This window comes from Lycorma delicatula, chromosome 1 (assembly GCF_047948215.1).
Source record: "Lycorma delicatula isolate Av1 chromosome 1, ASM4794821v1, whole genome shotgun sequence".
Classification (NCBI taxonomy): domain Eukaryota; kingdom Metazoa; phylum Arthropoda; class Insecta; order Hemiptera; family Fulgoridae; genus Lycorma; species Lycorma delicatula.
In genome coordinates this window covers 111,264,891-111,336,979 of record NC_134455.1, presented here as the reverse complement: position 1 = coordinate 111,336,979, position 72,089 = coordinate 111,264,891, and the positions used below count along the sequence as shown (strand labels likewise).

Below are 72,089 nucleotides of genomic sequence, written 5' to 3'. Positions count from 1 at the left end.
TCTCTATATCAACATAAGTATTTATTCAGCTACATATTACATTTAATGCCTGCTCTATTTCATGTACTCATGAAATGCTCATGAGATTCTTGCAATGGCATTTACAAATAAACTTTTCTAATGTAAAGCAATATTTGTACATATGCAGCTTTTTTTAATTGCATTATTTTGTGACTGTTCTACATAAGAATATTATTAAAAACATCCTGCTAAATAGAATGAGAATTATAATAATCAACTTTGCCTACTTAAGTGAACCAGAAGTCAAACAAACCAGAAAAGAGAAAAGTAAAGTAAGTAAAGTAAAGTAAGTAGCCAACTAGAAAACAGAATTATATGACCCAGGATGGCCTTCACATTACAGTTTAAAAAGAACCCACCTACTAATAAGACTGATACCCACAGGATGGGATGCAAATCAAGATGTTCTCAAGTCGTACATAAGACCTGTGCTAGTACACAAGAGTGAAGTCATGACCACTGCCAGCGCTAGCACACTAACAAGCTTGACCACATTTAAAATGCAGCCTTAAGGGCAATCACATACGCTGCTAAGTCCACCCCCTATTGCATGGAGGCACAGAGTCGGATTGAAGCCCTACAATCATTTTGTGAAAGGGTAGCATTGAGATTCTAGAAGCATTTTAGGTGAGTCTATAGCATTCAGTGGAGCAGCTATCAGTAAGCTACTTCTAAGTTCAGAATACAGACAGCTCCACTCACTGCATATGGAAAACTTATAAAGAAATATGATATTCCACCCATGGACACTGCACCCCTGTGCACAGTAAAGAACTTGTTCAACCACTTATCTCGAGCTCGCTATGAACTCAAGAACCATTCAACGCCAAAACATGTCTTCATACAATATGAAGCAGCTAGCCCTACATACCATCCACAAGGAATTTCCCAGAGATGTGTATATTCATGTCTACACTGATGGATCTTCAATTTTAGGCAGTGGAGAAACAGGAGCTGGGTATTACTGCTATCATTTCCAGGGACATATAGCTGTATGTGTCCCCTTCAGCAGCTATGATGGCAAAGTTGAAACAGTGCACATCAATGCGGCCAAATTGTAAAAGTTAGTTTTCCTTTGTAAACAGTGTTTTTGGTCGACTCCCACGCTTCTACACATAATTTGTTGCGCAACACATAAATGGACTGCCAGAGGACAGTTGACTCTAGAAGAAGACTGGAAAGCCTGGGAAATTGCAGGTGGAAACTGTGTGGAAAATTTCAGTGAACCCAGTTCATGTATATTGATATATGGAAATGAGGAGGCCGATAAACTGGCCAAGTTAAGAACAACTCTACCACAACTTAGTTGCCCTGCGACCTTGTGTTGATCCAGGTCCTGATCGATACGACTATCTTACTTGTCACCTTTATCGCATCCATGTGCTATTGTCTCCTGAGTGTCTGCTGTATGGTTGCGGGACAATGGATGCTAACCACCTGAGAGATTATCCAGCCCTAGACCACACCCAGCTGGATGAGAGCTCGGAGTTTACAGAAGCTTGTCTTTATTGATCAGTGTGTTGCCAAATGACTCAATAGCCAGGGGCAGGTGTTGGCTAGTAAGTAACTATATTTATTCCTTCCACTCTCAAAGACAGTTGAATGATAACTGTTATTTATTGTACAGTGCAGGTATAATTGTAAGAAAATTATATAATGTAAAACATCATCTGGTTAATTCTCCAGTAATTAGTTGGTAACAGATGCTTCTGTATAGAATAGGAACATGTTTCTTTTCTATAACTCATAGCCAATGAAATATTTTTACTCTACCCTACACATGGATTGCAGTTGACTGATTGTAGCAATAGATATTTTAATTCAAAATTGATTGTGTATACATGCACAAATAAAATGGTGCATTTAAGTTATACATCCTTTGGTAATTATTAAAAAAAGTAAAACACTTTTATCTAAGTTTCATTATCCATGGTTTTACAAACAAATGTAAGATTTAATTTTAAAAATTCTACAAATTACTATCCCATAAAATTAAAATTTTGTTACATTTTAATGTAGTAAATCTAGTAATTAAAAATGTGCATTACAGGTAATTAAAAATAATTGTTAAATGTTGTTAAAAAAATTGTTATTTGGTGTGATGAAGTTTATCATAAACACTATTATTTAAACATCAAATAAAAGAGCTGACTCTGTCTTATAAGTAACAATATTAAATTTGAAACTCAAACTAAGTAAAGCAATTGGTAAGAATAGGATAGCTGAAAAATTACTAAAAATATAGAAAGAATACATCGAGAAAATTCATGACTGCTTCAGTTCAATTGCTGAACCATGAGAAAAATGTGAAGATAGGTTATGCAAGTTTTTGAAATTTGCTAGTGATCTAAAATTTGCAAAAATGTTTTTATCGAGTTGATCAATGTAGGTATTAAAAAGGAGCAGTGCATAATGAAAATGAAGTAAATTTCATAAAGTAAAGACAATGATTTTATAATGTTTCTGCTCTTGACTCTTGACTGGATTTGTCATAGTGCAGAACAAGACTCAACATCACCAGTACAAGTCTTTGTGTACTCGTGACATGTCTTGGGCACATGATTTGATTGCAGCAATATCTTCTTTTATAACACTAGAACTTCATTAATTAATACTTAGCAGTATTATCCAAAGTACTGGCATAAAACATTATAATGCATTAACCTTACAAGTTTACTGAGTCATGCACTGCACTAACAGTAAGATAATTTTATAAATCTTTGTTTTACACACACATTGCCATCATTTAATTTAAAAAGAAAAGAAAAAATTGTAAAAACGCCTGGTAAACATTTTTGTTAAATTATGATGAATAATGGAATTTCTAAAATTATTTTTACCTTTTAATTACTACTACTATAATTACAGCTTTGCATATTTGTGTAAAATAGAGTAAGCAGTACTGTTATTGATGCCTAGAATTTTAGTGATTGGCACAAAATATGTAATGTGATTACATATTAATATTACACTGTCATGATTTAGTCACCTGAGCTGTTGTATTATATTTTTATTTATGTATGCACTGTATAATTATGTTTATTCTTTTTTTCCCAGATCACCACCTCTAATTTATTATGTTAACAAGCTGCAAATTTTATTAATGCTGTAGAGATCTTCAGGGTCTTTTGTTTCGTTATTGAGATTGGCAATTAATACTGTACAATACAGAACACAAGGGTCTTATACACGTTTTGTACTTCCAAAATGAAAATTTCCCATAAAATACATAATGTTCTCAAAATGAAAATCAAAAATTTTTTTTTAACTAGCCCAAAGATTGATATATACCAAACTCCAAAATAACATGTGTTAATGAATGCTGTGTAATCAGGTAATCCTGAAAGAGTGATCACATCTTCAATACTTCAATTTGTGGTCACAGATATGCAATACAATTATTGGACATCAGAATCATAAAAGGCACGAGGAAAAAATAAAAGTAGTTAATCATGAATTATTTTATAACTATTTCAATTTAACCTAGTATTTAAAACATTGTGATTATTAATGTTTCACAATAATTTAAATAGATTTTCTTTAAGCACTTGTAAATAAAATGTTTAGTTACTTAGCCATGGGATCTTGGAACTCTAAATGGTCTCATACTAAAAATGGATATTTTGATGCAGAAGCATTTGATAAATTTTACAATTTTTAGTATTTCACTATTAAGGAGATATTTAAGATTTACTGCAACCACTTTTAAAACTCTCTGTGAAAAATATTAAAATACCACCATTTTGATTAGAGTTATCAAAAAACAATTTTTTTTAAGTAAAACTTTTTCTCAATGCCCTTAAAAATGGTGTGAGTTACATTCCAACCATTTCCATTTAAAATTGTGTTGCCTCCCTTCAGGCTCCCTGAGTGCTTGGGGTTGGTAGTCTCATATCTGAAAAATAGATTGTTTTGAGGTAGGAGGAACATTTACTAAATTCTATTTTTCTGTATAAGTTTTGAATGTTATTTAAGGATTTCCATACTTTATGAACACTGTATAATTATATTAATGAATAATTACAATTATTCCAAATTGACGTAATCAACAGAAAGCCAGTGATATTCAAGAAGGAATTCCCTTAGGGATGGTGTGCCATTCCAGCTGCCATGCTTCCATCGCAAGGCTTGAAGTCTCTTCTGCAGACGGGAGATTGGCGACTGTTCGAAATTTTGATCCGGTGGATTGTGATCACCGTACTGGTAACATGACTTCGCGAGCTGCCAGGTGTTGCGCTGCAACTCGTGCATGGAGTCTTGCCAAAACTTGAGTTTGGCTTCCTTGATGGAATGAACGTATTCACTACGGACGCAGAACGTTAGACACGCAGGCTCTCAGCGCGCACGTCATCAACGATAATCCCTGTTAGGGGACGACGGTGGTACCTTCTACAAGCAGAATTCACTGTTTAGCGCAGCACGCTCAGGTAAGTGGACCACCGCCTTTTCCCGGGCCGCCGCCTGCGGTCAACAGACGGCCTCCCGAAAGCGAAGTCATGACGGCTTCAGGCAGTCTTTGATCAGCGGACTGGCAGTACTCAAGGGTCCGTCAACTGGCTGTGGCCGCCGTAGGACGCTATCGCAGCCATTCTTGATGGCCCGGCCGAATTGTTCAACCATCAATTCCACCTCATCGCTGTGCTCCATGCGCCATTCCAACCGCTGTAAGGCAGTCGCGCACTCGCGCTGCAGCCTTTCCCGTTCCAGGTTAATTTTAAGTTAACGTTCGTAATATAATATAATCGTAATATAATCCAGGTAAACATACGTTGAAAAGATAAGAAAGACACTCACTCTCTTGGACAGTATTATGTTTTTTCATTTCTTTTTTGAGGTACATCTGATTTTTAAATAGAACAGTTCTAATATCGCAGTACTTTTACTTTTATTTAATTGGCATACTTCAGGATACTACTACCGTGATGCGGGGATAAGAAATATTGAGTTTCTTAAATATAATTTGTATATATATATATGCATATAAAATTATATTTATTTGATCAATCTAAGTACAAAACAATAAATAAAATAGGATGACACTCGTCTTTTTCAATTACACATACAAAAAAGTTTTGCGAATTTCTCACATCATCAGATGCATTATATTTTTTCAAATTATTTACGTCAAATTACGTATTATTCTAAAATTAAAATTAAACATTATCTTTTATATATTTACAAAAAAATTAAAAATTTAAATTTAAAAAATTAAACATTAAAAGTCAAAAATAAAAAATTACATATATAGAAATATGACGTCAATTAATAAATATTAAATTAATGAAAGTTAAATTAAAAATAAAAATAAAAGTATATATATATATAATGAATAGTTTAAATAGAATAGATATACATGTGGTCTATCCTGCCAATGCTAACATTACTAAACAGAGGTGAAATAAATTTATAAATAAATGCATTAACAATGTGTGAAGAAGTGCTGCCATCTATTGCAGCTTTTATAATCGTGTCATCTTCATACTCTGAAGGTTGATCAGATTAAATCCACTTTTATATTTTTATATATAGAATCTTTCTAAAATAACTAAACCCCTAATATTTCTTTTCATATTATATTTTTTAATTAAAATTTATATTTTTTAATTATTTAAAGAGGACTTGTGAACAAGTATGGTTTTTAATGTTTTGTAGGTAGAGATATTAAATTCTTTAAAAAGTCTGAAGAGAAAATCCCACCAATGCAGAAGTCAGTTTTTCTTTGCCTATGGAGGCAAGAGGACCTGTACTTCAATTCTCAATGTTTTTCCGATATTTTCTGAAGATGGAATTGAGCACTGCAATGTTTAAATTCTTATCAGAGTAACAGGGGGACATCCCACAGGAGTTTAAAATTTTATCAATTCTTGTGACCTTTCTCTTCCTGTCCCACATAATCAATTTGAACGTCTGATGGGTACATGTTAAATTAAAACAGTCGGAATTAACTTTTTACTTATGAATTATTAATTATATTTATTACACGAAGGTGTACGAAAAAGGAAAAAAATTGAGGAATTTGTATATGGGTGTCACATAATTATTGTGTAACAATATTACACTTGAGAATAAACTTTAAACTACTAGACTTCAGTTAATCAGATCTTAAGGTTATCCCACAAGCAAACAAATTTCTCAGTCGTTATATGTTAGTACAGATACAGATAGAATAAAATCATCCACAAAAATAGATTTTAATTCCTACATCTGTAATTGAAAGCCGGCCTCTGTAGCCCAAATGAGAGCACCTCGGCTTTTCATCCGGAGGTCCCGAGTTCGAATCCCAGTCAGGCATGGCATTTTCACACAAATAATTCATCTCATCCTCTGAAGCAATACTTAATGGTAGTACCGGAGGTTAAACAAGAAAAAAAGCTGTAATCGAAAACTATTGCATGGCTAATAGGCAAGGAGAGTTTAGAAAAAATTTCACTAAACCACCTAGTTTTTTTGCGGAGAGAACTTTTTAACTTTAATGTGATATTTATTGGTTTTTAAAACAAATTATTTAATAGAATTGTTTTTCTTAAATATATTACGTAATATGTAGAGTTTAATTTTTAAATTAAATATTTAATATTCTTAATGAATTGCCAATTACCACATAATTTGACTAACTGACATCTTGTTTTGATGGTTGGATGCGCTATGGTCTAATACGTAGTAATTATTCATGCAGTCGCTCACCATCAGTTGCGTTCACAGACTTCTAACTATAGGGACGAAACGTTCCGTACTAAGTTGTGCCGTGTCGGTTCGTTGATTGTGCTGATATTATGAATAAATTCTTTGCCTCTAAATAATATTTTATTGCAATTTTTACGATTATTTATTTGTATATAGTGAATTTCACTGTCTGCAGGAATGAAATTAATTTTTATATATCTTTGTGTTATGCATTTTTTGTGTTCAGGTGAGCATTTGATAATATTAATATTTATTAATATGGTTTACATAATAATTTAATAAAACTACAGCTATGAAATTAGTTGATTTATTATATATTTACGCATGATAATTTACTTTACAGTACGAATATTTGTCTGAAATTCAACTTATAAATTTTAATTTGTGACTCTTTTCTTCGTAAACTTAAGAAATAATTTTACTATTAACATATTGTAAATATTTTATGTATTTACAATATTTTTGTTCAACTATGTAACTTATTTTAAAGTTCGGATCAAATTGAAAACAAATTAAGATGCCTTTATAGTAACTTGGCCTTTTTTATTATTAATAATTAGACAATTAGATTAGCACAAGAAATCCAAAATTTGTGTTTTTATTAAATCATAATCTTTGTTTTTACAAGCTAATCTAACCACTCCTACTCATGAGTTACGCTTAACTCATACTTAAATTATATTTTTAAGTTTAGCACTGCTTGAAAATTATTATAAAGACCATTTATTGCCCTTTATATTAAATTAAAAAGTACCTAAATTCAACATTGTGCGAACTTATTTTTATTTTTTTTTGAACATTTGAAACTTCTAAATTTCTACATTTTTTTTACTTATAAATGTTGCAGTATTTTTAAGTAATGTTTCTTTACAATAATATTTAATTAACGGATGGAAATTTTAGATGCCCGTAAACAGTAGGTGGGAACAAACACTAATTTTAAATACAGAACAGGCTTTGAATGAGACTCCATACATGTGTTTAGTAAGTTTAAAATGCATTAAATGAAAGTTAAGTTTTTAGAATTATATATTCTTATACCTTATCAATTTATTAGTATTTATCGTGTATAAAAAAAGTGCTTGGATATATATATTTAATCTATATTCAGAGTAATTAATTTGATTGTAGTAAAAATATATTATAGAATTTTTATGCGCTTTTATTAACTAAACGCTATGTATAATCATTAGATTATACATAAATGTAGAATTTATAGTTTGGTATCATCGAAAACTGTTTTACCAAAATGAACAGTAACAGAAAAAATTGATTTTATTAACTGACTTTTTTAACTGATTTGATAAACAATTTAATTACCCGTAAAATAACGTTAAGATACAATATTTAATCATTCCTGTCTTATTACAGTTACTATATTTATATTATACATTTGAAAAACTGTTAATATTATTTTCTCATTCATTGAATGAAAAGAAGGAAATGAACTGATTTTCCTTGTTCATATTCGGTCATTAATTTGATTTTATTATTTAAATCTACTTTACCTTGATTGGATATTTGAAGATGAAGTGTATCTATCCAGTAGATAGATGCAACTATTTGTGTTGTCATTTATTGTTTGCATTTACATAAAATTTTACAAACAAGATTAGAGTAGCTTAATGCTAGTAGACTGCGAAGTAGTATTTTTACGAGACATTTCTCTTACTGTCGCATGTCCTTTCTCTTGTTTTCGGATTATATTTCACATGCAGATTATACTGTGTTAAATTACTAAATACTTTGTATGTATAATTTTAAAATTCTTGAATCGATCTTACTTTCGTTTGTTTTAGTATACGACGACCCTTCATCTTCATCCTCATTAACATTATCATCTCTAACAGATTTATCCTCATTAAAATGTTTAATTACACAATATCTACCTATATCTTTTAATCTTATGCAATGTAATTTTAAATAGATAATAATCGATCGTGCTGTAGCAATAAACGCACCAAAATGAATAAAATTAAAACTTCCTTCCAATGTAAAATGGAATGATGAAGGAAATGTATCATAAAAAACATTATTATGGAATTACAAAATTTGTTTGGAATTCAAAATTCTATTGGTAAATATGTATCTTGAAAATTTATAATACTTCCAACATTTGTTGCGAAACGCATATAAATAATACTACAAAGAACGGTAGAAACACTGCTACTACTACAACTGAAAATACAGTGTATAGTGTAATTATTAAATTACTTTTTAGTAAGAATCTATTACGTATAATTACATTAATTTTTTCATTTGATAACTTAATTTTTAAGCTGTTATTAATAGTTTCATCTTTATACAAATCTTCACTAATTATTTCCATCAATGCGTTAAGAACAAGTACAATTTCTAAGTATAGAAAAGCTGCTATATTCGTACTGTGAGAATATGAGAGATCCAGATTTTACACATTTTCACTACCGCTTCTTAGAACATTATTGTTGAGGTTTTAAAAATAATTATGGTTCTCGATGAAATTTTTTTTATTATAAGTAAATATAAGACAGAAAATATTCAAGTAAATTCGTATAAGACACGTTTACCAAGTTAATTTTCGTCATATTAGTAAGGTTTGTTGTAACCTTTACCTAAAATGTAACAAAAATTAATAACTATTAATAATTAATTAATTAATTTATAGGTTTTTTTTTCAATTATTTTAATGTTTAAGTGACCAAAGCTCATTTATTATTAGAATAAGGGTGTTAAACTCTTTTGCGCTGCTTATTCTAAACTAGCCCTCCATAGACTATGAATATTATAGTCTGTAGTGAATGTAGTGTACTGAATAGTAGTACTTTTACAAGAGCTTTCTGCTTGTTGTGGGATAATATGAAACTTACCTGCAGATTATATCATGGTGAATTACTAAATACTTCATATATAATTTTAAATTTCTTGAATCGATCTTACTTTTAAAAAATGTTGTTTTAGTATATGACAACCCTTCCTTCACTTTCATCCTCATTACACTATTAGCGTTATTAGATTTCTACTTAAATTTTTAATTACGCAGTATTTATCATTTCTTTTAATGAAACGCAATGTAATTTTAGATGGATAATAACTGATTGTGCCGTTAGCATTAAAAGTATTTCACTGTACTCAATCGTTAATAAGTAGTATTGGTTCTAGCCTATGATAGGGTGGATGGGAACTTTCCCCAGCCAATTTTCATTAATAAATATCAACTAAATTGAGTAGGAAGGTGAATACTGGAATTTTATCTCTTTACTATAGATATCGCAATATTTATGAATAATTAATGTTAACAAATATTTTTTTATCCCCAAAACAAAAATTAATCAGAAAATAAAGTTTTAATTTGATTACGTAAGTTAAACTTTCAGTATTATAGATTTGGATACGCTCTTGATAACATTTAATCGGTTAAAAAAAAGATAAGAATGAGCACTAGACATTATTTGAATTCGTGTAAACGAATAAAACATTTTGTTCTTTTATGTGTTCGAAATTTTTTCTTACGTTTACTTTATATAGGCGTAATAAAAATAAGAGATCAAGATATATGCTTACCAAATATTCTTCTTTAAATATATTTCACTTATTAATTTTTCACCAGTTTTTTACAAGTATCTTTATCTTTAAGTATCAATGTACTAGTACCAAAGCACTAGTTTTTAAATATGTGTTTTTGAAGGGAAATTTAAAATGTGTCATTTCTTTACAAAAAAAAAATAAAAAAATAAAATAACAGCAGTAACCTATCACACTTAATCAGAATGTTAATTTTAAAATTGTCTGTAATGAGTGTCAAAGTTCATAATTTAACTTTCGATCGAGCTGTTTTAAATATGTACTTGGAAAATTTTAGGATGTATATTTCCTGATAAACCGTACTTTCGAATCGTTGGAACAAATCACAATGTTTGTGTTGAATTGGGCTCTCCTCACGTGTTAAAATTAATCAGTAATTATGATTCAGATAAAATGTTGGGACATTTTGTCATTCCTATGTCGTTTTTCTTTGATCTGCATTAAGCTACTAATACTATTATCTGTTTTTTATCATGTATTAATTATTTTTTATTACTGGTACATTTATTAATCCTTTCAAGAAATACGTTACGAGAAATGACGTTTAAAGAATGAACGTTGTTCTCAGTTAAACTTTTAAGTTTTTCTGCATACTAATTAATACAGAAATTCTAAAAGGTAATATTAAACTAGTGATAAAACATATAACAGATATAAATTAGGATTTTTTCTGTTATGCGCCCCGCATTATTTTTTATACATTATTTGTGTATTATTGTAGTTTTTTCTCATATTCTCTGAGTTTAGTACCTATTATCATCTGAACACAAGAATAGCATTTTTCCTCTCGGGCACTGCGAGTTTACATTAAAGCCGGATATTAACGTTTTGAATGTTATGTAATTAAGAAAATAAAATGTAATTTAATGGAATGTAATTAATATAGGTTAGTTATTAGTAATATATATTAAGTGGTGGGGAGACTCTCCCTCTCATTGTGTCAGTCGACTAGCGACAGCGGCTCCGCATAGATGTGCGTAAACGTGTGTTATACTTCATGTTAAATTTATCCTGTTTGTTAAACTTATACTTTATATTAAACTTTATACTACGTCGACTAGCGACACCGGCACCGCACAGACGTGTGTTAAACGTTATGTTATGTTAAACTGTTAAATTTATACTGTACATTAAACTTATACTTTATATTTTATACTATGTCAAGCTCAAATAAACTCTGTAATTTAAACTGTGGATCTTATTCCATACTTGCCTATTTTTACTAACACAGGACAATCTTTAGCTCATTTAGTTGTGTCACCCGTAACAACGGTTACTCAGCGTATCGTTATACGGCAACTAACGAGCCTCATTTTAACTTCACAAAGAAACATACAACAGAAGAATTTAACAAAATGCAAACTTTCACTAATCATTTTGTAATTAGGTCCTCCAAAAATCAGACTTGCCATACGGAGAGAAGTGACCTATAAATTACTTGCAAAAATTATGCTACACGCATAACTCACTCATTTAACATATTCTATATACTTAAGTAATTAAAAGTAACCTAAAAATTATTTCGAATAATCGATCATTAATTACTACGCAGGTTATTATTTTTGTGCAAAGAAAAAAGTGATATTGATAATGAAATAAATAGATTACACAATATCGTTATCTTATCTGTAAGCCGTATAGTCCAACATAGGTTAACGTGTTACAAAATTATTTATGAACGACATTATGGAATTACTATTGAATATGACGATTTAAATGATATTACATTAAATTACATATAAATTCGGAAGAAATAATGAAAAAAGATTCGAGGCGCATAATAGAAAAGTAAATAAACTGAAATTAATTTATTAATAATCACTATTTTCAAAATTATAGATATTTAGATTGGAATATACATATATTATTTGTCTGTTTGCATTTACAACCGATACTCAGGAGGACCATAAGTAATTTTCAGCACGATAATCACGGGAAAAAAGTTCCCTGACGAAACCATTCATTAAAACATACAAAGCTATGCTTTAATATTTTAAGGTCAACACCTTATATATAGAAAAAGCACTTGACAGTAGTCCAAGTAAAGTTCAATATTTGCATAGTAAGTCAATAATTTGCAAAAGTAAATCACAAATCACAAGAAGAAAAAAATAAAAACAGTGTCATCAATATCAATGTATGAAAAAATAAAACTGTAGATAAAACAAATATTTGTCGGTATAATTCATATATTACCAAAGGGACGTTCACTGCACAATGACAGGGTCATCCCGTGTTCCATTCCTAGGTTCCTTCTCCAGATCACTCGTTTGGTTACATTTCTCACGCCCAGCACATGGAAACGTTTCAGTCGTCTGATGTCATCATTATTGTCCAATAGATTTACTGCCAGATAATTTACATGTTTGTCTAATCTCTGTTTGTACCGCAAGCCAGTTTTTTGGACCCAATACTTAGCAATCCTAGATAGTCATGAATTTCTCAACCGCTAACAAACCATGGCGTACCAGTCGTGGTTCTCACCAACTTATTTTGGAATTTTTTAATTATCTCGATACTGGTGTTACTCCATAACTGGATCCCATATGTCCAGACAAGTTTAAGGATAACTCTGCAGATCAATATTTTGTTAGACAACGACAATCTTGAGATTCTACCCAGCAACCAGTTAAGTTCCCTATACTTGATATTAAGCTGTTTCTTCTTTTCTACCATTCAGGCGCTCGTTGAAAATCACCCCTTCTTATCGTAAATATCAAAAGAGTTTTAATTTTGTTCTTATTCACCATCATTTTCCATTTGTAAGCCACGCCCCGATCTTGTCTAATTCTGATTGTAGCTTAGCTGAGGCTTGATTCGTATCCTTCTTCATCAACTAGGATTACCGTGTCGTCTGCAAAATATGTAACAATGACGTAATCCGGAGAAGAAAGGTCTGATGTGAAAATCGAAAACAGAACAGGCCCCAGAATAGAGCTGAAGGACTCGCGACTTCGTATATAATACACAGTGTACTGAATTTTTTTTCTTTACAACAGCGAATTAATCTGCTTAATCTTAATAAGATACTACACGACAATGACAAATCTTTTTATCATGAACAGTGTGATCCGAAACCGACAAACCAAATCGATGTCAACACACATTCATCCAAGAGTATCATAGATTTCAGTTAAATTACTCTTGTCCAACACGGAACTCTACCATAAAATCTAAAACAGATTCTATCAAAAAAAATCAGGTCGTTAATCAGATACAATCATATTTCTGTAAACTGGCTTGAGTAGAATTTTTCGTCTTAATTAGTAGAACTCAACCTAGTTAGAATATAATTAGTACAGATTCTTAATAAATTGTTTAAATCATACCACTTTGAATATTTCATTGAAATTTATGTAAGAAATGTATAACGCATACTTTTTACAATTAAACGCATTTGCACACTCGTTTTTTTTTAAGACGAATACGTGTGAGATGAGTGAAGAAGTGAACTTAAAGTAAGAAGGCTGGATAGGAACTAGGAAATAAACTGAGACATAAATGATAGAGAAATAAGGATATACTGACTAAAGTAGATAAAAATGGCTACAAAATTTATTGTGTTAATGATATTAGTTTATCAGTACATTTTTTCTCTAAAATAAATACATATACAAACTTTAATCGATTACCCTTTTCTTGTAAAAAAGGAAATATATTATGTAAAATCTTCGCAATGTACAATAAATAATATGTAAATCATTTCATTTATTTATTTAAAATATTCTTGTTCAGAAATGTAACTTATTTTATACTTCGGATTAAACTGAAGAAAGAATAAGATGCCTTCAATACCTGCACAAATAAGAAATTACTAACATCCATCATTTATGATGCAAAAAACTTATTAAATCAGTATTTAATTAAAAATGTGTACTATTATTGTAAAAAAGAACTTATTATTGTAAAATAACTCTTGTTTCCTTCCGAAACATCTATATTAATAGAAATGCACAGCTAATTGTTCATTAGTTTAGTTAATAAAGCAAGCAATTATACAGGAATTAATAGTGTAAATATAAAAAAAACCATCCTTTCCGACAAAATTAAAAAAACAATGAGTTTATATTCTTCGGAATAATTCAAGCAAAAGTAAAGTTTAATTTACAATACCTGAATACAATACGAGTATACGATAATCGAATTAGTGTTTCGAATAATTTGTTGAGCATAATGATTTACAGTTTTGGATAATTTATAAATTAAAAAAAATCAATTGAAATTAACCGGTTTATCAGATTTAATGCCCTCTAGATTAATCTATATTTTCCCTTTTGTAAGATCTTTACATTCATAGCAACAGTATTATACGAAAGTTTACTATAGTATTTTTAGGTACAATATAACTTATCTAACGTATTTTTTCTTTTAGCATATTTGAATAAATTTTCGATGGTTCTACTTCCTTTGAAACAAGAAATCACAGAAAGTTATTCTTAAAAGCTTTATTAATAAACAAAACATATCAATGATAAATGATAGATGATAAGTGTGCATAAAAACATAATTATTAATTGCTTTTTTTTATTATTGCTAGAGAGGTCTGTACACATAAACTGAATGTTATATATAATTTTAAAATTCCTTTTTCTGTTTAATATTATTGTGTTTATGTCTACTTTTAGAATTAATCGCGTAACTTTTTAGATTTTTTTTTACGATTAACTCATCTCATTGTTTTACATATTTAAAAAATTATTTTCGATAAGATAAATCGACTTCAATTTTTTATATTTCACTCCTGACATCGGATAGAATTTAAGACGTTTTTGATTAAGAAATAATTTTTGCGGAATACACGCAATAAATGCTAAATGATAATATAATCATTAATTACACTGAAAGAAACGCGTAAAACGCTAATTATTTGGCACGTTAATCTAAATACAAGAATAATCATTAATCAAACTTATATATATATATATATATATATATATATATTACTTTTTGGTTGATGAGGGGGAAATACCAGTTACGTACGCCTCAAGGCGTACGTTGAAGGGGCAGTGTCGGACTTACGGCAGGTTCCGCTAGATGTATTAAAAAAGCGTATGTGTTCCTGCACCCTACCGATTAAACCTAACCACCTCTCCAACTCCCCCTTATCAGGGCCTGACCCGCAATACGCATTACTCAGCCCCGGGGGGTACCTTTGAGATCGAATGATCAGGAATCACCGTGGTTCATTGCCATCCTCCACCCACGCATACTTTTTCTTTTCCCTGTTTAGCCTCCAGTAATTACCATTCAAATAATACTTCAGAGGATGATATGTATGAGTGGAAATGAACAGTTTACAGTCTCAATTTGTCTCAATTTGACCATTCCTGAGATGTGTGGTTTATTGAAACCCAACCACCGAAGAACACCGGTATCCACGATCTAGTATTCACGTAAGTATAACGTAACTGCCTTTACTAGGACTTGAACGCTAGAACTCTCGACTTCCAAGTCAGCTGATTTGGGAAAACGCGTTCACCACTAGACCAACCCGGTGGGCTGACCCACGCATACTTTTTTTTTTCTCCTCCTCTGGGCCGGACCGACTGTGTGGTATTACGCCACCCAGGGGAGTGTCTGGTATACTCTAATGAGCCTCCCCGCCTACCAGCTGCAGATCCGGCATGGCAAGTCGGCTACCGGTCAGCTCTTTTGAGAGAATTCCTACTTGCCCAATTAATTGTCATCCACTCCATACCTGGAGTAGTCGTTGAGTGGAGACGGGTCTTTTTGTTATATTTTCCATAAATTTTCTTACCCCTTACAGTCCCCAGTGGATCATAGGAACCGACACACCTAGGCATGCCGACCCTCACCACTGGGGCTGTCCACCCTGCCCTACACCAGTCAATATCCAAGTCTCCTTTCATCAATCTCCTTACATGTTATCACTTTCCTTATATATTGACTAACCCTCTTCCATTGAGATTCATTTTGCAACATATAATCCGTTATTTCAGCAGGCGTTTTTCCCATAATTCCACTATCCATACGGAGTAATCTCCATTTATCACAAAAATAAAAGGTATGTTCTGCTGTATCTGTCTCCGTACAATACATACCTATTGGCTCCTGCCTTCTGCCCAGCTTAAATAGAATATCACAAAAAATTCCATGTTCCGTAAAATATTGAGATAAATAGTAATCAACTTTCACCGAATCTTCTAGTACTCCATCTTTTCAAATTAGGAATCAATTGTTTAGTACGTTTGGCTACTCCTTCTTCGTTCCACCTATCTTGCCAGCGTTGCAACAATCTGTTTTGTGCCTCTTGAGTACCTACACCTTGTGATCTTTCTGTGCGACCTAGCGCCATCAACTCAATCAGCGGAGTTTGCGATAACACGCACAACGCTTCATAGGAGACTGTCCTGTAGGCCGAACCACCCCCAGTAACAGTCTCCTATGAACACTCACTAGTCTACCAAGGTTTCTCTTTATACTAAGAGCAGGTAACCAGACCGGCACTGCATACAACAAAGAAGAGACCACAGTTGAAGCAATTAATTTCCTTCTCGAAGATCTTGGCGCTTTCTTCGATGAAACTATAGCGTTTAAGCCCTTTATCATTTTTTCTGCCTTACTACAGATATTAATTATATGCTGTGAAAACCTACAGCTTTTTTCTTTTTTTACTCCCAAATATTTAAAACTGTACACCTCTGAAATTTTAATACCATCTACCATGATCTCAGGAGAGTCTAGCTCTCTTCTTCCAGTGAACATTAAAAATTTACTCTTTTCTGCCGATAGTTTTAGTCCTCTAGATGTTAACCATTCTTTAATCATGGAGATGGCTCTATTGGCCTTCTCCTGCACATCTAATATTGTTCTGCCCTGCGCTAAGATCGCAAGGTCGTCGGCATATGCAATTACATCCACACCCTGCGGAAACTCCAAACGTAGTATGTCATCGAAGCCCAGTACCCACAACAGCGGTCCGAGCACCGACACCTGAGGCACACCGCCTTTTAATTGAAACACAATATTATCATCTTGCGTATCTACTATGCATGTCCTATCAGTTAAATATTCTCTTATTTGCCTGCGGAGATAAGGACTGACACCCTTATCCGCCAGTGCATTATTAATGCTGCTCCATCGGATAGTTCCAAAATCATTTTTTACATCTAGAGAAGTGAACAAGGGAATTTTTCTTGTCCACCATGTTCCACTCCTTACTTCATTCGCCCATTGCATAACCTTCTGGATCGCTTGCACAGTAGAGCGGCCCTTCCAAAACCCATACTGTTTTGGGCTTATTCCGGCACCTTCATTTAATTCAGCTATGATGCGACCAGCAAGCATTTTTTCCACCATCTTCTCCATAGTGTTTATCAAACTTAATGGCCGAAACTCTGCGTTGGCTACATCACTTGTATTTTTGGGCAGAAAAACTACTCTAGTTTGCTTCCAACACTGGGGGAAGGTTTTATTCACTAATCCAAAACTAGCCACATCTACCATTTCCCACGGCACTTTTCTCACTAATCCTTTTAGTATTGCCGCAGGTATATTATCAGGGCCTGGGCTCTTCTTATTATCAAGCTGTACTACAGCTAATTTTAACTCGTCCATTGTAAATCTCATATCTTCACATTCAATTATAGTGGCATTCTCTTCTTCACGACAAGGGAAAAGTTCAGTTATTTGTGTCTTCGCTTGTGTCCTAGTTAATGTAGGCAGTCGCCTGCCAAATCGCTTCATTACAATTTTATATGCGTCTCCCCAGGGATTGTTATCCAATTCGTTGCCATTGGTTACGCTTTTCACTTGTAATAGTTCTATTTAAATAAGTATTTAAATAAGTAACTATTTAAATAAGTATTTAAATAAGTAACTATTTAAATAGTTCTATTTAATATCTGTGGGCCGCCTCATCATAATCGCTACCGCCAATTCTTCGAAGTCTTTGCTTTCTCCTTCTTGCTTCCTGCAAACTTTACCGCAAGCATTTTATTTCTTCCGTCCACCAATAAACTGAGAACTTTCTAGCACCCTTGCGCCCGACTCTATCCATTTCGTGATGAATAATGTTAGTCAAAGCTTCTGGCGTACGATTTTCCAGATTTACGAACTTAGTAACAGTGTTTTCAACAATCTCACTAATCTGGTCAGATGTAATCCTCGGGAGAGGCGGCTTTTCATTGACCCTAAATTCCGGGTCATTAATATTCAAATAAGTGGCATAATGATCGCTAGCTATGTCATTAGACAGCACCCCCCAACTCCACTGTTCATTGTTCCACCTGTTATCTAGTATTGTTAAATCGAGGACAGAGGAATGCCCTCTGGCCTCGAAGGTGACCGTGGAATCATTTACGCAATGACATCCAGTAATTTCCATAAATTCTGCGAGTAATTCACCTCTTCTATTATTGTAATTACTCCCTGTCATGACTGACTTACAATTAAAATCGCCAATCAATATCATTCTTTTAGAAGTGCTAGTAACCACTCTGTGTATATTATCTATGAAAATAGTAAATTCACAGAAATCACAATTAGGTGATACAAATGCTCCAATAACAATGGCAAAATCGGTCTCCAGTACAATATAGCATTTTCCTCTATTTGCAAATCTCCATGCAATCCTACCACTTACATCCGTGAAAGCCACATCTCCCCCGGTGTCCGCCATCCATCCAGTCCTAGCTGCAACATACACATTAGGTTCCGTAACCATCAAAAAATCTATTTTTAACTCTCTGACCAGTTCACTTACCAGATCATGCAATAATTGGCTTCTGTTTACATTTACAAGAAGTGTCTTAAGCATTCAAACTTTTAGCACAAACCCATCCTCCAGTTTGGTGATCCTTTCCTCCACAATCCAGACAAATTTTGGGCTCCTTATATTCTGCGATTTTATGGCCACGTCCTCCGCAGTTAAAACAAAGCTCTAATCTATCTGGGCCCTTACAATCGTGCCTGCGATGCCCAGTTCCCCAACAGCGGTAACATCGTTCTTCATCTTCACGTATATACGCACGGCAATTTACCCATCCAATTTTTATCCTTTGTTCGACAAGTTTGCATGCCGCCCTATAAGATGTTACCACAGTTACATTCTGGGTTTTCCCATATCCACGTCTTATTGAAGAAATCTTTAGATCTTCGTTTTCACCAATTCTACTAGACACCGCCGCTAATCCTACAGTCTACTACAGTCACTAATGCCCACGAATCGTCTTTTTATTAATTTTTATTATCTTCCTGATGGTATTGTGGACAAATTTCACACTATAAAACGCAAAAATATGCAAATCCTGCCTGAAATAAAATTATTCGTTTATTATTTTCTAACCCAAACGTAAACAAATCACGAGATGGACAGATTATAGTAATCTTTCTTCGTAGTTATGACCAGGTATAAAATAATGAAAACGGTTTTATTTGATAATAAGACAGTATTCAGATGCATAATATCTTATCGCAGTAAAAAGGTTAATGTTTAAACCCGGATAAATATGATTGTTGTCTTTTAATGGCTTTTCTTTATTTCTTACCTTTCTTAACAAATTTATGAATTATATTTACAACGTATAAAAAAATAACTTTTTCACTTACATTTATGAAGTTTTCTGAGTTAATAGTATATAGTCCTAAAGGTCTTAAGTAAAATGGTGCATTTGATCTTATCATCATTATAAGTAACATCTTTTTAAACCATTGCGGTTTTTCCACCCAAGAACACTCAGCCGAACACCTTCGCAGTTCGTCGTACTGAAAAATAGCGTAGCCTTGAGTTACTGAAGGTTAAATTGTACTGCCAAAATACTTGACGCAATTCATTGCAGAAATTACATTGTATAAAACTAAGATTATAGTTAAATATGACTAAAGAAAGAAATTGTTACGTAATGTAATATCATATTAAAATTGACAGGATTTTACCTACCTTGGTATCAGATGAAAACTACATAATAAAAAATGACAATGAAATTTTAAACCGTACGGTAAAAGTCTCGCAGATATAATTTCTTCCGCTCAAAAAACAAATATTTCTTAAACATAAATAAAACTGTTTTTAACAACATGTACTGATATCAAAAAAGGTATGACCCTGCATTTCTATTATCAAAATCTGTTATTAATTTAGAATTTTGTTTAAAAAATAATACATATTAAATATATGTAATAGACAATAGATATTCAATTATAGGTAAAAAAAAATGTTTAAGCGTTCCATATAATAAGCAACAAATAAACAAATCTGTTACAAAACTCTTACCGGCTCGATTTCATTTATTAAACAACGAATAATCGTAAGAATTTTATTATTTCTGTAAATTTGATATGTATTATTCGTTGGTTAATAAATGTAATCGGGCCCGGAAGAGTTTTGCAACATTTCTTTCTATTTTTGGTTTAATTTTATGGTACGCTTAAGCATTGTTTATTATCTATCATTGAATGTCTATTGCCTATTACATATATTTAACATGTATTGTTTTTAAACAAAATTCTAAATTAATAACTGATTTTTATAATAGAAATTTAGAGTCTTAGCTTCTTTCATATCAGTATCGTTTTGTTTACGAGTATATTACAGAAATGTTTGTTTTTTGAGCGGAAGAAATGATATCTGCGAGACTCTTACCGTTCGGTTTACAATTTCATTGTATTTTTTTTTGTTGATATCACTGCGTTTTGTTAGATTATTCTTTTATTATTTTTATGAATGCACTTATTACTTGCACCTATTGCTTTTAAGTGTAACCCTCGATTTTTATCGTTAAATTCGATTTTACTAATCGAATTTATTTCTGTTTTATTTATTCCTTTTTTAATAAAACTAGTATAATCTATTGTAAACTAATACTTTTATTTATTTTTTAAAATTAGTGATGGGAATTAAAAACATTGTTTTATCTTCAGTACTTTCACTTACATAAGAACATTTACTATTAAAACAAGCTGCAGTATATTTTCTTTTAAATTTTAATATTTCACGTACATTATCAAGTTTTTGTACGCTACCTAGTACCATCAAGTATTGATATCTAGAGGCGCGATTTGTAAAGTCACAGTTATTTTAATAATGAAACTTACCTCATCAATTATTTTTTGTCCATCAGTACAATACAAATATAATACTAGGCATTCAGATAATGCTAAACATACGCATCCAATTTTTATTAAATTATTATTGCCCTGAAAAAAATTAATCTTTAATGAGATAATTCAAAAGAAATTCCAATTATTACAGATGTTAAAACTGATGTTTGTTTCAGGACAACTTTTAATGATAAAAAGTTCCCGCATAACTGTGAAGCTTACAATGATAGCAACAACTGCAATTATAGAGTGATTCGCGAAGTATGTAACAAATAAATATGTCAAAATAATGAAGGAAATTAAAAAACCTAAGTTCGGTAACGCTTCCTTAAAGAGTGTTGGCAGGCGAAAAGTTTTGCCCTGATTTCTGTACCTTCAGTAAAATTAAGCCAAACTGTTAATTTTTGGGACCAAAATTATGAGGTGAATTTAGCGGTTTTATGTGAAATCTGAATTGAAACATTAAAAAAATAAATCTCAAAACTTTGAATTTTCAAGAATTGTGGTAAAAGACAAAGGTTCGAAAAACACTGTTTTATTTTGGGGTAAAATTATTTAGTTAAATGTACAAAAAAGCAGAAAAATGTCTTAAACATATTTAAAACTTGAAGATAATTTGATTCTTAGAAAATTGTATGAATAACGAACCTAAATACAAACGAAAGAATTTCAAATTATTACCTTCATAGCATTCTGATAATCTAAATGTTTTCATAAAAATTCTAAGAAAATAGTTGAAAAATCCTTGGAAAATACATTCATTACACACATTCCACGTAACCTCAAACTAAAAAATAATTTTCTTACATTTCACAGCATTTATTTCTATTATTTCATAGTTTATTTTTTTAAATAAACGATTCTCTTCTTGGCGTTTCAAACAAACAATCTTTTTCATAAGGGTGAGTAATTTTAGTAGGGGTGTAATTTTTTTTATTAACTTAATACAAAAAAAATAGTAACTGTTATTTTAATAGTTACTTAGGTTTTAATAGTTTTTCTTTAGGTTTCTTTGTTATTGAAACATTATTTTGGTATCTTTATACTAGTACGTTAGATAAATAATCTATAATATTATATAAAGAGAAAGAGTGCTTTGGTTTGTTCGGGATAAACAAAAGACCAATCGATCAACCGCAACCAAATTTTTAACCATGTTTCTTGGTATATATGAGAAGGTTTTTATACATAATTATCTCAAAAAATCTCGGAAAAGAAAAATATATATGTAGTCGTGGATATTTGCCGGTTGAAGTATAAACTTTAATGAATTATGAACTGTGATTCACTATCGCTCTGTGAGCTGGGTTTGAACTGAATGACTCGAATCAATCGAATGAATAATATTACAAAAATAATAGAATTAAATTTACGTTAAATAAAATAATATTAAATAAATTTAAAAAACTTTTTTGTAACAGTAATGGGCTTCCCAGGAAGACGACATGTGAGGCTAGTACAACGAAGTGATCATTACCATCAACTGGTAACAAACGGGATGCCTCTGGGGCGCTGTGTTGGAAGGTGCAGCGGGATGTTCTTATAATATCTGTGCGACCGATTTTAAAAATTCAAGCGCGGTATTTGTTAGTAGGTTCGAGGCTATCTTATGCATGCATCTGGCACACTCTCGATTTTATCAGATCACGGTTATTCGGAAATGTATATATATATATATACATGTATATATAATGTCAGTCTGTTTGTTGTTTTCACATCACACGAGAACCAACTGATCTCTTCAAAAACCTTACTATTTTCAAATTTGCAGGATACATTGTGTTATCCCAGGGAAGTTTTTAAGCCATCGATCGAGGCTCTAGCTCCCTTAAAGGTTAAGATATTAAAGATATTCATTATTTATTTGTTAAGCAGGAGGCTAAACAGGAAAAAGTTACAATTATTTTATATTTTGTAATTTACTTTCTTTTTCAGGCTTCTACAAAGCCTGCATACTATAGTTATTATTTTTTAGTATTATTCTCACAATCATGAAGATAACGTACAGTGCGGTGGTCTAGGGGTGGAGTCCTCTGGGTAGATGGGAATGGTGACCGAAGCAAGCTCTGCAGAAGTCCAGGGCACCGGTACCCCTGGCAAATTGGGAATGGCGAGCTCTCTAGGCCATGGGGTAGGCCCCTTGGCTTTGGAATTTTCCTAGGCTGACCTGAACCCCAAGGATCCAGTTTCTGGCTAGACGGGCTGACTAGTATATATATAAAGTTTGGTTACTAGTTATAATGGTAGGAAAGAGTTGTTCCTCAAAACGTTTATTTGGGTTATGTTTCAAACAAAAGAAAAGTTTGTTTTAATTTATTCATGTATTTTTTTCTAACTTCATAATAAAAACAAAACTTATGATTATATATTCAATTTCTAGTTTATCAATAATGTTTACTGACTTTCAAATTACGAGTAATTAAGGACAGCTACGAGTTATAATAAATGATGTTAATGATAATTTTAAAATAATCTAAATTCTAAATATTTAAAAAAATACAATTTAGTGTTATGTAATAAAATAGATTTTAAAAACGCGCATCAAGTTTAAATATTTAGCGCTTCAAAGTATTTAATACATGAATATGAGTTTAATAAAAAAAAAATTATCATTTTAATATGAAATTTGAATCATGTATGCGTTTATTATAATTTTAAAAATACTGGTTGACTGAAAATTTGTGTGGGAAACTTTACGAATAAGAATTTCATGTATATTATTTTAAACTTAATATTACTGATAATTTTTACAGTAATTTCAACCAATTGTAAATATCAGCAATGCGCTGTGATTTTCTTGAACTTAGTTAATGAAATAAATGTTTCATACTCGCTGAACTCATAATCAGGTTACTTCCAAATTGTTATTGTGCAGTTGTCGACGTCATCAACGACAATTCAATTTTCCTTGATTAGAATTTAGTTGATCCACGTGTATAGTGAGCCACATGAAAATTGATTTGGATTATCTTAACGAAAACCATCCCTTTTTCCCTTATTTGTGGTAATTTATTACATATCTATCTAAATTGTATGGGAATAAACCTTTAAGCGATACACATATTTAAAACCTAATATTAGATAATGGCATTGTTATTTTTTCGTTCATTACCTCGATGCTTAAATATAAGTAGAGACACACCTGAAAGAACAGACACTGGTTTGCTGTTGTTATGCTCAACTGGATGGATTTATTAAATTTTTTAATGTTCCTTGAATAAAACATACAAATAATCACTATAATATTAAATGTTAAATTAAACTTAATAATGTTACTAATTAACACAGACACATACATACCGTGAAGAACTGGTATATTAAATTGTCCCAATACAGGACATCAGTGATCAAAAATACGGTGCATATTTACGGGAATGTTTTTAACACGGTAAGAACGGTTCAGTGGTCAACCATTTTTCCATTGAAGATTTTTATATTTTAGAGACTGTTTAACAGTTAATGTTAATTTACTTTTTCCAATACACTTATAATACGAATAATAAATATTAGTCCACTTCATGTACACGTAAATTATTCAGCTATTTTTAACCGAATATATAATATATGATAATCCATCTCGAATTACTTTATTGTCTATTGAAAGGAAATAAGGATTTAAAACCTGTTAATCGAGACTAAAATTAAAATCTATTAGATAGAACATTGAAAATGAAGGTTGAGGAGATGAGGTCAAATTATCAATTCAGAATAGAAACAAATACGTAGTGTTATAACCAAGGAAGACCTAATGGTAAGAAATATTCAGATATTACGTGAAAGTAACTTATTTTTTTTTTTAGATAGTCTTTACGATTTATTTTTACAATAGGTTTATTATTACACTAGATCTAAGTATATTTTATAAATTATGTTATACGTACCACAACAAGCAGAAAGGAATGTCCCTTGTTTATCAACCTGTCTAACAAGAAGTAATATTTTGGCGTTGTTTAAATTAGCCGTTTTGTTTAAAAATGTTAACGGTTTTGGTTAACCATTTTGGCTAGAATAATAAAATTTTATATAAAATTTGTGTGAAAACAAAGTAGAAATCATTTTATTGAAGTGATAAGGTTTCTTAAAGGTAGTATGGTAGTATTCTTGCATTTAGATTCGAATATATAATAAAAAGACACGTTTAAAGTTGGGTTTTTCATTTATTATGAACTAATGTTTTTGTCGATTTGATAGCTTTTATTTCTGAATTCTGTTTTGACAAATTATGTTTAATTTAAAAATAATCATTGTACAGCAGCGTAATGCTAATATTGCAAAAGTTATGCAAAAGTTCATAATTTTCTTATAATCATTTTACTGTGATAACTCTTAGTTATCAGTGAAAAGTATAACTTGATCATTTTTTGCTATTAAAAATTTTAGGATTAGCTTACCACCAGAAAAATCAAGAATTTATACGATTAGTGAAACATAAATTATTGTTTTTATAAACTATTAATACTATTTGCATAACTCATACGTAGACTGAGGAGTGATATTTGCTATTGTTTTACCATATATTTCTTTATTAATCTAATTTTGTGTAATCAAATCTGATTTTAATACTGCTAATAAAATCAATCATCAATACCCTCCTAGTATATGTACAAAAAAATGCGATGTGGACACCATATGACTTCCTTGTACGCCTGTTAAATTACATATATACATTTTTTTAATAATGTAAAGTACATAAAATTTTATTTCATTAATAACTTCTCATATTATTTCATTTTTTTATAATTATTATTTATTGTATTTTTTTTTTACAACCTGAGGTTAATGATTATTAATAGATCAATATATTTAAATTAAAAAAAGGAGATGAATTCGGATTCGAACCGATGTAACAAATTAGTATTGTTGTTATACTGAAACAAATATTTCATTAATTAAACTTCTATTTGCCTATAACTCTCGAAACAATGGAAATAAGTACCACTAATGATATATCGTTGAAAATCTCTCAATGAGGGCTTATTACGGCAGTTAAGAAAAAATCCAAAATTAAAATGTTTTTGGATTTTGGGCTTTCTAGGAAATTTTCGTTTCAGTCGTTTGTAATCAAAATGTGAGCTGCACAATTACATGTTACAACAGTCCTAAATTCAAAATTTCAACATTCTACGGCTAGTTGTTCTTCAGTTAAACGGGATACATACACACACACGTACGTACAGATGTCACGCCGAAACTAGTCAAAATGTATTCAGGATGGTTAAAATGAATATTTCCGTTGAAATCTGAAAACCGAAATTTTTCGCGATCACAATACTTCCTTCACTTCGTACAAGGAAGTAAAAACTTATATATGTACTAGGTCTGTAAATAAAGTAATGAGACTAGTTTTTTGTTTTTTTTTGGCAGCCAAAGTAGCAACACTGTAAAGTTACTAGTAAACATATGGCTATATGAACAGCCGATTTATATTAGGTATTAATATTTTTAGTCTATTGTTGTCACGTGAGACGTAAACAAACTTTTTGTGAAACGAGTTTTTGTTATGCGTTACAAAGATGAGTGATACTAATTATGAGCAATCAAGTTTAGTGTTAAACTCTGTGTAAATGCTACTGAAACCTTTTAAAAATTGAAAACGGCGTGTAGAGATGACGCTCTGTCACGACCCCAAGTTTGTAGGTAGTTTAAAGCATTTTCAAATGTCCGGGAATCAGTTGAGGAAGATCCACCCTCTGGAAGACCGTTAACGTCAAAAATTGACGACAATATTGAACGAATCAGAGACTTCATAAGGTACGACCGGCGATTAACTATTGCAGAACAATTGAATTTGAACCATACCATAGGCCATCAAATTTTGACAAACAAATTGGACATGAGAAAAGTTTGTGTAAAATTGGTTCCAAAAACCCGCACTATTGAACAGGGAAAAAAACAGGGTGGAAGTGTGCCGCGATCTTGTAGGGCGAATTGAAACTAATCCTGATTTTCTAAAAAATGTTATTATTACTGGTGATGGGTATTGGATACTTGTATTTGAGTACGACTCAGAAATAAAAATCTAGAGCAAGGAATGGCACATTTCAAATTCACCACGTCCCAAAAAAGCAAAAATGAGCAAATCAAAACCATGCTTGTTTCTTCGATAGTAATGGTATTGTCCATCAGAAGTTTTTGGCTACAGGACAGACTGTAAATCAGTATGTTTACCGAGAAACTTGCAGAAAAGAGTTGCCCGGGTGAGACCAGTCATCAAAGACAAGTGGATGCTGTTATGACAATGCACCTTGTCACACTGAACTCTCAATTAATGAGTTTTTGGCAAAGAGCCCTGTAGTTCCTTAACCACCTTATCACCTGACGTGAGTCCCTGCGACTTTTCCCTGTTCCCGACTTTAAACAACACTCCAAAAGACAGTTTGGAACAGTAGAAAAAAAAAAACTGTAACCCACCATCTGAATAATATTCTGGTTTCTGACTTCCAACACTGATATGAGTGGGAAAACCGCCTGAAGCGTTGTGTGGTTTTCCAAGAGAACTATTTTGAACGTGTACAGTCCATGTATAATTTGATTGTAAATTAAAAAGTTTTTCTGAACCAGTCTCATTACTTTATTTACAGACTTGTATGTATATATATATTGTAAATATAATGACTATAATTAAAAAAAGGTTGGATTTCCAAATTTTTTTTTTTTAATTAAATTTCTTTCAAAATGATTAGCATGATTTTTTAGCCGTTTAAATTAAATTGCTCAAATTAAAATTGTACGAACGTATATTTCTATAAACATTTAAAATTCTGAAAACTACGAGTTTACTTTAAATTGTGCAAATTTTTTTAAATAACACCTAGTGATGAATGCGTCTTCCCAAATCAGCTGATTTCAAGTCCTAGTAAAGACTTTTATACGGATTTGAATACTAAATCGTGAATACCGGTGTTCTTTGGTGATTGGGTTTAATTAACCACACATCTAGGAATGGTCAAACTGAGACTGTAAAAAACTACATTTGCACTCATAAAATCATCCTCTAAAGTAATACCTAAACGGTAATTCCCGGAGGCAAAACAGGAGAAAAAATGTTTTTAAGTAATGTTTCTTTGGAATATTTTATACCTTCACTGATGGATATTTCCGATAGCTGAATGGACTGTATGAAAACTATAAGTAATCCGGTAATTGATTCGGTTATATAAATTAATTATTTTTGGCTTGTCTGGATGTTACATGATGATGGGCTTCTATCAGAGAGATTGATGCAGCTATCTATTATGCCGTTTATTTCTTTGAATTTACGTAATATTTTTCATGCAAAATTATAGTACATTAATGCCAGAAGACTGAAGAACTATTTTTCGGCCCTTTTCCTCCCAATTCCTTCCTGCTTGTTGCCAGATAATATTTCATTTACCTGCAGATTTTATCATGTTGAATTACTAAATACTTCATATACAATTTTAACTTTTTTGGATCGATCTTACTTTTGAAAAAATCTGTTTTAGTATACGACGACCCTTCACCTTGATCCTCGTTAGGTTTATCAATGCCACTAATGTCATCTACATTAAAATCTTTACTGAAACAGTATTTATCGATTTCTTTTACTGAAACGCAATATAATTTTAAATCGATAATAATCGATCTTACCGTAGCACTAAACGTACCGAAAAGAATAAAACCGTAACTTCCTACTAAGATAAAATCTAATGATGATAGAAAATGTATCGCAAGAAACATAATTATGGAATGGTTGAATTTTTCTGGAATCCAAAAATCTATCGGTAAAGGTATGTCTTGAAAATTTATAATATTTTCATCTTTTTTTACAAAACGTAAATAAATAATTATAAGGAACGGAAGAAACATTGCTACTATTACTATAGAGAATATCGTGTACAGTGTAGTTTTCAAATTACTTTTTTGTAACATTTTGTTATATTTAATTACGTTAATTTTTTCATTTGATAACTTCATTTTTAAGCTATTATTAACAGTTTCATCTTTATAAAAATGTTCATCAATTATTTCCATCAATGACCACACGTTACGTGGCACAAGTACTATTTCTAAGTATAAAAATAAAGATGTTATAATACTACTTAAATCTTTGACTGCAGTGAACCGTTTGACTATATTAACGTTCCAGATTTTGTAAGTTTTCATTATCGCCCCGCAAAACATTACTGTTGAGGTTATTAAAAAAATTATGGTCCTCGATGAATTTTTTTCTTTATTATATCCTAATAAATATAAGACATGTTTCACCAAGTTGGTTTTCGTCATAATAATATTTTTTCTACGGTTACCTAAAATGAAATAAAAAATAATAATAATTAATAAATTAATTAACTGGTAGATTTTTCTACTTACTTTAGATTTGAACTGACTGTATCTCTTGCCTAATCAGAGCAGGGCTGTCAAAAATCACATTTGCTGCTTATTCTGGAATAGTCTTCAAAAAGATACGAGGTCGTGTGGCCGATAAGCCAGAAGTTTTAATAGAAAATCATTTTAATTCGATGACGGCTAAGAAACCGTAGTTAAGCAGTATGTGGTCCAAACTGCCCTTATAGATCTCAAATAATATATTTTAACCCAAAACCTGTACTATGTAATACACATAATTACACAGCTGTGTAGTGTTTCACTGGTTGTGTTACGATTACAAAGCGAGCTCGTTCCTGTATAAGAAACTTATTTCATTTTCCGCTTTAAGTTAAGAGAACCTGGAATAGATGCCCTTACTGGAAGTCAGTTTTACTGCAGTAACAACATACGAAATGTTATATGGTAAATCTAAAATTAAAAAAAAAAACCGTAAATAAAGTCTAATAAAGAGGTGAGTATTTCTAAATATACGACAAACAGAAACTTGGTAACCTCTACTGTTTATTTTCTGTAGTTAATGTTTTATAATTATTACATTAAATGTTGAATGTTTATTATTTTGACTGTAACATTGATAAATTATTTAACGAAATTACGATAAGTTAAACAGTTATTGCTTTTTTTTTTATTTTTGTTCTGATTACTCTTTTAAAGTTAAATTAAGTGGCATATAGGAATAGAAGTAAAAGTAATAAATTAATCCGCAATTATAATTTTATAGTTTAATTAGGTTTAATAGAAAACAACCACCACTTTTAACTTAAAAAAATGTTACTTCTAAAATTTTTTTTTCATTTTTAGATGTTAAAGAACGTCTTGTACATGTTTGCAGTTGTAAGTTTCCCAGTTGTCGAGAAATAATATTATGTATATGGAAGGACTGAAAGGTCTTTCTATTAAAATATATAATGAGTGAAGACAAGAAATTTATAATGTAAAATTGTTCTTTATATTTTGTGTGTAAAAAGTTATCCCTTGCACTTATTTAACATTTTTAATGAATCGCTTGACGTATCACAATTTTCATTATTGGTGAGTATGATCGCAGACCGTTTAAATAAGATAAACTATTTTTAATTGCTGTGCGAGGGTAAAATTTTAATACTAGAAAATTTATTAATATATTATAACAATTTCTAATCCGTAATTTGTAAATAAACAAGCCGATTTTTACCGAAATTCTATTATCTCTTCTTCGTGCGACAGCTAATTGCATAAAATGTATTCTGATTCTAGTACAGTCAGTAGTATTTGTTAAAATTATTAAAAGTCTTAGAAAAATTAAATTATGTTTATCACATAAACGTTACTGAATTTTATTATTTAAAAAAAAAATACTTACCAAGATAAAAGGATTAGGAAGTAAATAGTATACCGCAAAACTGAGCAATCACTTTTAAGTAGAGTAGTTCATGTAATAACGTATAATATAAGTATGGGTAAAAATATTTTGTTATATGTACTACTATTATTTAAAATGTACGAGAAGTAGTCGACAACACATAAAGCATGATCATAAATAATAATGTTTCTAAAAGTAGCGGAACGAAAATATATAACAAAAGGGAAAATATCGCGTAACAATATGTAGAAAACGTATAAATATTTAATGGTTATCAGTACATCGATATTATTCGGAAATTCTGAGATTCAAATATAGATAGAGGTTTTCTATTTTTGTATAAAAAAAATAGTCGGAATAAAGTTGATGTAAAAAAATATCACAAGGAATAACTATATATTATTATTCTCAGGTTTGCCTGGAGTTAGGTGAAACTTACATTTTAGGAAGTTTTAGTACGGAATACAATTCCGGTATTTAGAAAATTACGGGTTGACAGGTGCACATCATAAAAAGTATCCCAGGCTATTCAGTTATTCACTTTCGAATTCTACATATCAAAATGAACAATAAAATGCTCAATACCATTTAATTTCCGTTTTCTTTCTACTGGCTGTTTAGTACTTTTTAATGAAAAAATTATACCTAAGAACGGACTAAAGTATCATTATTATAATTGCTATGTATAGTTGCACAACTTCCTACAATAGATAGAAGTTTCTGGAATATAAACGTTCCCAAATTACAAAATAGCGGCCACGTGAATGTTTTATTCTTTTAAATCTTTGCAATCGTTACTTTTATTAAGATAAGTTCAGTTAACTAATATATTAAGCCGTAAGTTCTAAACAAGATTAGTTTTTGTTATTGTTTTGTTTTTTAATCAGACGTCAAAAAACAGAGTTATTATAGAAAAGTGGTAGTATAATTTATACCCGGATTTCATATTCATCAGTAATAAAAAAAAATTACTGAAAGCAAACGATTTAAAAAATAATTTAGGTAATAAAAAATTAGTTGTTAATAATAAAATCAAATTTATTGATGAACTAATTAGTAAATTATTATTTATTTAATACATAAAAAAACAACTTTAGAAAGGACAGTGACATAGTTGTAAGCTGTTCAGTTGTACTGAGTTCGGTTTTGTGGTAGTAATAGCTTTTTTTATATGTTAACGTGTTTTAATAAAAATTTTTCTTTGCTTGTGCTTTAATTTTTGAAAGTCCATTCTTATAATGAAATTGCAATCATGCATGTTTCATATCGCGATTCTTGGACGATTTCATCTGTCAAAGATTGATTGCAGAACCAGTAGTTTAACCCTCAAGTTTACCTAATATTAATCCAATAGAGTTCTACCGTTGTGAGAGCTAAAAATGCTAGCTGTCTGTAGTGAATTGAAAAATTCAGCAAGAGATGACCCTAACTTCATCTCCAACATCATAACCGGTGATGAGACATGGTGTACAGGTATGACCCTGAAACTAAGCAGCAGTCGTCACAGTGGAAGTCGCCAAGTTTACCACAGCCAAAAAAAGCACGCCAAGATCGCAGCAACGTGAAGACCATGATGATTGTTTTTTCGACATCTTTTTATTATTCCCATTCCTGCATCTCTTTATTTAACCCTTCATGCTAGTTATGACCTGCTACTGTATGACTTTGGTATATCAAGAAATACCATCACCAAAACATTAATTCCTGTTTCTTTTCAATCAGCATATACAGTACGAAAGATTTGCTTTTCAATTAGGGCTTACAGCAGCACCAGTATTTTCATTCGGTCAGCCATCAGGTACTGAAACAAATACTACTACTTCACAACCGTTGTTTGTTTCTAAGCCAGCTGATACCAGTATTGGAACTCCTATATTTGGTTCAACTGCTCCTAATACTGGCTCCACATTTGGCAGCAATTTGAATTTCGGTCAGAATAATCAGCAGTCACTTTTTGGTAATTTCAATAAACCAGCTACACCTGGTTATGTATTTGGACAGAATCAGACTACTTCTTCCACATTAGGTAACTTAATATAATTTTAGTGTGTACTTTCTGATTAACAAGATACTACCTCATACTTTTTTTCTGTTTTGAATTGTATTCAAATCTTATTTTTTCACACTTATTTTTCTACACTCCTTATTTCTTCATGTATATAAATGGTGTTGTTAATTTATTCAAATTTTTTATAGTCTTTTCCTCTGTATGTAAATTCTAACTAATTATGTAATATTAACTTATTCAGCTTCTCCCCAAAGTGAGGTACAGTACTGTATTAACATTGACGTGTGTGTTACAGGAAATTTTAAATATAAAGTTTTAAATTTAATTTTTTTTTGCCATGAACAAATATTTGTTTGACAAATTCTAATGTGTAAATGTAAAAAAAGAAAAAATTTAAAAAAAATATTACTGAAGATGGGCTTATGTTTGAATGCACTTTAACATATTCACCGCCAAACACGCTGATCGACATTTCATTTTTTCCGGGTCACCAACGCCAAACACGTCGTTAGACGTTTTAGGACAGTGCTTTATATAAACGTTTTTCTTACTACTGTTAGCAGTCAACATACGTGAAGGTTAGGCTATCGATACATAAAGGTTTAACTTATCGATTTATGCGGTTTTTTCGATAATCGTTCGATAGTTTAATTTTTTCTTGATATTATAATCTAACTTTTATCTGTTTTTTACAATCTATGAAAATGGCGTCCTCTGCGAAGTATAATCGTAGTAAAGGTTTAGATTCACAGCAAATTGGGCAAGTTTTAGACGAGATATTTGCAGACGAAGATTCTGGTGATGAAGATATAATGATGAATGAACAAAGTGATAATGAATCAGATAATGATGATGATGTAGTAACGGAAAATAACGTGAGTAATTTTGCTACTTCAGTTCAACAAGATAATTCAGGTAGGCCTTCAACTAATCAAAATATTCCCGAAATTGACTCTGATGAATGGAGCGATACTGATATACCCTGAAATGAACCAGTATATAGTAGACAGTCAGGCATAACAAACATTCCAGCAAATCCTAGAGACTGTTTTCAGTATTAAACTGGCTAAAATGGCTGGCACAGGGAAATTAGATGCCCAACAATGTGCATGGCAGTGAATGTGTTAATGAAAAAAAAGTAAGGTAAGAAGAATGTTCTTTAATTATGTACTTTGTGGAGTGGCTGAATAAGTTCATATTTTATAATTAGCTAAATGATGTTATATGTAATATATATTTTTATATGAACAGAATTAATTAATATGATCACTAAATAAGAAAATATTAAACGAAGATTTTTGTGCTGTATTTATTAAAGTATACTCATAAAAATATATTACATGTTATTAAAGTATTCGTGTTATAGTAAAGATACATTATCTGTTATCACTGTTGCCATCTGATAAAGTTGATAATGATTGTAACCCTAGAAATAATACATTAACACCGAACTGGAACATGATTTTAGAATAAAAATACCCAATTACAAAATTCTGTAAAAATAATTTTTTATTAATCCCAAAATTGCAAGTTCCCACTCTTTAACTTGTATCTGTGTAGATTATATACTTATTACTTGTACACTTATATTTTTGTGTCTAAATAATTTTTATACCACTCAAAACTAAAGAAATCCATATTTCTAACCATATTTATATTTAAACCATATTTCTGAATATGGTCTTGTTGACCATATTTAGAAATATTAAATTAATTTATTCTAAAATTTATAAACAGTAATTTTTTTCTAAACATGTTTGCTTTCAATAGAGATCTGAGTGTTGATGGGATATGTTTGAAGCCTTATTATTAATGCGTCACTTATTTTAAAATTGGAAAAAATATTGTTTATTTATAAACCTTTGTGAAAGATGTCTACAAGATTTCAAAGATTAATTCTTCTTTTTTGAGTAGTAAAGAGAGTTGAAAATTTTAAAATACAAAAATTGTTAAAGTTTTACACGTATTGATAAAATAAGTGATGAAAGTAAAATAAATTATGAAATAAGATAAAAAGAATGTTATTATTTATTGTCAATATTGTAATCAGCTCTCTTAGTAATATAAGTAGATTGAATATGAGAGTAAGAAGTGTGTTGTGTATTGAATGGATACAACAAGAAGTACATTTTAATAGTCTGGTATTTACAAACTACAATTTTTTTTTTCTTTGCTTTGTTAGCCAGTAACAAGTGAATCATAAAAAAAGTTTTTCAAAAGTGATATAAAATACACTTCCCATTTCTTGGTATTAGATATTCCAAGAAAGGATTTATCAAGCAAATTGATCATAAGATAGGGAATTATGAAATCTTTATTTTTAACTTAATATATTTTACTTCTTTCTAGTTTACTTATAAACATTTGAAAATATTTTTTTTTGTGTTGTTTAACAGAACACAAACACAGTACAAAAGTAGCTATAAATTTAAAATATCTTATCTACAAAAAAATATAAATAAATATCTTCAACAAAATCATATCAAAAATTAATACCCAGTGAAGAAGAGAATGATAGCGATTTTTATTTTATTTTTTGTGAAGAGTTTTAGAGCAAGTTGCATTGGAAACTGGAAACTCAGAAACAGTAACAGGGAAGAAGTAGTATACCAATGAATGCTTTTCTTATGTTGTCAAAGCGCTCACGAAGCTGTGCCCAAACTCAATGATAAACACATGGTTTCTTCACCACAATAATGCCCCAGTGCAAATTCAAAAGTTTGCTCCAAATGTTTGGCCAGCACTGAAATAAAATGCTCCTTGTGATTCGAACTGTTCCCCCAGTTGAAAAACAGACTAGAAGGGCAGCATTTTACAAGCAATGACGACCTCAAGGGCTTGTGAGAAGTGAGTGAGTGAGTGAGTGTTCAGATCTTAAAGAATCATGCAGGAAAACCTGTATTTAATACAGATAACATTTTAGCATTCTCCTCACTGCATTGTAGGCTGAACCTAGTGAAATGTTCTTTTCCTGGCTTAGTCTCTGCAAAGATGTGTGAGGGGATCTTGTAACTGCTGTTTTAATGTACTGTACAACATGCGTAGTTGAATTGACCTGTGTCTGGTCTAACATCGAATCTATTTCACAAAATTTTTTAAATAACTTCGGAATAATACTTTTCATTGGTATTTTCTTTGCAGATTTTTCCTAAACTCTTACTGACACAAACATCTAAATAGATTTCTATCACAAACACACATTCTTCAACAGTTATGAGCAACCTTTTTTTGAACCACGTTTTTGAACAACCTTGTTCAAAAGCCAATGCTCAACAGACTGGCAATACCAAAATATGCAGGCAATAAACTCCACTCCAGTTCCAGTCATACCAACATCATCCACATTATTTTAATTATCTCGCATCAGTATATGCATTTTAACAAAAAAGTATGCATTTAGTATAAACTATTGAGTGATGGGGCCTCTTAAGTAGAGCACTCAGTATATCAATTACCTTCTGCAACGCCCACTTAATTGTTTTTTGATTAATGACCCTTCAGCTTAAAATAAATCATGAGTAAGAAAATCATCTCTGAGTCAAACTTTGTAAACACAAGAGTACACTACAATTATTATGCTGTTGCAGATGTAAACAGGTTTTGTTTCCTTATCATCAATATTTCTCCTCATTCTGATGCCTCAGAGTTGTACAATAGAAATTAATTGAGGCTTTCAGAGATCATATTCCACAACGCTATGCTGAAACCAACAAAAAGGAAACAAAGGACTTGTTCTCAGGCTTACTACTAACCTGTCTTGTAGTTTGTTTTTGAGAGATTCAAATACGGCCTGGCTTATTGCTTCATAAGTCAAGGCTGCTAGATTATTTCTAAAAACTTTGATGTGGATTTCACAAGTGGTCGTAAAGATGTATTTAACACAGATTTTTGAGTGTATTATGTAATTATGAACATTAAGTATGCTCGATGCATGAATCACTCATCATTGCTCTGCTTTACACATTTTCTGTAGGACTAGACTCAGAAGTTGTTTGATTGTGCATTATTATGTAAAACAATATTAATTATGGCAAAGTACTCATATCTCTGTAAGTTCATACAAAATGAATTTAAAGTAAATATTCATTAATCAACCACCAAATATAATTATGAAAACAATCACCAAACGAGGAATATATTTGATTCTTAATCATCTTCAACCCTGAATTTTAATACATATTTTATCATCGGTTCAACAAAGGATATTAAGAGGTGTAATAATATGGATAAATGTAAAACTTTTAATTATGCTTCCTTTTAGGAAAAACTCTGTGCCCCTGTTTTTTTCTATTACATCTTCAGAAGCATTTTATGGTCTACATTGCATGCTGTAATGTGTTCTCATTTTTTTCAACTAATATTTTGATTAGTACTGTAAATAATATTGTAAAGGTTCATTGAATATACTGCTTGGCTGTGAATAACTGTTTTATGTTTTCTTATTCTTAAGAAATGAGTATTTGTGTATGTGTGATTGTTTTGATTGAATTATAATACATTCATCATAATTATATTATATATATTAATGTGGTTTTTAATGTTCTGAGTACCAAAATGGCTCACAAAAATACATAAACAATCTTAAAGAAATATATAAGCGTAAAGTATTTTTTGTATACGACAGCTTGACAAGGTTTAAAAATTGTAATCTTGTGTAGCCTTGTTTTATTTATACCTAGTATATAACAAATTATTAAAAGCCTTACGACAAGCAAGAGGTGTTGGGTAAAGTTAACAAAAAAAAAAAACACAGCTCGTATTTGCCAAAAGAAATTGGACTTTAATTAGAAAGAAAACAAATGAGCATAAGTTAAATCATACCCTTAAATTAAATGAAATTATGAAATAAACATAACTTAATGATACTTAATAAATATCAGCTGAATCAACATATGAACAATGATATTAAATGAGCAAATACATGAATAAACGTTTTTCAAATATACATTTTAACAAAGCCTGAAAACAAGAGAACATAAAACACCTTATTTTCAATTAGATACTTATAAACATAACATAATAAAAATAGTGTAACTGGAAAGCTGTTGCGTTACTGACATATTCTGTAATAATGAAAATTAGTAATGAACAAATGTTCTTAACTTAGAAAAATAAACTACAACAATTCTTATTATTCGCACTGGCCTTTCCTGATTATGAACAACAAACTTAGCATTAAATAATTCAAACATGTAATTCTAGTTTAATGTAGAAAAAAGGCCACAATAATATTCTAGTACAAAAAGAGTTAATTACAATAATCAAATTGAAATAAATAAACATATAAATAGAGTTCCTATACTAGTAAGCTTTCTTGAAAATATAAAATTACAAAGTACTAAAATACAACTGCACATCAGGAGTAATTTGCTTTAGGTTAATTTACGAGAAGTATTATGAATACAGTTCATGAGTAGAAAAGGAATAATCTCGGCGATTAGCAAGTTACAAGATTAAATTATAGAGGTAATTACAATAACCAAAAATTGTAATAATTAGCACGTAAAATAGGTAAGCCACCTATCGTGACTGCACTTAAGTGAATAAATGTTTTTTTAAACTAAACTTGAAATTGAAAGGCATAAGGTATGATGAACTGAATGTTCCACAAACTTTAATGATAAAATAACTGTTTAATGTAATAAATAATGAAACTTGAACTTGCCTGTAGCACACAAATATTAGCAAGAGACGAACTCGTGAATGAAGGTAAATGAGTACGTACAGTAATCCTTGGCGTACTCTGCAGTGGTGTATCAGGAATGCAGGGGTAAGACGTGGTTTAGAGGTTGAGCAGGACGTGGCGTCTCAAAAAATGTAGCAACGAGTTTGGAGAGATTCTGCATCGATGAAAATGTAATCAGCAGCTCGAGAAGATTCGGCGTCGATAGAATCGGCAGTATGTAGTGATTGAAACACTTTCCACAGAGACGTAATATAGAATTTGAAGAATAACTTAACGAAGACACGAGGCAAAACAAATCATAGAGAAATCGGTGAAGTTACGAGACACTGCCGAGTAGAGCTAGAGAATATTTTGACCGAGAAATACCGCAACGTTTATGCGAGTATGAATGCGATGAAAATATTTAAACATTATACAAGAGAGACAATTGCAAGCTGATCCATCCAAGGCTGGAAGGATCAGCGTTACGGAACCGCACAACGTGAAAGTCAGGACTAGAAAGCCAAAATGGTGGCGTGGTGAGAAGTAGGGGGAAGCAAACCTAGGTAGTGGACAGGAGAGTGTGTGTGTGTAAAAAACAAGAGATGTGTGCATGTATTAGTATGGGAACGAAAGAAAAAAAGGGTGTATGAATGCAACAATAAATTTGCAAGAAATGAAAACACGGTCACTATAGATGACAGAAGCAGACAGTCTGGCCGGCGCCAGGTCTCAAACAAATAATCAAACAGATACAAATATGACAAGCCCAAATACGAAACATAGTAATAAATTTACCAAGCCTGAAGCAAACAACATGACCCAACCCTAGCTTTGAATTCATAGGAAAATAACGCAACTTTACGCAATGGCGTAAACAAAAGGGAAGCACAAAATCGTAGCTTAGGACAACAAAGTATTTTTTTCTCAATTCATCTTAAGCGATACTAATTGACTGGATATATTTTGGTAATAAAGAGAGGCTAGGATACTCGTAAACCATTCAAGTGAGAAACAGAAGCTGTAGCTATGATTTTTGTATAATTATATAAATTAATTATAATTTTTTTACAAATTGATGGGGCTAAAAGAAACCCTTTTAGAGAAGGTAATAAGTCCATTTAACAGTCGTCTTTTGTGATACTTCCCACTAACATACCTAAACAAATGTTGTTCCGTGAGAAGAGTTACCAGACCCAGATTAGGAATGCATGGGAATGAAAGCGCTCGGCCGATCGTTCATAGGTATTTGCAGTAAAAGAACTTTATATTTGCATTATCTATTGAACTTTTGTAGTTAATACAAGACTAGTGGTAAAAAGTGATAAAACTAGCGGTCATGCTAATGTTTTTTGCCAATGTAAATAAATTATATTTAACTAGCTGTAAATAAATCCTGACGATTACTTTAAATTCTGTTTTGTATGTAATCACTGTATATAATATAATAATTACTACATAATTATATTGTTGTGGTTGTGATTATTTGTTTATTATTCTTATTGTCATTGTTATTATTGATTTGTCTTATTTTATTTATGTTCTTAAACTAACAATTTTTTTTTTCTTGATGATATCGGCACATGAGCTTGAAGCTTGTGGGATATGGAAATAGAGCGTATGAAAAATGCTATGCCTGACCACGATTCAAACCTAGGACCTCCGGATGTGAACGGCCGAGACACTAGTGGAATTATATAAACATTTTCAATTGTCAACCTAACCTCTGAATATTCTGATCGAGCCGCGAATACGCGACAATAATTGTATGTAGTGTATATAAACATCTCGCGTTAAAAAAATTTACTCTTGCGTACTTAATCAAATGTTTTTAAAAATGTATACAACTGGCGAAACCTCAAGTGTAGTGGACTAATATTATAATTACCTAAATAAATTGTTTATTATATTCTACCTTTAGACTAAAACCACTTTTAGAAAAAGTATATAATTTTTTCCTACCAAACTTAATTCATTATTTCCAACGTCAAGCCTGTCTGAAAATATTACTGTACAAACTAAGGTAAATGAATTACAGTAAAATAGGAAAAAATGAAAAAAAAACTTTTCATGGAATGAAAATTTCGGATCCAGTGATCATCAGTACGCAATGTTTTGATTTTGGCTTATAAAAGCAGAAAGAGCAATCTTTTGTAATTTGGTTTGAATAGGTGTAGGTTTCCTCATTCATAACATAGACCGCAGTTAAGAGTATGATTTAGTCCGCGTATTATAATAAATTGTTGAAATCATTGGATGAATATTTCAGTATAATTTATATTAAAAAAAGTTTACACTTTTTTAAATATACCCATTCGCACATTCTGTTCTTTATCTGTAGGCAGATATGTGTGAAGTGAGAAAACATTGAAATCAGTGATGTAAAACAGGTAGATAGAAGTTATGAAATATAACGAAAAATAAATGAAACACTTTGAGAAATTGATGGATTAAAACAGATAATGTAGCGGGAAACAAACAGCTATGAAATTTATTTTTAATTTTTGAGCATGACATATTATTTTACAGCACGAATACTTCTCTAATATACAAACTTCTTACAACTTTTATCTGTTTAATTTTTTTGTAAATCAAAGTTGTTGCTCGTACTAATAATATACAGTAAATAATATTGAAATCAGATTATTTATTTACAACATTTTTGTTCAGTATTGTAGTTTATTTCAAAGTGCGGATGATATTGAAAAAAGAATAAAATGCCTTTAGCTACCTGTCAACAAATAAAAAAATTTAAAAAAATACTTAAAATCTGTAACTTATGCTACAAATATTTTATCAAATAAGTATTTAATTTTAAAAAAATTATTTATTTTAAACACTTATCGCTGTAAAAGAACTAAAGAGTTTCCCTCCGAAATAATTATACTAATGAAAAAATGCTTAGCTAATTTTTCATTATTACTTTACTTGATAAAGCAAGCATTAATAATGTTAAGTGCAGAAAAACCAAGCGTTTGCAACAAAATTAAGATATAGTAATGAGCCCAGATAATTCGTACTCCAACGAATATATTAAAATATTAGAATACAATAATAATTATTATAAAACCAGCATATTAGAAAAATTTCATATATATTTGAATAACAATAAATTGATGAATGAATAGGTCAGATTTGATAATTATATCCTTTATAAAAAAATTATAGAATAATTAATTATTAATGGTTGGTAACATTTCATTTAATATTAAATCTATTTCATAATAGTCGCAAACACTTTACAAACATGACGTTACTGTATTATTTACGTACGAATTAATTTTGTTCTTGACGACCGACTATTATAAACATACTTTAATTTAAAAACTATTATTGATTTGAATTTTAATTAACATATTTTAGAAAATCTCTGAAGATGGAGTAACAGCTCCAAAAGGACTAGGATTTACACTTTTTAAATTGCTGGTAAGTGGAAACTTAATTTATACAATAGTAATAAATCTGTACACTTATAAATAGTTCAAAATAAAACAACCTTTAACCACAATACTAAAAACAACATATGCTAAGGGTTTAGCGTGTTTTGTAAAATTTTGTGCTTATAATTATTTCCTGTATAGAATTGTTCATAAATTTAATAAATCGATTAGGATGAACCGTTATGTTGATTTAACGCTTTTAGATGAATTTAAATTTTCCCTAATGTGAAAAAAAAAACTTTTACATTCAAAACTATAGATTCAAACAAAACGTTTTATCGTTTTACAATAATAACCTATATCCAAATTTCCCGTAGTATTTAAATATTTTTTGAATAAATCTCATATGGTTCTACATCCTCTGTAACCTAAAATCACTGTGAGATATTCTTCAAAGTACTGCTAAACAGGAAATTTTATTGTTAAATTAAAGATGAAAGGTAAGTATATTATTTTTTTTTTCTTTAATGACAGGTCTGCCAGATTCTTATACTGAATGTAATATGACTTTCATATTTGTCTGCATTGCAGAAGAAGAATGTTTTTCGTTAGTACAAAAAAATATTTCAGGAAGCGTTTGTCTTTCTAAAATATCTACTCATTTTCTATTCTGTAGCAGGTCATTTATGATACTAGTTCGCATAGTCGGCAGGTTTAGAAATATGATTGTAATTATAGAATTTTTGTTTTTTCGCTTGACGAAAAATGGACAAATTATTAATGCTGCAAACTATCTGTTGGAGATCAGATATAACATCTAATGATAATACAACGTAATTAACGAAAAATATACTAACTTAACGCAATATAATAACGTTTTATCTTAGTAAGTTAGGGGATGTAGAGTATATAAATGAGAAATACATAGATAAAGCTGCAGAAATCTAGTTAAATGTAATTTGTGTGTACAATTCGCTTTTCATTTTTTTTTTCATGAAACTTAAATGAGATATATATAAATTGATGTTTTAAAATTAATACTCTTTTACTTACATTTATGAAGTTTTCTGAATTGACAATATTTAATCTAAACGTTTTACGTGCCACGGTGCTGCGATCTTATTATCATTAAACATTAAGTAACATTTTTTAAAATTATTGCAGTTTATTCAACCAAGAACACTCTCCTAAACACACAGTTCATTGTGCTGAAAAATAGAAATGTAAATTACTGTAAGCGAAATTCTAATAAATTATATAAAATTTCATACAGGCAGTCTATTCTATAATTGTACACCTGCATCAGTTGGACTGGATAATCTTTTTCATTTGATTTTACTCCACGTCACGTAAACGTTACGTGTTAGAATAACCCCCAATCATTCATCAATTAAAAGTTAAGTTTTCTTTTGAAAAATAAAAACCACATATTATCCTTGTTGTTCTGGTATTAATATCAAATACACGAAAAATTAATCTCGGAAAAAATTGATTATGAACATAGAAATAACAGTTCAAATAATTATTGATATAAGCGTTTTAAATAAGGCGTGAGCGTAATTTATTCGTAAAAAGGAGTTTTAATAAATGTCAGCTTTAGTGTAACACTGAATCGTAGGACCAGAAAGCTTTCTGCGGCCTATTGAAGAGATTGAACCGTATAAAAAATAGATGGTACCTAAATACGATTAAAAAATGAACCAAATTATGTTAATGCGTAATATAATTGATAAATTCTTTTACTTCAGCATAAATGAAAAAACAATGTTTTTATGAAGCAAACTGTTTTTTTGAAATTCAACAATGCATAATCACAAATTACATACATTTACATGCTCAAAAATTAATTTAATATTGAAACTTACTTTTTCAATCATTTTTTGTTCATCAGCACAATAAAAATATTGTAACAGGACGAGTATAACGGACCAGGTAACGGTTTTCTTCCAATTAAGAAGAAAGAAAGAGAAAATAAGAATCCAGAAGGAACTAAAAGCGATTCTTTTCTCCGACTAACAGGCCCGTTTAACAGTCCGTACTTTGTAATACAGACCATGGCACTGCTAAAGCTGTGTTCAGCCAGAAGGATTACCGGACCGGAATAAGAACTTATAGAAATCCGTGAGGGAGCGGATAATGAAAATTATTACACTTCAACAATTAAAGGGATGAGGCGGGTACTGTTTCTGAAGGTCAGGAGGTATAATTACTGCCTGTGACCAGCGGTGAAGGTGAGCAGTTCGGCGAGGCTCTGTTCAGCGTACTCGTCATAACAAACGATAACAGAATAGTTAATACAATATTAGTTTCTATCATTCATTATAACGTTTTAGTAAATTATACTGAATTCTGTTTCTTTTTTTTCTAATTTAACTGTCATTAAACAAATATTATTTTTTTAAATTACTATTTAGTATGTTATATATATGTATTGTCATTATTATTTTTTGATTATTATTATCACCATCGTTATTATTTTTCTATATCACTTAGGGTAATAAATTGTATTTGTAAGAAATTTTTACGTTTGATAATCTCAATACCCTTGTCGAACCGCGAACATGTGACAATATAATACAAGACATTCAAATAATGCTAAACATAAGCATCCAGTTTTTATGAGTCTGTTATTACCTTGAAAAAATTTGTCATTTCTGAGGTAATTCAAACAGGAATTTCTGCATATTACAGAAGTTACAAAATGTTATTTTTTAACACAAGGTGGTAAAAATAGCCACGCTACAGAAAAATGATTAGGATAAATAAAGCTGAAATTATATGTCTGAAATTTCTTCTATCCTCGAATTATAATTTACACTTATTTAATTTGTTAATAATATTTGTATTCATTATTTTATTTTAAACAAAAGTTAATCTTTATTTAACGCGATTAATAATGTAGATGAGTACTCAATTCGACAGAAACATTTCTTTCTTACGCGTATTCAACCTTGTTTTTTAATTACTGGATGGTTTTTTGTAGTTCCTTAGTTAGTTAAATAAATTGTTTTCTATGTTTTTTTTAAGTTCGTCGAGGTATCTGGATATTTTTTAATAAAAAATCTACATTATTCACAAATCGGGTTTGATGATAAAAATATCGTCATTTTCATCATCATCTGTTAATTTTAAATTGTTAAAACGCAGGTTCATATTATTCTGAAAAGGTGCCTACTTTCGCGCAAAATTTCAGGAAATTAATTGAAAACTTCATTGCAACAAATGTCACATAACCAAGTATCAATCCGCAGAGCCGTAACTCAGACTGGATAACTGTGCACTTTTTTCTAATTATTTCATTGTTTTGATGAAAAAGAAGGTTAATCGTCTAGACTATTCAACGGGGTTTTTCACGTGTTTGGCCTTGTGAATAAAACCCTTTCTGGAAGTCTATCCATTGTTTTAATAAAAAAAAATATAAAAAAATGAAATATCTTGAAAACAGTTACAGCAAAAAAAAATATTCTTCTTTTACTTCCTGGTACGAAGTCAAGAAATTATGATTGCGAAAAATTTCAGTTTTCAAATTTCAACGGAAATATCCATTTTGACTAGTTCCGGCGTGACGTCTGTACATCACATCGGTTCGAATCCGACTTCATATACATATTTTTTTAAAGTATTTCTTATTTTATTTAAATATATTGATTTATTAATAATTATTAACATGTAATTTTAAAAGAAAATGTATATAATAAATAATAATTCCATAATAATTAACATAACATAAATTAATACATATTTACACAACATTAATACAACATTTTTCACATGCACCATTGTCGTATTGAGTAAATTTGAAGTTTTTCTTAAATTTAAGGTGGAAATCTTTTTTATTCCCTACTTAGCACCGGTGAAATCTACCTCGCCTTCCGCCGTGCCGAAAGGGATTATTTTTTTTAATTTAAATATATTGATTTATTAATAATTATTAACCTCTCATTGTAAAAAATGTTTACGATGAATAGTAAAAAAATTAAAAAATATCAGAATTTTTTAATGAAATAGAATTTTATGTACTTTTCATTTTAAAAAATGTGTATATGTAATTTAATAAGCGTACAAGGAAATCATGTGTTGTCCACACAAGATTATTTTTCTATTAAAATCGTTTTAAAAAAAGAGAAAGTTTAATTATAGAAGAAGATATACAACTAAATAACAATGGAAACAAGCAATCTTTACCTGGTAGTTTTACATTTAAATTGTTCAAATGTTCCATAATATCTGTAACAAACGCCAGATCCCAAAGCCAAACTTCATTTTTTTTAGAAGCATGCAATCATTGGGCAGTTCACTTTTTTCTTCAAAATAATTAAGGACGCTGTCGCGAAGATTCCAAAATCTGTCAAGCGCCTTGCCTATTGAAAGACAGCGTACATTACAATACAGGATTAATTCACCATCTTCTTCCATCTGTTTGGAAAACAAACAACGAAGTTCTCGGCGATTAAGCGTGCGTGATCGAATCTTGTTTTTACTCCGAACTACCAGATCAAGAACTTTAGATAAATTCATATCTTTAGTCCAAATTGCCTCCCTGTGTAGAATGCAATGATACTTAAAAATGTCTCTTTTCAAGTAATTTCGAATAGTGATAAACAACCTTTATTATTACCGATCATAGCTGGGGCTTCCATCCGTGCATATTCTATCTAATTTATCCCATTGTAAGTTATTGTTCTCAATGACTGATTTTATTTCATTAAAGATGTTTTCGCTTCTCGTTTTTAATAATTTCCACAACTCTAAAAGTTCTTCAATAAAATTAAAATTTTCATTGATACAATTTCACAAAAATACTTAATTGAGCATTATCAGTGTTCTCATCAAAAGCTAAAGAAAGATATTTACATGAAACTAATGCAGACACAATTTTCGTATTAACGTTCACAGCCAGGTATCTACGTGATGCATCACCGTCTTTCGCGAAAAAGCAATTTGTTCCATCGTTTCTTTAGTTTTCGCTTCGGAAGTGTAATTAGCAAAAATTTGCTGGTTAGTTTTGGTAATATCTATCCCACCAGAGTGAGATTTCTTTTCTGCGATAGAAGTAAGGAAATTTTGTAAGAAGCTTTGACCATTGACGTTAATTCTTAATTTTTTTTATTGAAAAACCATTTGTTAGCTTATTAAGGATTTCTTCTTTTTTCTGTTAACGAATTCCGTTCTCAAACATGAACCAAAAAGATATGTTTCATTAAAATTGACATTGTTTTGCTTGAAATGTCGCTCAAGGTTACATTTTTTGGGCAGTGCTGCACTAGCACCACAAATCAAACAAACTGGTTTCGATGTATTTTGATTTGTAAACAGAAAAGAGTTCCTCCTATGGATTATTGAATTCACGAAAAGCAATATGTTTTTCGTTTTGAAGTAGAAGGCTTTTTTCTTGTTTAGCCTCCGGGAATCACCGTCAGATATTACTTCAGAGGATAAATGAGGATAATATGTATGAGCGTAAGATGTGGTTAATTGAAACCCAACCACCAAAGAACACCGATCTAGTATTCAAATCCGTATAAAAGTACCTGTCTTTACTAGGATTTGAATGTTGGAACTCCTGACTTCGTAATCAGCTGATTTGAGAAGACGCGTTCACCACTAGACCAACCCGGTGGGTTTGAAGTAGATAGCTTACTTAAAGACACCGACACGCACGAAAAAAAGTAAAATTCGCATAAATCTGATCCGACGTCGACTCATACGACTACTGCGTAGGTTACCCAAGACAACGGCGTGTTGTCAAAGCTATCGGGCACCCAAATTACAAGCGCTGTCTATCAGACGTGTCTGGCACCATTGTAAAGCAAAGCAAATATAACAATTCAAAGGAAATAAAAATTATAGATACTGGCGATTCGTAAGTTAACTTTACAATCAGTCGCAACTAAAGAATGTTTATATTAAATATATCCTGAATATTAGTGTATTCTACTGAAAACAAAGTAATTATTGTAGAGTAGACGTAGAGTATCAGATGATAACAAAGTAGAGACCCATACCTTTTAGAAAATAGATATATGAACCGCGCTTAATTAATCAGAATTAAATAATCTCGTTTGTAATCTAAATTTATTCAGGAAACAAGCAGAAATTCTAACATCACGACTGATAGGATGGAAATTTTTACAACAGAAATTAAAATAAGGGCTTTCCGTGACTGGTAGTGTGAATTTGAACGTTGTTTATCCAGTACGAGGATTTAGTTTACTGTAAGGTGACATGTAATGATGTGACGATCTTTACTAGAAGATTTGGGACTATGAACCATCCTGATGAATGGCGTTTTTTTATCGACTGCACAAAGTGTAGTTTTAAAGCAGTCCTTCTTCACGTTGGAAAATCTATCCCATCAATCCCTTTAACTCAACCAGCTCACATAATGAAGTCATATGAAAATATGAACTTGTGTTGGATATGAGGAAATATTGACTGCAGGAGAGAAGAAAATTGTGAACCCAGCACTAGCAAATCCTGAAAAAGTTTATCTTTCGCCCCTACACATTAAAATAGATTTAATGAAAAATTTTGTTAAACCAATGGATTATGAGAGGACTGGATTTAATTTTTCTAAAAAAACAAGTTCCTTAATGTACGTGATGCTAAGATAAAGGAAGTTACATGTGTTGGGCCACAATTAAGAAAACTAATGAACGATATTGAATTTGAAGAAAGTTTGAATGTCTGTGAGGTTGTTGCGTGAAATATTTTTTAAAAAGGTTGTAAACAACTTCCTTGGAAATCATAACTGAACCTCTTAAAAATTATAAAGCACTTGAATGTAATATGTCACAAGATCCACTTCTTAGATTCTCATCTCGAATTCCCTACCAGTCTTGGAGCTGAAGGTGACGAACACAGAGAACGCTTTCACCACCAATATCCACCACGGAAACACGATTCCAGGGAAAATGGAACCCAAGAATATCTGGCTGACTGCGGCTGGAATCTCAAGACTTATATACCTACAGCAAACTACACCAGAAAATCCGAAAGAAGCAGATTTAATGTATGTAGAAATTGTGTGTAATATTTTTATACTACAACAAAAGTATTTTCTTACAACAAAAAATGGTAATTACAAAAAAAATTATGCCTGATAAAAAGAAACCACTTATTTATTTGAAATCAACATCAAAAATATTATAAGATTCAACTATTTTAACATTCTTATAATAAACAAAAAACGAAATTTTGTTGTCTAGTGTTATCGAAAATGGTAACAACTGAATTGCAATTTCGGCGGCGAATTATCAAGGAGACAGAACTTAGAATTTTATGCGTAAAGATTCCTGGAGAATCCTAGTACTTACAAAAAACAAAATCGAGATCCTACCATGCATTCGTTTACCTTATTCGTAACATTTAAATATAAGACGTATTCATTTTAGATTTTTATTAGAACTAAACTCGTCTCACGTCAACCGTACATAATCCAAATAGAACAATTTTTGATAACATTTAAACTGAATTTTTTACACTTTGTTACAAACTAAATTTGTTAGTAATTTGAAATTTAGTTACATCTTTTATGCCATTGTAATTTTAAACCAAATATCAGTCGGCATTTATCTGGAAATGAAACTTTCGGGCTAATTTCACGGAGTCAAGTCGCGTTCTGTTTTGGATAGGCAAATAGTGTAAGAAATTAAATTTCAGAAAAGTCCAAATTTAATTTTGGTTTCTGCTTCATTATGATCGCACAATTCGATCATTAGATATTGTTAATTTAACCACCGTAAGAACAAAATATTTAATCCCCTCCCCTGTATGTATTATTATTCCAGTTTGTATTAAACAGTTTTTTATACTACTGATGATATTAAAAGGTGTTAGTTTTAAAACGTAACCAAAAAAGCAGCCCAATTTAAATAAAAATAATGTGTTATATTTAATGCGATTAGTTATTACAATTAATTGTGCAAAACAATATTGAAATCAAATTTTTTTATAACAAATGTTGAAAGTGTTCACAATTTTCATCAGTGCAAGCCTTTACTCTGTTTCATATTCCGTGCACCTTTCGAAGTGTATCCTCTTCCAGTTTCTCGTAATTCTTTAGTTATGTTGGCTTTCAGTTATTCAATGGCGTGCGAATTGTTTTTCAAAACACACCTTTTACGTACTACCTAACCTTTATTTGTACTAAATTATTAATTTTTAGTAATAAACAAAAGCTTACTTGAGTTTTCTTCATGCATCTAATTCAAACGTCTAGCAAGTTCACCATCCTCGCTAAACGAATCACTATCACTGTCACTTTCATTTTCACTTTAACTATCAGAGTCTACACGTATAATATAACGTTCTGTCATTTCATCTATTAGTGGTTCCAGTTTTTCATAATCTTTTTCTGTATTATTTTTACTTTTTCACAATAGGGTTTCCAGTCACTTCATTCGTGGAATTAATTTTCTCCGTAGTTAATTTTTCAACATTAGTGAAAGAAAATGTTATATTTATGATTCGCCCATGTCTTTTTACGGCTTACCATACCATCTCGATCGAATTCAAAGCAGGATGGTACGGTGGGGAGTCTAAGAACAAGATGCCCATGTTTTTTTTTCCAAAGTTCATCCAAGTGATATTTTTGTGCTTTAGTTATATGTAAGTTTACTAATTCATATAACTGGGGTTTCAACATTTTTTAGATATACGTAATATGGATTTTCTCCAGCCAATCCGTCATATATTTTCTTCTGGAGTTAGAATTTGGCGCTTTATCAATACTTGTATGTGATAAGGGGCGTTATCAACAACTACTACTAACATTGGTGGAAGATTTATAATCAATTTTTCACGCGCCCATTTCATGAAATTGTCTATATTCATGTTGTCATGGCAGTCGCCACTTTACGAACTGGCTTTCTAGGTTAGAAATGCGTTCGGAATAAAACCGATTTCTCCTCCAGCATGAATTGCTATTAAACGGTCACCTTTATTAATCAGCAGATGAAGTCCCTCAACAATATCATCAGACCACGACTTTGGTATAAGTCGAACAATGCGAACTTAAAACGTACGTTTCATCCAAATAAACAATTGTAGCATTGCTTTGTCTGCACTTAGACATTGCCTGCAAATATTCAATTGTCTTCCACTTGATATCGGATTTCTCAATTAAAAGTTTTGTGTTATTTTCAGTTTTACGCCATTTGAAACCTTACTCTCTCGAAATAACAGCTAAAGTTGATTCACTGTCTTTAAAATCAATAAGTGGCTGAAGTTCTTGCCTTATTTTTTTTAAAGTAGAAAACTGTTCTTTTAACTACACCTAAATCAAAACTGTCCAGTCCACTGACAGGTTTCGAACGTCATTTATACTTTTTCAGCGTGCTGAAAGAACATGATTGGGATGTTGATTGAAAAATAATGACTTTTTTTCTCTTCCGAATTTTTTAACCTGTGTTGTTGATATCTCACAAGCAGCAGCAGTTCTTTCTTTGCATTTTTTAATACCGATTCGATGCTTTTCGTCAGTTAATTTACCTACTGTAGGAGCTTTTTTTTTTCATAAAACCATAAATATTATTGATAATTTCACGTGCTTGACTCCCAAGTTTTTTTCTTAACTAACCGCACTAATAACATACGAACAAAAATAAAACAAAGAATAATATATTACAAAACATTTGCGAAAAAAATGAGTAATTATAAAATAATATGACCGCACAAAAACGCTATCCGAATGCCTTCAATGAACACGATATAAACTGGACTAACGTTTATTTCTTTATACACACATTGTGCACTACGAATGATGGATCTAAATATAATCGTGACGAAAGACATCATTTCGAACTGCATGTATAGATTTTTATAGGTCTGTACATAATACCAATCAGAGCATTAGACATTGGTTAAGGAATTGTTATTGTTTACGAGATTGAGACGTTAAGCATTTTTATTCACTTAATCAACTCAAGTGGAAAGAATTAAACACACAACATAAATGTATTTTTCGGCGCCCGTATTGTTTGTAAGTCGAAATAAAAATGATAATTACGCGCAAAAATAATGTTTTAGAAAACAGTAATATAATGAGATGTCAGCACGTGATGTCACAAGCTCGTAGATTCGCTGGGGCAACTATACCCAGAGGGATCCACCTCCCTGGACACCCGCACTGTACGTTTCTTCATGGTTGTAATACTAATAAATAATAATTATAGAACTCAGCTATAGAAACCTGAAAAAGAAACTAAATTACAAAAGACAGAATAGTAACTATGGTAACTAAAGTACACACACCTTTGACGACGAAAAATTCATAACGTATCCATTGCCATGGTGGCAAAAATAAAATAATGAAGAAAACGGATTAATCTATTGTTTTCTTAATGAATCTGTAATTCACAACTTCATCCTCCTTGGCGGCGAAGAAATAGAAATAATGAATATTTTTAATATCTTAACCTTCAAGGGAACAAGGGTCACGGTCGATGGCTTACAATCTTCCCTGGGATAACACGAATGTATCCTGCAAATTTGAAAGTAGTCGGTGTAAAAAACAATCAGACAAACTTTATATATATATACACACACACACACATTTCCGAATAATCGTGATCTGTTTGATAGAGAGTGCACCTGATGAATGCAAAAGTTAGCCTTCAGGCTACTAGCAAATTTTAAGAAACATTTTTTGAAAGCAGTCTTATTTTCCAATTTATTTCTATTACCGTTTATCATAGCTGTTAAAAATCTTTATTTATTTAACGATGGTTTTCAGTAAACGTTTTTTTATTATTTTCCTCCCAGATAATTTATTAAAAAAAAAAACCTGGAAAGATAACATTGATATATAATGAAAGTTGAAAGTACCTTCAAAACTCTCTTCAATCAGTGATGTCTAATGTCCTTGGAATTAGCACTTCCATTATTAATGATTATACGATAATTTTTAACAAAATCTTCCACAACTAGTTGCAATCATTTATTCTATTTTATACTTTATTTTAATTTTCCCTTTAATAATTAAATTTCATTCTATGATTAAATTGCTAAATTCAGTATAAATTTATCAAGGTCTACTATTCGCAAAATAATTAGTAGTAGTTAATTTTTTAGTTAATTATTACTAACCCCGAAATAGAATTTTTTAATTTAATAATTTTTCCACATTTCAGAATGAATAATATAAACATGACTAGACTATTTACCCCATGGCTGTTTCATAACTGGATATTTAATCTGACTCCTATTGGCAGAGAATGTAATAGAACATTAAAAACTTTACATTCATTCACAAAAATGGTGAGATAACTGAATAACATTCATAAATTTATTGATTTTTATTCATTTAGCTCTATGCATGATGATTAAATTACAAAATAACAATTAACAAAGTATTAAGATTTATAATAATTAGGAATGTTATACAAATATGTGTGTCGGACATACACATACGAGTTCTGTAAATAAAATAATGAGACTAGTTTTTTTGGCAGCCAAAGTGACAACACTGTAAAGTTACTAATAAACATATGGTTATAAGAACAGCTGATTTATATTCGGTATTAATATTTTTAGTCTATTTTTTAAATGCTTCCACATTTATAAAATATATTCAAAAGATTTAATATATAAACTGCTATTAAGATCATCTTTAATTTCATTCATTATCTGACAAGTTAGTAATAAATAAAGTGCTATACTAAGCACCACAAAACAGAATTTAATGAATATAACAGTTTAAGAGCTTCCTTATCCAAATGGGCATATCTCAGTTTTCTTCAAAAATAAAACTTTAACAACCTAACATTTTAAGAAAATTGAATAACTGGTGATTAATAAATTATATCATAAGTACAGATTGAAATATGAAAATTAAAAAAAATTTAGAAAATTTCTGCAAAAAATAATTTTTATAATGATACATGTTTTTGGTTTACGATAGCAATATAGGCCTATAAAAGCAAAACAAAAAAGATTTGTTTAAAGTATTATTTGTACTGGACTGCAGCTCTCGAGCCAATACAGGTTAGAAAAAAGTCAATACAGGTTGACCTGAAGGTGAAAAAAGTTGAGGACTCCCAAGGCATCAAAATCTTGTTGGTCAGTCATATATAATGTGAATGCAAAAACTGACAGATAATTGGGTGAACAGATATACTTTCTTATATGTATAGGTAACCCCAGTTGGAGCCAAATCTGTTGACTAACTACCAGATTATCCTAGGCTTACCCCAGTTGATTATTATATATTTTAAACTATAATTATAAAAAATACATAAAGAAATAATAAAATAAAGTTTTTATAAAAAGGTTTTAACAACCTTTGTGTAAGGTATTAACAATTTAATTTCTTTTGTTCCAAACAGTATTTTTTTATATTGCAGACTTTGTAGTTGTATGTAAATATTGACTCGCTTATGTACAGATGTGTGTATAAGTGTCTGTAAATATGAGTAAGTAATTTGTTTGTGTGAATTAAGACATATAATATTTATATGTCTTAAATATTTTTACAGTTCTAAGTAGTTAAAAATATAATGTTAACCTCTACATTAAGAAGTTTTTTTTAGAAAATCTGTATTTTATTCTACTAGTAAAGTAATAATAAATTTCACAACTATAATTTATTATATCTGTTTTTAAAGCTTATTTAATTTTAGATTATTAAAGAAAGAAAAGAGAAGAAAAGTTCTGAACAGAGCACGGATCGTGTACAAGGTAAAGAAAATATTAATGTTGATATATTAATGATAGAAGTATAATAAATTTATTGTTGGGCTTCAATTAACATCTCAGGAATGGTCGACCTGAAATTGTACAAGACTACACTTCATTTACATTCGTACATATCATCTTCTGAAGTAGTACCTTATGTTGGTTCCGAAGGCTAAATAGAAAAAAAGCATTATTTCTTCATCAACATACTAAAAAAAGGATTGTAATAAATTTCAATGATATTTATTTTTAAAAAAATTATTAAGCATAAAATTCTTGTTTGAGTCTACTTAAATCTTTTAATTTCTTCCTTGTACGAAGTAAAGGAAGTATTGTGATAGTGAACATTTCGGTTTTCAGATTTTAATGGAAGTATCCATTTTGACGATCCCTGAATTCATTTTGAATAGTTTTGGTGTGACGTCTGTACATACTACGTCTGTGCATATGTATCTCACATAATTCAAACACAATTAGCCGTAGAATGTTGAAATTTTGAAATTATCACTGTTGTATCATCTAGTTGTGCACCTCCCTTTTTGATTGCAATCAAAATTAAAATTAAAATTTTAATTAATGAAATATTTAGATCTTAAAGGGAGACACATCGGTTCGAATCAGATTAAAACATCTCCTTTTGTTTTTTTAACATTTTTTATTTATTTTTTTAACTTTTCTTTTTTTTAATTTAAATAAATTGATTTAATAATTATTAACCTATGATTGGGTTAATAATTCAATAAATATTGTAAAAAAATTTTACAATAAATAATAATTCAAAGATAATAAAAAAAAATTATTAGTGAAATAAAATTTTATGTACTTTTAAAAATGTGTAAATGTAATTTAATAGGAATTACATAAGTGTATATGTAAATTAATTTTGTGAAACATCTGATTATTTAACATTAATTGAAAATTATAAATTAAATATTATTTTTGGATTTTCTAGTTTAATTTCTGTTTAAATTATTTAATTATTCTGGAATTTCTGTTTAATTTTATCTACATTAAAGTTAACTACAGAGTGACTGAAAAATAGCCCTCATAAGAACATATACACTGAACCATACATACCCGATTTTTAATAAATTGCTAAATATTCTTATTTTTTAGTTCATTATTCCTCTGATATTGTTGAACAATATTCTTCCTAAGTCAGAGTTGATCATCATTTCGTTTGTTTGTTTTTTATTGCCAGTCATTTAAGCTCTTTGGTTTGATGTAATTCTTCTGATCTTGATTTGTGAACACGTTCTCTAGTTCTCAAATTTTCTCTCTTTATATTCATCATCCTCTCTAATTTTTTTTTATTCTTCCCTTGTTCTTAACATTTTCTTCCCCTTCATATTCATCTTCTTGTCATTTTTTGAGTTATATTTCTTCATGTTATTTTTCTTTTACCTGTATGATTGTTTTTTTCATTTTTAAATAAGGTGGCGTTTTTAAAACACTGTTCACATGTTATTGTACTGCTTAGGTTATGAAGTTAGCCATAAGTTATGTATTGGTTGTAGGTACAGACATTTGTATTTCTTTCTTCTTTTTTTGTCTACATTTGTTATAATTCTTATTTGATTAGTTTATTAGTGTATCAAATAAATTATAATGAAACTGACAAAACGACATGCTTCACATAAATAAAATATAAGAGAACAAAAATCAAATTATGATAAAAAAAGTTTGGCAAAAAATCTAGTTGCCCTGGTAGCTTCTGAGATTCAAGATAATGAACCAAAGGCTTTCTCATGTAAGTACAGGTGACCTTAGCACAGAAAGATTGTATACTAATAGTTTGATTTTCAATAATCCGAACTTTCAGAAATTCATGATGTTGGACCTAAATTTGCAATTAATAATTTACTAAAGATGTTTTTACATTTTCTGTAAACTTTTCTGCAGGATTTTAAAACACTGGAAACATTATAACAAAGCATGTGTACATGATATTTTGGTGAATTTTTTTTTTTAAATTGCACAAAATTCTTGATCTGTGGTGTACAGAAAGGTTATCTAAAAAATAATTCACATGAAATTAAATAAAAAATAAAATATCTAGTTGACTACTCCCTTAAATCTATTTTTTTGTTTAAATGAAAATTTTAATGCCTCCTTAAGCCACACAATTAAAAAAGAAAACAAATTTTAGATTTTTTTTTTTTTTTTAGCAATCTATATACTTTAAATGTTGCAGCTATACTTGCTGTATACTTTACTGTTGCTGTTGAGTGCTATAGCAGCAGTATATATCAGCTTCAGCCAGGAAAATAAAAACAAATAGTTATTATAGAAACTAAAGTAATGCTCTAAAGTATAACCCATTAAAATATTATTTTGTGAATTGTAAAATTCTTCATGTATAAGAATACTTTTAAGTGGTATCACTTACAGAATATTTTGTCTACCTGTCCATTTATTATTCCACTCTGAAATAACTGCACTATTAATACCTACACAATTAATCCCATGCTGAGTGTAGTCAGCGAGTGTAATATATTTTCCTCTTGCAGAAAGGGCTACATTAATTTGTTGCTTTAAACAATTTATCCCGGTCCTTTGTTATGAGTATGACACAAAGGACATGAGATACAATAGTTACAAGAGTTGTTTTCTCTGATCTTCATTATGAGGACCAGGTCCTGTAGTAGAGTGAAGGTGTTGTAAAGATGCATGCCAACAGAATTTGACAGGAAGTAACTTGTATCTCATTTTCCCTATTAATGACATATGATACTTACCACTTTTTGGAATGGATGTGCCTTTTTTGAAAGTCGCAACAGCTATGGTTATAGCATTTAATATTCTTAAACAGACTAATTTTATCTTGCCATGCAAGATAGATGCCATAGATAGAATCTTACCGTGGAAGATTCTATAATAAATGCTTTATAAAAAAATAATAAATTTTACTTTGATTTAATAAAAATGCTAGTAAAAAAAATCATACAAGAATTATAAAACTCCAGAGGACCAAAAAAAGCTAAATTTTTTATTTTGTAATATTGCTGTTTTACATTTATTCATTTCTTCTTTTAATTTATGAAATTCATTTTTTATAGGAAAGCAATGTTTAAGGACATTTTTAGACTGCCTCCTTGAACTTAATGAAAATGATCCAGGACTCTTAAGCATAGATGATATTAGAGAAGAAGTTGATACATTCATGTTTGAAGTGAGTAGAAAAATTAACCTTAGGTCTAGAGGAAAGATTTGATTAAGAATAAACTGACGCTACAGGTTATTCATTATTGTTATTATTATTTAATGTCATTTGTACTTTTAGGGACATGATACAACATCAGCGGCAATTACTGCAGCAATCTTTATGCTGGGACATAATCCTGAAGTTCAGGTAATCAACTTTGTTTTGTTTTTATTTTTAATTAGATAAATGATAATGACTTAGATTAACAGAATTTAGAAAATTAACTGAGTTTTTTTTTAGGTTAAATGTTTATTATAATTCTTTTTAAAATTCATATAAATGAAACTGGGAGGTCAGTGGATATCTGTGTAATTTAAATGAAATAATGTCATCTTATTAATCAAATTATAAATTTTTACAGTTAACATTTTGAAAACTTGAAATACTTGTACTGATCTCTATAATAGTGTGATAGCGTCCATGCCTTTCATCAGAAAAATCCTGGGTTTGTGTCCCATTCAGGCTTTATACTTTTTGTACACAAAAAAAGTATACTAATGTGAAAAAAAGTTCTAAATGTGAAAAGATGAAAGTTATTAACGTATTTTTTTTTTTCATATTTTTCTCTGTTAAATATATATATATATTTTTTTTTAAATTTAAATTTATGAAATATTAAAATTAAATTTTACATTATTTTATATATAATACACATATATGTATCAGTAATTAAATTTGTTTTAACATTTAAATGTAGCATTAAAAAGAAGATTTTTCTTATGTTTCATTTAAATTTGTAATATTTTTCTGTATATTCTAATCTGTTTTGATTTAATTATTGAATATTTGGTATCGCTCTTTGTTTTCTATTAATTTTGTTTACATCGATTTTCTCAAAATGAGTTTATTTACTGATTTTTTTTAGAAATTCTTATTTGTTTATGAGCAATGTAACAATGTTAATTTTTGGCAAACCAAAAAAAAATAATTTTTTTAACTCCTTTTTAGGCTTTATAACAATTTTATCAAAAACTACTACTAGAGATACAACTGTCCATCATAGATCCACTGTCTCCAATTTGATTCAATTTGTCATGTCAAAGATCTTATAAACCCATGAAATTTCCTTCTTAAATTGGGTCCTAAGAATTTCCATATGATTTCATTTTACCCTCAGACCAAAAATAAATATTACAATGTAACTTTGAAACACCTGTATATAATTTTGTTAAATATTTTATTATAAATACATATTTTTTATGTAATAAATAAATTAGTGAATTCAACTAAGCAGTGAAAATTATTTTTTTTTTAAATTTGTATCTTATTTTAATGACCATTATTATGTTGAATTTCTTAAGATACTTTCATCAGCTTTTCAAAAAATGTAGATTTTTAAAAATTACATAAATCAATAGAATAATTTTTTTTAAATGTCAGATAACCATGTTACGTGTCAGAAATTTACACGTAATTGAATTAAATTATCAGTATTTATAATAAACACAGTAGAATAATCATCATAATATCATCTGAATATATTCACTTGAATAATAATCATCTATTATCTCTTCTTCACTAATTTAAACAAAATAGTTCCCCTGTATTCTGCCAATGAATTCGTTGACATTTTTTATTTTTAAATTTATAAATATAACATTTTTTCAAATTGTTCATATTTATTAATATAAAATATGAATAATGTAAAGTAATAATTTGTATTCACCTTTAAATTTATGCATTCCCCTTTATACTATATGTTTGTTTTTTTAAGTGCCAAAATAAGTTAGATGTTTTGTTATTTTATTTTTGCATACCTTCTAGTGTAAAAGTCGTGCGTTCTGAAAGTCTTGTTTTAAATGACATATTGGTTTTTTCTATATAAATATGTCGCATTACCTAGTTAGGTAACTGTTAACACAATACTATTACTAATAGGCCTCAAATATATTACAATATGTTTATTTGGTTTAAATGCCTCATTATAAAGTTGTTTTTTATTTATAGTTTAAAATTTTTGTTGTTTTATTATTGTATTTATATTTTAAATATCTTCTACTTATGTTTTTTTTCAAAGTAAAATAAAAATATTTCAAGAAAATTTTCCATAAAATTTTTATTGTTAAGGAAATTCATTAATTTTCATAATACACATAATCTTTAATATCTGTACCTATAAAGCATCTCGTTCTATCTGACTAATTCATCAATGCCTAGCAAAAACTACTGAAGATAAACTGATGAAAATTTTCATACATGTTCTTAAGATTTAAGTGCACACCAAGTAAGAATTTTTTGAAATTTCAAGTTTTAAAGGATAAAATAAATTTTGATTTTTTGTTTTTAGTCCTGGCTATTTTATTTTAATTTCTCGACAACAAATGAAGATATAAATTTAATTATTGGTGTGTGTAATCTTCAGGTGAATATCTAAAAACTAGTTTCTAGATTATTTGAAATTCGGCCTTGAAAGGGGTGAAGAAAGGTAAAAAATTTAAGCAATAATTGCAAATTTTCCCCACTTCCAACAATATTAAACAAGATTCACTAGATTGGGGCTTGCAAATACTCTTTAGATAAATATCTAAATACCATTTTCGGATTTTTTTGAATTTTGATTTTTTAAGGTGTGCAACGGTGTACATCGTGGTGGCTCAACACACACTGCCACTGTTACTGTATATGATACATGAGAGGCTGCACTTACCTCCAGTTACTTGGGTAAAAAATTAAATAAAAAAAATGTATAATTTAAAAAATGAAATGAGATACAAACTACAGTCACTTCATAGTGGTGTTATCAGGTAACGCTAAGAACTGGGTAAAATACAGTTTTACCCTTATGAAGACGGGTAGCCAGTTATAACTACTATTTTTAAGATGGAGGCCTACTATTTCAAACCCACATTATTCAAATCACTCAAAGTTTCAGGTCCTGTACTGACCAAACTGTTGGTCTGAAAAAATTACAATACACTAATAATTTTTATAAATTGAATAGGCCTTAATTTTTATTTATAATTATTATTTTCATAAGCATGAGTTTAATGAACACAAGAGGGTCTAGGGAGGCAGAGCTCTAGCTAACGTCCCGTGACTAAACATTCCCTGATCATGATAGGAAACGCAAGTAACCATACAGCATGGACGTAGCTGCGACAGGGATATTAGTATTATTATATATTAAAATGTACTATGACATTAGTATAGCAAATACTCTTGTAGGCAACTTATGATCTAAGTTTTCAATTCCTTCTTAGATTAAGAAGTTGAAAATTAAAAACATGTTTTACAAGTAGTTTATAATTTTCATTATTTTATATTTTATTACAATTTATTTTATAACCAATTTTTAAAATCACATAGTAGAAAAAATAATTTGAAGTGAATTGTTTTTAATAGATGTAACAATATGTACTTTAGAAACATGCTTATGCTATTAGAACATGAAAAACAAGTTTCTAATATAATATGAGAATAGGAAAATTGCATACTAGGTAAGATATTTTAATTATCTGTATTTACTTTAAATTTGTAGGTATACTGGCTATAGCTGAAAATTAAATTGTTTTTATTATATGATATTTACTTATTTTAAGACTACTTTTACTTTGTGTAACAGTTTTACTGAAAATACATTGAAAATTACTGTCTCATTAAAAGCATGAGACAGATAAAACTTTAATTAATTTTTACGCAATCAAATAAAGTTTGTTTTTTTAATAACCATACACCTAACTCTTAACCAACACTTTAATAACTAGGCACTAAAATCACTTTGGTAATTCTCTTTTGGAAAACATGAACATCTTCATGAAATTTTTCTCATGATAATCTACTGAAAATACATTGAAAATTAATGAGATTGCTTAGTCAATCTATGAATAATCATTAAAACTTTAACAAAAGTAGAGAATTACTTAACGATTGTTGAAACACTGTACATGAAATTACAATACAGATTATGCTAGTTTGATTTCTCACCTCCTTATGTTAGATAAATAGAAAACAATTAAATGGCATAACGTAATTTCATAATTTTGAAAGAAAACATCAATTTTTGTACTCTGTGATCTCTCTTCTTTTCTTTTTCTGTTTAGCCTCTGGAACCACCATAAGGTAATACTTCAGAGGATGAATGTGGATGATGTATATGAATGTAAGTGACATTCATTTGTACAGTCTCAGGTTGACCACCTCTGAGACATGTGGTTAATTGAAACCCAACCACCAAAGAATGCCGGTATCCACGATCTAGTAGATTTAGTATCTATTATGATCTATAATTAATGAACTTTTTTAATCCAGAATTTAAAAAATATATTATTCCACAAAAAACTAATGACTTCTCCTTTTTCAAGAAAAGAAACAACAAGATCTGTAGCAAGCAACTTAACAGTTGCTGTGTTCTCAAATTCAAAGGGCTTTTTTTAATATCCTTCTTACATCAGAATGTCATCAAACAACATACCATTATATTACAACAATCCAATATTAAGCAACAATGATGACAAAAAATAACAAATCTTCAAGTCATCTTTGAAGAAGATAAATCTTCATTTAAAAACTCTTCCATTTAATTTTTTCGATACTTGCAATGGAACAAAAGAATGACTTCCTCTACAGAATAACAGTAAATCATCAAAATGAGTCCTTTTAGGGAATAGCAAGCCAAGAAAATTCATTAAAATGCCTATCCTTTACCAGATTCTCCACTTCACTCACACATCTCTCTAGCATTAAAATAATCCTATATTTATTTATTCCACAATGTTCTTATAAATGTAGGATGCATTTTATTGTTTAAATTAAATTTTTTTATACTCTTTTGTAATGAAGTTGGCTACACAAAGCAGAACTATTTTATATGCATACTAACATCTACTTTCCCTTCAAGTTTCACAAACCTGCTTTAATATAATTGATACCATTTGTAATGTTAAATAATTAAATTTATATTGAATAAAAATAGATCATAACACTCATAAATATTTGCAAGTATGTTTAATAATGGCTTAAATTAAATTTTCTTTTTTAAACAACTTTTTTTCTAGGAAAACATTTTTAAAGAATTGGATGAAGTATTTGGTGACTCTGAGAGAGAATCAACCATAGAAGATTTGAATCGTCTTGATTATTTGGATAGAGTAATAAAAGAAACACTTAGACTATATCCTAGTGTCCCTGCACTTATAAGACAAACAGATATTGATATTGAACTTCGTATGTATCTAATATAATATTAATTTTAATTTAGTTTAATTACATCAAACAAGTGTTTTTTTTGGCATCCTTATCACTATAAATAATAATAAACCACTGAAAGCAAAATGTTTTAACATTTTATCATTATTTAAAATACCCATTTCAACTTTTTCAAGGTCCAAATCAGTAATTTGAGTTATAATTACTGTTTTTAATTGAACTCTTATACTACCTTAAAGTAAAATTATTTTCTCTAGGAATTTACATCAGATATCAACTTCATACTGTGAGTCGGTATACTAATTGTCAGTAATTGTCATTATACTAATAGTCACTTTACTAATTTCTTTTTGTATTTATAAATCTAATGTTTTTCCTATATACTGGGGTTGGCAAGAAAGTAATTTCAATTTTTAAGAGTAGAAAGCTTTATGTTTGTTTTTAAGGACTTCTGTCAGTATTATGATTTTTTTTCTTTTGGGATTTGACAGCTGTCACTTTTAGCATACATACTTTAGAAGCAAATTGTGCATAATTTTGTTTGCACCTGTTAAGTTTATGGTCAGTTTTAATGTGGAGTGCAAAAATAAACATTTTCAACATATTTTATTCCATAATTGAATCAGATCATCATATAACAGTATGAGAGATTAATTTTATCATACACAACAACTGAAAATCACATCAAATGTCTTGGACTCATTGAGAAACTCAATATTTGGAGATCCTGCATGAATAGAAAGAGATATATTTAACATAATAAATCAATATTTGCGATATGCATCTCAAATGCAATGAAGTCAACCCTTTTTTGAAACAAATCACCACTAGTGATGAAATGGATTGTCTACAATTGCATCAATCGAAAACAATCATGGTCCAAGGATGTTGAACTGGCATAAGGCACATTGAAAGCTGAATTGCATAAAAAAATGCATCATGCTGTCAATTCAGTGGGATTTCACGGTGTTAAGAATTTATGAGCTGCTTCCAAGGAACCAAACAATCAATTCAGTTGTTTACTTTCAACAATAATGAAACTGGAGGAAGTAATCAAAGAAAAACAGCCAGAATTGGCAAATTGCAAAGGAATCATGCTCTGCCAAGACAGTGCAAGGTCTCGCTCATCTTGGTAACTCGTGGAAGATTATTGGAACTTGGTTGGGACATGATGTCTCATCTCCCATATAGCTCCCATATTGTACCATCAGATTGCCATTTATTTTGAAATTGGAAAATGTTTTAAATGGTAAATCTTTCACTAATGATGCGGACATGAAATCATATTCGGTTCAGTTTTTTTTTCTGATAAAGACCAGAAGTTCTATGAGCACAGAACGATGAAGTTGCCAGTATACAGTTTTATGGGACAAAATGGAAAATACATAATTGATTAATCTCCATTCTTTGTATAAAAAAAAATTGAGTTTTATTTCACTCTTCAAAACTGAAATCACTTTCTTGCTAACCCAATATTTTATTTCTTATTTTAAATACCAATATGATTTGTTAAATTTTTTTTGTTCCTTATTTTTAGGTTTTTTCTCCTATTTTGTAATTAAATAAGTAATGATTTTGGCTATCACTAATCATTTTGCTTCACAATACTTTATTAATAAAATTTTCAAGTAATTTCAATATTTTTTGACTTATAGAAAAAATATTTAATTCTATAAAAGTCTATATAATTTTTATTATCCAAATAATGAATAAATAGCTTTAATAAATATAATTGCTTTAATATAATAATAGCTTTAATGAATATGTTTGTCATAAATATATACTACAATTATAATAAATTTTAATTATAATGTTAATGGATGCAATACCAATAGTAAAAAAAAGTATTAACAAATTGCATTCTAGCAAAGCAAGGTAAACATATTGCTCAATATTTTAAATGTCATCTTTGAGAAAAATGTAAAGTTCCTAATAGCTTCTAAGAGATTCAGGCTTTCTTGCTCCCTTAGCTTCTCTTCCTTCCAACTTCCTAAGTTAACAAAAATTCAAATATCTCTATATTTGACCATTCTTTTTCAAATGTTGAAATCTTTTTTTTAATTAGAAAGGAAAGAAGTGGTCCTGTTCGTATTGACATATATTTACTAACTATTAGTTACTTCATGTTAGAGCATCTTTTTACATATCTTTAATGTAGTTATTGTTTTGCTCATTATCTGATTACATCTGATGAAGAAACTACTGGTTTTCCAATCACACTTGCCAAGGCATAATTCACAAACCCTGGCTAATATTGCAAACCAATAATGACCCTGCTAAGACAAAAAAAAACATGATGATGTGTGCGTAACATACATGTATAAATCCTGTAGTTTATTCTAAAATCTTATTTTAGAAACAAAATGTAAATAAGCATTTTATTATATTTTTTTTTTTGTAGATGGGGTTTGACAACATAACACAGTAAATTTATGGATGTTCCGCAGTATAGAAAAAATGAAATAATTATATCAATATTTTGACAACTGACAGTGAAATTTTGTTATAACCAAAGAAATATTGATTTTATAATCTATTTTTTGCCCGCAAACTGGTCTAACTTATTTTGCAAATCAATTGCTTAAAGCCGATTTTCAAAGCCGAAGGTTTGGAGGTTCAAATCCTAATAAAGGTTAGTTGCTTTTATATGTACTTACATAGTGGAATATACATAGTGGACACTGATATACTTTGGTGGTTGGGATTCAATTAACCACACGTCTCAGGAATGGTTGGCCTGAGTCTGTACAAGGCTATACCTCATTTACATGTTACACATCAAACTCATTTCACTGGGCCGTGGTGGAGTTTAGGACTTGAACAGCCTGTGATGTACACATTAGGAGGGGAAAAAAATTAAGTTGTTTTTAGTAATAAATTACTAATATACCTAAAATTGCATCAAATCAAATGTAATCCAAAATTTAATGATTTTTTTTTTTGTTATAAAGATGTAAAATGAGTTTATCAATTACTTTATATGAGTTTATCAATGAGTTTGGTCAATTACTTTAAATTTTAGAAATTATTGATCACAAAACATACATATAAATATAAAAATTATAAAATTTATTTCATATATTTCACAAAATATTTTATAAAACAGTCTAGTTCAAGAAATTTATAAAGCAATGTTGTTTAAGTAAAATTAAATAAAGTAATTACTAGTTGTTTCAATTATTTTTATTTGTAAAGTATGATGATACCACATAATGTCTTTTTTTTTTCAGTGATGAATAAGAGATTCATCTATAACAAATGATGAATAACAGTTCCATCTATTCACCTAGCTACATTAACATATAGCATAACCAAATTTTAAAGCGATGTAAATGCACATGAATATCCACTCCTGACATGTGTGGTTAAATGAAACCCAATAACCAAAGAACACCAGTATCCATGAACTAGTATTCAAATCCGTATAAAAGTAACTGCCTTTACTAGGATTTGAACTTAGAATCATCAACTTTGAAATCAGCTGATTTGCGATGACGAGTTCACCACTAGACCTACCTGGTGGGTTAGTTGTTAGGGTCTATTTTATCCACTTATTTGAGTAGCAGAAGGATGAGAGCTGTCATTCAGGGTTGTGGTAGTTCTTTTTTGATCCAGATGTTGACAAGCTTTTGATAAAGGGTGATTTTTGCTGGTCTTCCTGGATGTTTCCAGATCTTACAAAGGTCAGCTCTTCTCCTGCCTTTTAGAAATTTTTAATTTCACACAATGCTCAATAGACTTATTTATTGTGGATGGGTTGGTGTTTTCTAATGGTGTTGTTATTGGGGTGCTGGTATCAAGGTTTAGGAATTCAGTCGATTCTTTGCTATTTGGAGTTTGTTGAAATATTTAGCTATGATTTCCTCATTATCTTTATTGTTATGGGCTAGATTATGGTTTTCACCCTTCATTAGGAGGTTTGTGAGTTCATATTTTTGGAGCTGTTTTATGATGGCTCTTTCAAAGCTATCAATTCTTTTGTTGAATTCTTCTTCTATTGATTTCAGTGTGTCTTTATGCTGTCTTTTTATTTTCCTTAGGGTTCAGGTGGTTTCTTTTCTTTGTTTTACAAGCTTTTGGAAGGATGTTTCTGATTTTTGGAATTGGTGTAACAGCTCATAGTTGATGTCTCTACTACACTGTTTCTTTGCATTTGTTGTTCCACCATTGATGCTTTTTACAGGGTTTTATTTGAGCCAATTCTTTCATGATTTGTTTAAGGTTGTTCACTAGGTCTTCAAGTTTATCCATGATAAACGAGAACACCACGTGTTCCGGGGTATCCAGGACGCCGCAGTAAGGGCAGTAGGGGTCATCCGCCTTCCTCCTACCACATAGGTGGGCGCGGAAACTCCATGGCCGGTCAAAACTTGAGTGAGACAATAGTTCAGCTCACCAAACCTTCGATTAGCCCACGGCTTTATATGACTTTATGACAAGGCGGTGCGTCCACCTGCCTTTGGTGGACGCATCCCAACTAGCTTGCCAATTTCGGAACACGGCTGCATGTATGTCCTGCTTGGGAACTCTCCGTAATTATATTGCCGGATTATGAGGTTACGCGTGTAATTTTACCTTCAATTATTGCCATGGTGATACAGATTGTAACAAAATTATGATAATACTTTTTTTTTTTTTTTTGCCTTCAGTCATTTGACTGGTTTGATGCAGCTCTCCAAGATTCCCTATCTAGTGCTAGTCGTTTCATTTCAGTATACCCTCTACATCCTACATCCCCAACAATTTGTTTTACATACTCCAAACGTGGCCTGCCTACACAATTTTTCCCTTCTACCTGTCCTTCCAATATTAAAGCGACTATTCCAGGATGCCTTAGTATGTGGCCTATAAGTCTGTCTCTTCTTTTAACTATATTTTTTCCAAATGCTTCTTTCTTCATCTATTTGCCGCAATACCTCTTCATTTGTCACTTTATCCACCCATCTGATTTTTAACATTCTCCTATAGCACCACATTTCAAAAGCTTCTAATCTTTTCTTCTCAGATACTCCGATTGTCCAAGTTTCACTTCCATATAAAGCGACATTCCAAACATACACTTTCAAAAATCTTTTCCTGACATTTAAATTAATTTTTGATGTAAACAAATTATATTTCCTACTGAAGGCTCATTTAGCTTGTGCTATTCGGCATTTTATATCGCTCCTGCTTCGTCCATCTTTAGTAATTTTACTTCCCAAATAACAAAATTCTTCTACCTCCATAATCTTTTCTCCTCCTATTTTCACATTCATCTTTGTTATTTCTACTACATTTCATTACTTTTGTTTTGTTCTTGTTTATTTTCATGCGATAGTTCTTGCGTAGGACTTCATCTATGCCATTCATTGTTTCTTCTAAATCCTTTTTACTCTCGGCTAGAATTACTATATCATCAGCAAATCGTAGCATCTTTATCTTTTCACCTTGTACTGTTACTCCGAATCTAAATTGTTCTTTAACATCATTAACTGCTAGTTCCATGTAAAGATTAAAAACTAACGGAGTTAGGGAACATCCTTGTCGGACTCCCTTTCTTATTAGGGCTTCTTTCTTATGTTCTTCAATTATTACTGTTGCTGTTTAGTTCCTGTACATGTTAGCAATTGTTCTTCTATCTCTGTATTTGAACGCTAATTTTTTTAAAATGCTGGACGTTTTATTCCAGTCTACGTTATCAAAAGTCTTTTCTAGGTCTATAAGCGCCAAGTATGTTGGTTTGTTTTTCTTTAATCTTCCTTCTACTATTACTCTGAGGCCTAAAATTGCTTCCCTTGTCCCTATACTTCTCCTGAAACCAAATTGGTCTTCTCCTAACACTTCTTCCACTCTCCTCTCAATTCTTCTGTATAAAATTCTAGTTAAGATTTTTGATGCATGACTAGTTAAACTAATTGTTCTGTATTCTTCACATTTATCTGCCCCTGCTTTCTTTGGTATCATAACTATAACACTTTTTTTGAAGTCTGATGGAAATTCCCCATTTCCATAAATATTACACACCAGTTTGTATAATCTATCAATCGCTTCCTCACTTGCACTGCGCAGTAATTCTACAGGTATTCCGTCTATTCCAGGAGCCTTTCTGCCATTTAAATCTTTTAATGCTCTCTTCAATTCAGATCTCAGTATTGTTTCTCCCATTTCATCCTCTTCAACTTCCTCTTCTTCCCCTACAACACCATTTTCTAATTCATTTCCTCCGTATAACTCTTCAATATATTCCACCCATCTATCGACTTTACCTTTCGTATTATATATTGGTGTACCATCTTTGTTTAACACATTATTAGATTTTAATTTATGTACCCCAAAATTTTCCTTAACTTTCCTGTATGCTCCATCTATTTTACCAATGTTCATTTCTCTTTCCACTTCTGAACACTTTTCTTTAATCCACTCTTCTTTCACCAGTTTGCACTTCCTGTTTATAGCATTTCTTAATTTCCGTTAGTTCCTTTTACTTTCTTCATCACTAGCATTCTTATATTTTCTACGTTCATCCATCAGCTGCAATATATCGTCTGAAACCCAAGGTTTTCTACCGGTTCTCTTTATTCCGCCTAAGTTTGCTTCTGCTGATTTAAGAATTTCCTTTTTAACATTCTCCCATTCTTCTTCTACATTTTCTACCTTATCTTTTTTACTCAGACCTCTTGCGATGTCCTCCTCAAAAATCTTCTTTACCTCCTCTTCCTCAAGCTTCTCTAAATTCCACCGATTCATCTGACACCTTTTCTTCAGGTTTTTAAACCCCAATCTACATTTCATTATCACCAAATTATGGTCGCTATCAATGTCTGCTCCAGGATAAGTTTTGCAGTCAACGAGTTGATTTCTAAATCTTTGCTTAACCATGATATAATCTATCTGATACCTTCCAGTATCGCCTGGCTTTTTCCAAGTGTATATTCTTCTATTATGATTTTTAAATTGGGTGTTGGCAATTACTAAATTATACTTCGTGCATTATTCTATAAGTTGGTCCCCTCTTTCATTCCTTTTGCCCAGCCCGTATTCACCCACTATATTTCCTTCCTTGCCTTTTCCAATGCTTGCATTTCAATCTCCAACTATTATTAAATTTTCATCTCCTTTTACGTCTTTAATTGCTTCATCAATCTCTTCGTATACACACTCTACCTCATCATCATCATGGGCGCTTGTAGGCATATAGACGTTAACAATCGTTGTCGGTTTAGGTTTTGATTTTATCCTTATTACAATGATTCTATCGCTATGCGTTTTGAAATACTCCACTCTCCTCCCTATCTTCTTGTTCATCACGAAACCTAATCCTGCCTGCCCATTATTTGACGCTGAGTTAATTACTCTAAAATCACCTGACCAAAAGTCGCCTTCCTCTTTCCACCAAACCTCACTAATTCCTACTATGTCCACATTTGTCCTACCCATTTCCCTTTTTAAATTTTCTAGCCTACCAACCTTTTTCAAGCTTCTAACATTCCACGCTCCGACTCGTAGAATGTTATTTTTTAATTTTCTGGTGACCCCTTCCTTAGTAGTCCCCACCCGGAGATCCGAACGGGGGACTATTTTACCTCCGGAATATTTTACCAAGGAAGGCGCCTCCATTATTGCTATGTGAAAAATGCAGAGAGCCACATTTTCTTGGAAAAAAGCAGCTGTAGTTTTCCATTGCTTTCAGCTGCGCAGTACTCAGAGGACTGAGTGATGTTGATACGGCCGTTTAAGTCGTCCTGACTCACGCCCCTAACAACTACTGAAAGAGCTGCTGCCCTCTTTCAGGAATCATTCCTTAGTCTGGCTCTCAACAGATACCTCTCCGATATGGTTGCACCTTCGGTCCAGCTACTCTGTATCCCTGAGCACTCAAGCCCCCTCACCAACGGCAAGGTCTCATGATTCATAGATGAGGGATAATACTTAGCAATCCATTTTCGAATTTTATTTATTAAAATGAATACAAAAAGTTTTATAAAAAAATTACCATATCCTTTTTTTTATTTGTGCTTGCTCATTGTTAAATGTATTTTAAAGATAAAAAATATCTTAAGACTGGATAAAGGAATCATTTGTTTACTTAATACGCATGATTACACCAGCATTTTTTAATAAATAAAAATTTCCACGCAACTGCGATCACACATTTCAAAATGGCGGCCACATCAATTTTTTTTAAAGTTTTCTATTTCTGTGATCATTAGTTTTATCAAAGTACGTTTTATTAGCTAATATTTCTATTTTGTAAAAAAATGACATTTGATTTTTTTTTAAATGTTTAGGTAAACCAATGTGTTATTGAAGAAAATTGTTGATTATTTTCAGCCCGATTTCCTCCCAATACTGAATTAATTAATTTGAATAAATTTGACATTTTTACTTCCTTGTACGATGTAAGGGAAGAATTGCGTTCGCGAAACATTTCGCTTTTCAGATTTCAACGGAAATATGTATTTTGACTAATTTGGGTATGATGTCTATACGTACGTAAGTGTGTATGTGCATGTGTATCGTGAATAGCTCAAAAACGATTAGCCGTAGGAAGTTGAAATCTTGGATTTGGCACTGCTGTAACATCTAGTTGTGCACAGCCTGTTTTGATTGCAATCGAAATAAATTAAAATTTTAATTAATGAAATATTTGGATCTTAAATGAAAGGCACATCGGTTCAAATTAGACTTCATGTCCTTTTGCTTTTTATTTTTTAATTTAAATATATTTGTTTAATAATGATTAACCGGTGATTGCAAACAAAGTTTATAATAAAATAATAAATCAATGATAATAAAAAAATAAATGAAAAAAATTTTATGTACTTATAAAAATGTGTAAATGTAATTTAATAAGTATTACGTGTCCGGATCAATGCAATAAATCACAATTTTTATGTTATATTAGACCATTTTTACGAGTTAAAATTAGTCAGCTGTTATTAGGGTTTTAAATCAAAAATGAGGCGATGATTTTAAATAAATAGAAATATTTAATGAATTTCAAAAGA

At 30.3% G+C, this 72,089-nt stretch overlaps 2 protein-coding genes across 2 annotated transcripts; one reads left to right on the top strand and one right to left on the bottom strand.

The window, feature by feature from the left end:
- Window positions 1–18,211: 18,211 nt before the first annotated feature.
- LOC142317599 (uncharacterized) lies at window positions 18,212–19,048 on the bottom strand. Its single transcript, XM_075354155.1, has one exon. It carries the CDS (start codon window positions 19,046–19,048, stop codon window positions 18,212–18,214), a length of 837 nt encoding a protein of 278 aa, XP_075210270.1.
- A 15,077-nt stretch (window positions 19,049–34,125) lies between these two features.
- LOC142317598 (cytochrome P450 4V2-like) lies at window positions 34,126–65,986 on the top strand. Its single transcript, XM_075354154.1, has 7 exons — window positions 34,126–34,175; window positions 53,210–53,336; window positions 54,698–54,755; window positions 57,812–57,924; window positions 58,036–58,104; window positions 62,952–63,120; window positions 65,504–65,986. The coding sequence occupies exons 1-7, from the start codon at window positions 34,126–34,128 to the stop codon at window positions 65,512–65,514; spliced, it is 597 nt and encodes a 198-aa protein (XP_075210269.1). The 3' UTR covers window positions 65,515–65,986.
- Window positions 65,987–72,089: the final 6,103 nt, after the last annotated feature.

What these genes read in the sequence shown, in the direction of transcription:
- LOC142317599 (XM_075354155.1), bottom strand. Translation starts at nt 19,048, where the DNA reads ATGCTTAAGACACTTCTTGTAAATGTAAACAGAAGCCAATTATTGCAT.
- LOC142317598 (XM_075354154.1), top strand. Translation starts at nt 34,126, where the DNA reads ATGCCCAACAATGTGCATGGCAGTGAATGTGTTAATGAAAAAAAAGTA. An exon ending in GTTAATGAAAAAAAAGTAAG is followed by an intron (nt 34,176 to 53,209) that starts GTAAGAAGAATG and finishes TCCACATTTCAG; the next exon opens with AATGAATAATATAAACATGA. An exon ending in TTGATACATTCATGTTTGAA is followed by an intron (nt 57,925 to 58,035) that starts GTGAGTAGAAAA and finishes TTGTACTTTTAG; the next exon opens with GGACATGATACAACATCAGC.